We start from the raw sequence: 72,089 nt of genomic DNA, 5'->3' as shown, positions 1-72,089 counted from the left end.
TGAGAGGTGGAGCTGGTATTTTTCATTTAGAAAACCACTTTTCAGGAAGGAAATGGTAAAAAATTCTTTAAAGCAAGTTGGAGTTCTTCATGTAATTGTTTTCTTGGTGTTCTGTGTTTTTGTTAGACTGAAGAGAATATTTATTCCAGTCATTCCATTACAATATGTCTGAGGAAAGATGGTAAATGGTTAACAAGCCAATTGTCACCCATATACAAATGTCTTGGTAACAGATACCATGATTTCATTAATGAACCATTTTCATAGCTGATGAAGTCATAAGAAAATGTAGACTCCTTTTGACTCTTGGATTCATCGACATGACAGCTGGAGTTAGAAATCTGCACCATCACTCAGCTGGTACACATTTGCGGGTGAGCAAACTGATCCAATGAGAAATGGAATGCATTGCTCAAGGACACAACATACTGCCCTGTTCAGAAATTAAACCTACAACATTATAATTGTTAGTGGAAACCCTTAACCACTCAGCCACTCACCTTCACATTCTCTTCTTATGAATATTCTATCTTCTGTAACAATTATGAAAATCTCAAATTTCAAAGAATTGAAATTCAATTCTGGAATGACTTGGAACAATATTTGACCCTTAAACAAAATAAATACTAAAGACAAGAAATAAACTGACCATACACCAATAACAAATACAAGTTCCCAATACTAGACAGATTCCACTGAGTGGACACATAAATAAATGTATAAAAAATAAGTCTCCCAAATTCCAGGTCTTCCCATTCTACCTGAGTTCAATGAATACCACAGATGAAGCACGGATAAAGGAAGAAAATACTTTCATAATAAAGTACAAACCAATACTTAACGAACTTTAACAGAGTACATCCACAAATAACTATTCATGCACAAAACTCATTCTGCAACTTATCATCAACCTAATCTTTAGCCACTGGACTACACACAATGACTCCTGTCCACTCTCCTACCAAACAGTGCCTTGATTATAACTAAACATGTTCACTCAACCGTGTTGGCCTTCTTTTGTGAAGGTGCAAAATATACTGTCACATGACACTAATACACGGGTGCAGTGGGAAACATACAAAAGGTTACAAACTTAATCATGTGTTCATTCTACAAACATTTGACAGAAAACTTTCAGAGCATTGATTGTTTGGACATTTTTCAGTCAACCATGTCGGTCAACCTTAACTCATGACACCAAACATTGTCACTTGATATTAACACATAGACGTAGCGGGAAACCTGCAAAAATTTCCAGACAAGTCATGTGACTATACTCTATAGAAACATATACTAATTTGCGCTATGAACTCCCTATAAAAATAGGGCAAACTTCAAACATTGGTCAGAAGCAAGACACCTGCGACATAAGCCACATCTTTCCATTAGAATTTTTTTTTGTAAATCATTGTAAACTGTGAAACCAGTTAAAGCTTTAAATATATTAACAAAAAATATTTTAACTTTTCTCAGCAATTTTCAACTTCTATTTTTCCTATATTTCTACCAGTTTGGAATAAAATAATTTGTTATATATATATATATATATACAAAATAAGAAAATGGAGAAATACAACCAAATCAAATATCAATTACCAGATAATACCCAATCACATACTTTATTAAACCACCACATAAGAGACTTTAACGTCAAACATAATAATGTAGAACAAAAACAGTGTACATAAAGGAGTAATGTGATACAATAAGTACAATATGTATAAGAGAATATAAATATAAGTAAATATAAATATAAATGGGGTACTTCACTAGCAGTATATTGGATATATGTTATCCCATGGAGGGTTGCATTTACAACCCCTATCTCAATTTGTATATATATATATTATACCCGAAACGATGAGGGAACTAAGCTACTGGGATTCTGTATTGCATGTAACCTTTAATCTGCAACACTAACTTCAGGAAGCCAGACAGCCACCTTATAATCTATCAATCAGGAACTCTGCTAGCCAGATTGATTTCATACTCACCAGACAGCGGGACGCAGGGTTGCTCTTAAATGCAAAGATCCTCCCGGTTGAAGAATGTACCCCCCAGCAGAGGCTAGTCATTAGTGACTTTAGGCTCAAGGCCAGAAGGATACCAAGAAGCAGACCAATCCAGAAAAGAAGGATTTGGAAGCTGAAGAACCCTTCACATGGTCAGGGAGGAGGAGTACAGACGTTGGACATAGAAGATAGCTGGAAATTCCTATGGGACAGCTTGCTGAGTGCCACAGACCAAGTCTGCAGATGGTGCAAAGTCCTTCCAGACCTAGAGTTACGTGGTGGTGGAATAGTGTGGTAGACAAAGCCATTAGAGCAAAGAAACAGCCTGGAAGGCCTGGAGGGATGGGGGTAGCAGGGAACTGTACCAGGTAGCCAAAAGGAGGCTGGGCAGTAGGTATACATAGCCAAGGGCAAAGCAGAAAAGAAGAAGTTTGCCAATGTCCAGCGATGTGAGGACCAAAGAACTGAGGTATTTTGGATTGCTAGACAGTGTGAGAGAAAATTGTGATCTCACAGGAGAGAAATGTGTCCGCATGGATGATGGTGCACTTGCTTTCAATGTTTCTGAAAAGAAAGCGGCTTGAAGAAGCCATTATGAGAGACTGCTGGATGTGGAGAATGAATGGGAGGAGGAGAGGCTGCCAAATGTTGACTCGGTAGAGGGACCAGATATCCCAATAGATAGCTCTGTAGTAGATAAAGCAATTAAGGGTATGAAGCCAGGAAAAGCCCCCGGCCCATCAGGAATCACTGCTGAGATGCTTTAAAACATCTGGTGGTGTGGGCTTTGGCTTAGTCACCTGCATTGTAAACCATGCAGTTCATAATGGAGTCATACCCAATGACTGGCATAGCAGCACCATAGTCAACTGCTACAAGGGTAAGGGTGATGCTCTAGATAGAAATAACTACAGGGGTATTAGCTGTTGGATCAGGTGATGAAGGTCACAGAGAGGGTCATAGCCCATCTCATTAGGGAGAGAGTCTGCTTAGATGAGATGCAGTTCGTTTTGTGCCGGGTAGAAGCACCACTGATGCCATATTCCTGGTTTGACAACTGCAGGAGAAATACCTAGCTAAAAACAAACCCCTCCACATAACTTTCGTGGACTTGGAGAAAGCCTTTGACAGGGTCCCCCGATCCCTTATCTGGTGGACGATGTGGAAACTGGAGATTAATGAATGGTTAATAAGGGTGTACAGGCCCTATACAGAGAGGGCCGTTAGCAAGGTTAGGATTGACAATGAGTATAGTCAAGAATTCTGGGTAGAAGTAGGGGCCCACCAAGGTTCAGCCCTCAGTCCCCTTTTATTCATTATAGTCCTCCAGGCAATAACAGGAATTCAAGATGGGTTGCCCCTGGGAGCTCCTATATGCTGATGACCTGGCCCTCATAGCAGAATAACCACCGGAACTAGAAAAGAAATTTTGGCTGTGGAAGCTAAGTTTAGAATCAAAAGGCCATAGAGTCAATGTAGCAAAGACCAAAGTTATAGTAAGTAGGAAGGCACACTCATCACACCCCACTCAGGTAGGTGGCCCTGCTCAATCTTTAGAAAAGGTGTAGGGGAGAAACTCCATAAGATGTACCCAGTGTAAGCTATGGACACATAAGAGGTGCAGCACCATAAAAGGAAAATTAACCGAGAAGATAGCTTTCGTGTGTGGCGGATGCACAGGAGCAATAGACACCACAGATACTCAGAAAACAGATTCCATCACACTCCAGGGGAGGGGGGAAACTAGAAGTGGTTGATAGCTTCTGCTACCTGGGTGACAAGTTAGTAGTGGAGGTGGATGCTCAGAGAGTGTCACCACTAGAATATGAATAGCCTGGGCAAAGTTTAGAAAGCTTATCCCTACTGGTGACAAAGGGTCTCTTGCTCAGAAAGGTAGATTGTACAACGCATGTGTGCGAATTGCCATGCTTCATGGTAGTGAAACATGGGCTGTGACTGCAGAGGACATGCGTAGGCTTGAAAGAAATGAAGCTAGCATGATCTGCTGGATGTGTAATGTCAGTGTGCACACACAACAGAGTGTAAGTGCCCTGAGAGAAATGCTGGACATAAGAAGCATTGGATGTGGCATGCAAGAGAGACGTCTGCGCTGGTATGGTCATGTACTACGGATGGATGAGGAGAGATGTGTGAAGAAGTGCCACTCCCAAACAGTTGAAGGAATTCGGGGTAGAGGTAGACCCAGGAAGACATGGGATATATGGTCAAGCATGACCTTCGAACATTGGGCCTCACAGAGGCAATGACGAAAGACCGAGACCTCTGGAGATATACTGTGACTGCGAAGACCTGACAAATAACCTAAGTTCATGGCTGTTTTCTGCACCAGCTTCACATAGAAGCCCCAGCCCTTCCAAAGTGCCTTGGATCGCAGGACGGCCTGCTATGCTTACCTTGGATTGTAGGGCGACCTGCTGTGCTTGAGGAGACCTATTGAGTCAAGTACATCAATATCGAAAAATCAAATGGAAATTGTAGTTGGGATACCTGTGCCAGTGGGATGTAAAAAAAAGCACCCACTACACTCATGGAGTGGTTGGCATTAGGAAGGGCATCCAGCTGTAGAAACACTACCAGATCAGACTGGAGCCTGGTGCAGCCTCCTGGCTTCCCAGGCCCTGGTCAAACCGTCCAACCCATGCTACGGACATTAAACGATGATAATGATGATATGTATGTATGTATTGTTTTCTGTAAATATCAATTATATATCTATAGGCTAAGTAGATACATACATGTAAATATGTAAAGAAAATATAAGGAAAAGGAGTAAATGTTGGAAGGACTTTATAATGGGGAACAGAAAGAAAATATGTCCTGGTTTTGGCTGTTTAAGATGATCTCTTCATACTGGAATGAAATGAAAGATGAAAAAATGATAAACTTTCATAAGAATCAGTTGTAGAAGTTCATATAGTTTCCTTATAAAGATCACATGATGTTTTATATTTTTGTTGTGGTTATTGCAAGTTTGTTGAGGGTAGGTCTAATGGGAGTGAGTGGAGGCGCAATGGCCCAGTGGTTAGGGCAGCGGACTCGCGGTTGTAGGATCGCGGTTTCGATTCCCAGACCGGGCGTTGTGAGTGTTTATTGAGCGAAAACAGCTAAAAAGCTCCACGAGGCTCCGGCAGGGGATGGTGGTGATCCCTGCTGTACTCTTTCACCACAACTTTCTCTCACTCTTTCTTCCTGTTTGTTGTACCTGTATTTCAAAGGGCCGGCCTTGTCACTCTGTGTCACGCTGAATATCCGAGAACTACGTTAAGGGTACACGTGTCTGTGGAGTGCTCAGCCACTTACACATTAATTTCACGAGCAGGCTGTTCGTTGATTCGGATCAACCAGAACCCTCGTCGTCGTAACCGACGGAGTGCTTCCAATGGCAGTGAGACCTGCCCCATGCAAGTGTGGAAAAAGGGAACATTCAATTCAAATGATGATGATGATGATGATGATGATGATATCTATCCATCATTTGATCTTGTCATCTGTTATTTCTTTTGTCCAAGAATTTCCTCCTGATTGAGTGGTGCCACCAAGTTCATGGAGTTTATGACTGAGAAACAGCATCGGTCTTTTCAAGTCAATAATAATGTTTCAGTGTTTCACAGATATTTTTGTCAATTTTTACTTATTTTTTTCATTACTTTTTAAAAAATTTTTTAGGGAAATTCCACCTGATCCAGGAGTTGACCATATGCAAATAGGTAATTATTTTTATCGTTTGTAAATTTTTCATCTTGCAACCACATGGTATTACATTCAGTCCAGCTGCACAACACCATAGTCTGAACTGATGAATTCACTATAGCCCTGGACCGACGACAAACCAATACTCTACAAGTGAATTTGGAGAACAGAAAACTTTGTAATTATTCTCTGAGTATCACTGGAATGGTATCCACCTAATGCCTGGGTCACGTTCTGTCATGGCTGTTTTAGCTATGGATATTAGCTAATGCCTCTCAAACAAGATTTTTATAACTGGGAGGAATCTTTTATCAAAACTCAAGTCTAAATTTAATTTGCACCATGAATGTCTGAAAGAGTTTAATCCTAATCTTATAATATTTCTATTCAAATAATCTTCTTTGTTCAAATCTACTTTGAAAATAATGAAGAATTTAGTGAAATAATTTGTCATTATAAACTCTGAAAATCATATTTGAAAATTTCCAAGTGAAAAGTCCACTCATGTAATGATTCTGTGATAGAATACAAGTGAATGATGGGAGAAGGCCCCTTACAGTTTTCTCCTTCTTTCTTAGAGAGTTCCTCACTTCCCTCCAAATGAACGTAAGCAAGGTTTGTGCATTTTCTCATGATATTGTGTCATGGTGCAATGAAGAGGTCTAATAAGACCAAAACATAACTAGAGTTATCACCCATACTTACCAATGACCAGACTCACTTCCTATGGCATTTCTCCAATTTTTTTATCCATTTTAATCTTGAAATGTCTCTCAATTTTGACAGCATTTGTCATAAAACTAATTAATTTTTTAAAATCACATTAGTAATTTTAATGATGATAGATTTGTTTTTGATTATTACATTAAATATATTAGCTTTCAGTTAAATATACGAGGAGGTACCCAAAAGAAACTAAAAACGCTCTCTGTAGGACAAGCCAGTTGTAGTCCAGGCTTCAGCCAATAGAAGCCACTTAATGTGACCCTCAGGCATCAGTCTGCCAACTGGTGTCATTGAGTGAGGTCGTACTGTTTTGCAGTAATTCTCTCCTATTCATCGATTTCTACTGGGGAAAATGGCAGCCGAAACAGTTGTCATGCTTCAAACAGCTTACAAAGAGGCTGCCATGAGCAAACATAAGTTTACAAGTGGTTTAGGAATGGTCACTCGTCACTTGAAGAGCAACCTTGTTCAGGGTGACTGTCAACCTCTTGAACGAATGAAAACATCCTGAAAATTCATGAACTGATCTTGGAGGACAGGTACCAAAACATTGACAAACTTTTGATATAACTGGTTTGTTCTGGAGCTGCTGTCAACAAATTTTGAGGGAGGAATCAGGAATGAAAAAAGTTACTGTAAAATTTGTGGCTCACTTGCTCAGAGAAGATGAAAAGAAGTCACAACTGAATGAATGTCATCAGCTGAAAGAAGAGTTGCAAGTTGATGTGGACTTTTTTTTTAAAGTTCATCACTGGTGATGAAAGCTGGTGCTACAGAATTTGCAGATGCTGAAAAGGTGAAGAAAAAAACGATGGAGATATTAAAAGGCATCACTTTAGAAGAGTTCCAGGACTGCTTCCAACAGTGGGAAACGACCCTGGACTGATGCATTGATTGAAATGGAGAATACTTTGAAGGTCATAAAAATGTAAACATGTAAAACTAAATGAATAAAATAATACTGCAAAATTCCAGTTTCTTTTGGCTACCCCCTCTACCCTCCTCGTACATAAATAATGTTTCACTGAATGTCTTATTCTTTTCTTCTTTAGTTGTTGGCCTCTTTTCAGTCTTCATATTTTTCTTGATCATCATCATCATCGTTGTCGGTATCAGGTAAATCTTATATATTATTTATCTTTATTTTCATATTATTTCCTTTCTTGTGTGTGTGTGTCTATGTGTGTTAATCTGTATGCTTATATGTGTTTGTATTTGTCTGTGTGTTTCTCTAAAATATAGTAAAGAGGACATTACCAAAGTGTGTGTGTGTGTGTATGTGTGTGGATATATGTGATATTCTCCTACCATCTTTATGCATGGCCACAAACTATATTCCACTCTCTCTCTCACTTTCCACCTGTCTCTTCTCCCTTTCACAGATAAACACCACCGCAACCCTTCCGTATTCTACTCTCTGATCCCAGAAATCTTCCAGTCTCTTCTCCTTTTCACAGATAAACACCACTGCAACCCTTCCGTATTCTACTCTCTGATCCCAGAACCATACCTATCTTCCTTACACCAAGATGAGCATCCCATAAATCTTCCAGTAAGAAGCCCCACATTGGCCAGCCCCAGGCAAGAAGGCACTTATTAATGTGTTTGCCAGCGATGCAACTCCTGTCTCTATATTAACAATACTACAACCATCACTGGGCCTAAGAGACAACATCCTATTACACAGAACTTCTAACCTTAAATATTGCATCACCTGCAAATTGTGTGACACCTTTATGGCACATTGGGGAAACAGGCTGACACCTTGCTGATCACTTCTGGGAGCATATTTAAAGCCATGTACTTCATTTGCTGGGACAACCTGTCACCACCCCAACACTACAGGGCATTCCATGGTATGTATCAATATCTGGCATTGATACACGCCACGGATCCACTTTCTCAAGAAAACAGAAAGCAACAACGTTTCATATTTGAACCTGGAACCCAGTCACCGACAGGTTTATACTGAACGTTTTTCCTTGTGTCTGAAATGTTTGGTTTCCCACCCCTTTCAGCAAGTTCACTCTACTCTTTTATCAAATGACTACAATAAATACATACGTACGTACAAACATACATCACACATACACCATTTCATAGTTGGCCTCAACAGACTTCAGCCACATCCCTGCTATATTCTTGGGATATTTGTTTGTTTGTCAAATTACTTCTCTTCTAAAGATCACGGTCTTTTATAATAATGGAATGTTCTCATTCTTCTGTTAAAAAGTTACGTGAGAAATACCTGTAATAAGCTAACAATTCTCTATATGTTATTATTCATTTGATTATGTATAAATATATGTGACACACATGTGTAAAAATTAACAGGTAAACCCCATCAGTATTTCAATATCTTCTTTCCTTTGTTCATTTCACTAATGCATGCGATGCATATATGGATGAGGACAGCTGCATAAAGAAGTGCTGAGCTCTAATTGTAGAGGAAATCTGTGGAAGGGGTAGACCAAAGAATGCGTGGGACGAAATGGGGAGAAAGGATCTGTGGATTATAGGCCCCACTGAGGAAATGACAAGGGAGTGGCGATTTGCTGTGCTTGAGAAGACACATCAAGCAAAGACAAACAGGTTTGTCCTTCACAGGGACCAGTGCTGTGTAGTCATACCTGTGCAGTTGGCATGTAAAAAGCATCCAGTACCCTCTGTTAAGGGTTGGCATTAGGAACGACATCTAGCTGTAGAAACCATGCAACAACAGGTAATTGGATTCTGGACAGGTCCTCAACTGGCCAGCTCCATGTGAAATGAGAAGCTTATTGCAACTATGCTTGTATGTATGTATGTATGTAATCTATGCATGTATGTAATGTGTATGTAATATATGTATGTATGTGTATCCCTTCTTCAGCTTCCCACCAGTTTCAGATCAGTACTCCCTTATGCATCTGTCCTTGTCCATACACATCACATGATCATACCAGTGCAGTCTCCTCTCTTGCACACAACATCTGTTGCCACTCATATCCAAATATTCCTCTCAAATCACTTACACTCGGTTATACATGCACACACTGACATTACCCATCCAGTGGAGCATGCTGGTTTCATTCCTTTCAGGCATCCGTATCTCCTTTGTAGCCACAACCCATGCTTCACTGCCATGAGGCATAGTTCTTCTTACATAGGCATCATACATTCTGCCTTTCATAGTGACGGGGAGGCCCCTTGTGACGAACAAAGGTAGTACTTACCCAAACTTTGCCCAGCCTATTCTTATTCTAGCAAGTAGGCTTTCAGAACATCCTCCTTCATTGCTAACTTAGTTACCAAGGTAACAGATATTATCGACTAGACCCAAGAATTTTGTACACACACACACACACATACACTTACCCTCACCCATCATCATCATCATCATCATATATATATATATATATATTGTCTGTTGTAGGTACCGGATGCTGAGAAACAACTTAAGCTTTAGTCACACAACACCTCGAGACTCTAAAGAAAGCCAAAGTCACACATCAACACCTCAAGACGCTAGAAAAGAAATCATAGTTACACATCAACTCCTCAAAGTAAGGACTCTATTCCCATGCAAGATGACAGGTTGGATGACACCTCAGAACCCAGTAGCAACTCAGTCCCTCCACGGCAAACCACAGAAATATATTATTAAATTTATTCTCATTAAATTTATTAATCTAATTTACATTGAATATTTTTTTTATCGATTACAATAAGTAAAGATTACAACAAATTTTTTTCAGAAATTGCGTAAAAAATCGGATTAAGCACTTTGGCAGCTTGGCTGATTTGGGCAAGTTGGTAGGAGGTCAAAAAATAAAAAGGTCAATAATTGTATAAAAAAACCCAAAAAAATACATATCCTTTGCATGCAAGCAAGGCGGTCATAAATGTATATAAAAAGTAAATCTCTTTAAGTCTGGCAGCAACGCAGTAACAGAATTTTGAGTATTTTAAAGAACAGTAAAGAATAATTCTAACATTTTCAGGAAGGAGGTAAGAAATTCTATTTAACATACCAAGAGTACGGGTATTTTGTTTTAATAAATTGCTTATATGTGTTTTCAAACTGAGTGACTCATCAATATGAATGCTGAGAAATTTTGTTGATGTTACATGTGAAATTGCTTTACCTGTGGTGAGGACATTAGTCAGAAGCTGTTTGGGCTTTGTGGAGAAAAGCATGGAACAGCTCATTTTTTTAATATCAAGGGTAAGCCAGTTAGCGATAAGCCATTGATAAACCCTGTCCAGTTCTGAATTAATTGTATTGAATAGGGAAGGAAGGTCCTGGTGACTAATAAAAATAGTAGAGTCATCAGCAAAGTGTAGAAAATTTCATAAATTAGTAATGGGCTCAGTACGGACCCCTGGGGGACTCCTAGATTTATAGTAGATAATGGTGATTTTGATGTTTGAACAGAAACATACTGTTTGCGCTGTGAGAGGTACGATCTAAACCAACAATATATCTGAATGTACAGAATCGAATGCTTTACTGATATCTAAGTAAAGTGCAAGGAAGTATTTAGAGATGTTTAGTGAACTGTTGGCATGATCTAGAAATTCAAGGATTGCATCAGCAGTACTTAAGTTTTCTCTAAAGCCAAATTGGAGATTTGATAGTATTTTGAGACTGAGAAATGACTGTAATCTCTTGTACATTCATCATCATCATCATTTAACGTCCGCTTTCCATGCTAGCATGGGTTGGACGATTTGACCGAGGACTGGAGAACTAGATGGCTCCAATCTTGATCTGGCAGAGTTTCTACAGCTGGATGCCCTTCCTAATGCCAACCACTCTGAGAGTGTAGTGGGTGCTTTCATGTGCCACTGGCACAAGGGCCAGTTTAGCAGTACTGGCAACGACCTCGTTCGAATGTTTTTTCACGTGCCAGTAAGGCAACGCTGGTAACAAAAATCTTTGAGAGAGTATTTAATCTACCCCGAAAGGCTGAAAGGCGAAGTCGACGTCGGTGGAATTTGAACTCAGAACGTAACGGCAGACTAAATACTGCTAAGCACTTCGCCCGGCGTGCTGACGTTTCTGCCAGCTCGCCGCCCTTGGTGTATAGAATATTAAATTGAGAAAATTGTACAATAAATGAATATATATTTCTTTACTACCCACAAGGGGCTAAACACAGAGGGGACAAACAAGGACAGACAAACGGATTAAGTCGATTACATTGATCCCAGTGCGTAACTGGTACTTAATTTATCGACTCCGAAAGGATGAAAGGCAAAGTTGACCTCGGCGGAATTTGAACTCAGAACGTAGCGGCAGACGAAATATTACTAAGCATTTCGCCCGTCGTGCTAACGTTTCTGCCAGCTTGCCGCCCTTGGTGTATAGAATATTAAAATGAGAAAATTGTACAATAAATGAATATAATTAAATGCACATGTAATCTATATACTAGGCATGCACTGAGTTTTTCTTATTGTTTAATCTATCAAACCTTGCCATGAGTGTATACATACATACACACGTATATATATATACAATATTAAGAGGAATATACACACGCGTTACATACATGGGTACATTCCGTGTTATCTATTTAATTCTAATACACACCTTCAAATGTTTGAGTCTTCGCTAATCTAATGAAAGGTTTTGTAATTAAGTTGCCTTCGTGGAAAACAAAAGTACTCATCATGCTCATTAATTTAATTACCCCCAATGTTGCTAACCGGTATAAAAGACCCGCTACCATCAACAAATTCGAAGGCAGGCAGTGAACGAAGCTTTCTGATTGGTCGCCTCTTCGTTTACTACACTGAAAATTCAATGTAGTAACTTCCTAATGATCTTTGTAACGAGCTTTCTGAATGGTCGAAACCTAACAACGATGTTTGGCCGAAAGCTCCATACCACGTGAATTTTCGCTCTCTTCGTTTGTTTAGCGGGAAATAGTCTTTGCACCGGTAGTAATAGTAGTCCTATTAATAATAGTATTAGTAGTAGTAGTATAAGTGTTTCTTTTTTGGTATATTTTTAGCAGTTTTATTTATTCCTTGATCTTACCAACGTTGTTGTGTTATGTCTCGTTAACTTACCTTGTTTTGTATGGTAAGTAATATAATTATTTTTATAACCTAATCTATTTTCTAAATATGATTTTTTTCGTCCTTTTTTGATTTTGTGTTTAATATATATTTAATTTACTATGGAATATTTCTTGTTATAAAGTTATATAAACAACAGGTGTCTATCTCTTTATAACCAGTATTGATTACTTAAGATATTTTGCTTTTCTTGATTAGATACCTTATGGAAGATTGTTTAGTCAAAGTGTATGGCATAATTACATAGCCGGTACATATTTATAGGTCCTTACTTTATCTGTTTGGTTGTGACAGTTGAAACTTTTCACTCGCAATTTCTTCATATTTCGGCCTCAAATAATAATAAAAAAATCAATATTAAATAAACAAAGTTATAAGTTTAATGAGAACATGTGGAGAATGAATAGGTGTTTATTGACACGAATGAACTCAAGCACTTAAGTCTTTGGTGACTCAACAATGCCAAATAATCATTTATCACAGATTTTATCAACCTTAGTCGACCTTCGTCAGTAACTATGAATTGTAAAGGATGAAACTAAATACTGAACTGAATTTATAGTCTCTCCCGCGCTCATTTTATATATATATGATGTGTGTGTGTATGTTTATGGCGATGGAGTTAGTTGAAGCAAAAAGGATGTCTTGAAACGAATTCTGGTATTTGGTTTTACCATTCGGTATTCTGTGTTCTAATCTCGCTGAGGTCAGTTTAATCTTTTGTGTCTTCGATATCCCTTAATATAAATAGGTCGATTTTATCGACTTAATCCGAACTCTGTATAAAATAGAAAAAACACTATATTATGGCGCTTCTTTCAAGATTTACTTACTAATCACGCTTTGTTCATCTTAATGTCATGGGGTTCTTTCCGCCTTTCATGTCTTTTAATGTTCCTGTAACAAGTTCCTGCTAATGAGATACTAATGTGGAAATCGATCAAACTTAGCCTTGTCCATTTTGGGAAGATCGATAATTTAATGTCAGACTTTTCATTTAAAGTTGCACAATAAATACTTCCTTCTCAGTTGTTGCTGTTTTCGTTTTTTTTTTCCTTCTTAGTCTAACGGAAGATTGAGGCCTCCTTGTTCTAACAACTTTTTCTTAAATATAAAAGAATTTTACCTACTTCAGAATTTATTTCAAAATCTGTTAAATACTAGTTATATATATACGCACAATTTAATGCCGGTAAACTTCAAGTACTCAGTCAATAACGTTACAATGTGTAATGAATGAATACAAGGTTTTTGAGTTATTAAATTTCTAGGAAATTCTAAGTATTTTTCATGGAAGATAAAATCTTTTATGTAAAGATATTTTAAAATTGTGGTTGCCGATGGGGTTTTTTTTTTTCTTTTATTGATTATATTCTATCGTTTGTTTTGTCTGTTCTTGACCATAACTTTTTCATCGCCAAAATTTCGAAGTTGGAGCCAATTATATCGTTATTAAATCTTTGCTGTATTTCTTATTAATATTCGGTACTCGACATATATATTTCAAGTAACACGTTATCTTTCACATAATCTTTTTTTTGCAATGTATTTATTAATTATGAAAAGATGTTTATTTCTACAGTCACATTTTAAATTTTATAACATTTAAATATAAAAAAACTTTATCTTTTTTTTTTATCTTATATTGTGTCAAAGTACCGATCTGGCGCTCTCATGTTTTTACGTTTAGTCTTTGAGCAATCCTATCATAATGTAATCATTGTTATTTAGTAATTAAGTAAAAATCTAATTGCAGGACGATAACCTATGTAATATTTCATTTCGCCTCTACGTTTTATGCAATTCTCTGGCGGGTCGATACAAAAATCAAAATAATGTTTGAACTAATTGTTCATCCTCTTGTCACCTCTAGTTGAGCCGTCCCATTATTAAATGTTTCCAGTTGTGGATATTCCATCTTTTTTACGGGTGTCAAAAGATACATTAAACGTGTTCTTTCTGTTTTAAAACAGTAGGATAAGGTTTGAGAAATCTTGCTGCTATTTCTAGAAGCTTAAGCGACCACTTACAAGACCTGTTGGCTCGTAGATGCCAGTAAACTAGTATACATTCAATCGCCTATATCCATCACTTAGGTAAATTAAATTGGCTTTATATTGTAAGTAGAAGTATATTTTTAAAAATAATGGTGATTTCAGTAATGATAATTTTCGCTGTTACTCCAGTAACTGCTAATAATAAACAAAAAGCAGCGTATTAAGAAAATTTAAGATCAGTGCCTTTGCGAAAGCGGGAAGCGAAATAGGCTCCTGGCTCGCTATGAATTTGCTTAAGCAATGTTATAAATGTTTTTAGTATATCCCATTCAAAACTTTAACACAGACGAAGAAGAAAGTGAGATGTGGTGGCTTTTATGCTCTCTCCATGAATATCACAACCTCAGTGAAGTGTCTGCAGGCACTTCACGATTTTCTTTTGGTTTGGAGATTTTGGAGGTTGTGACTTTCATGTTTTTCTCAAGCGTCATTAGTGAAATTGAATAATGAAGCGGGCATTTGTTTTAATCAATTGTTCTGCCGCTTCTGAAGCCAGTCAGTTTGTTTTGTCCTGATAGCAAAACTACAGATAGAATAGGCTCGTGTCCTTGGAGTAAGGGGTATTGTCTATTTTGGGATAGCACTAGGTGGATTTTTTAAAATTTTTGCACGCCATGTCCCTTAATTGTGCTATTCTTTGGTGGTGGTGGGGCTCTGTCGATAGAACGGCAGAACAAAGATTTGTCTATTCAATGTTATTTACCAACTATATTTTTCAACTATGGCTTTTGAAACCAACGCAATTTGCGATCCTTCCGCAGAATCATTCTAGTCTTACAGTTCTATTGAAACAACTGGGGAACGGTTTCATGGTACATGGCTCTGTGAAAATACTCATTAGCCATTGTACAAGGTAATTCTGCTAGGCGTCCTCTTGTCTTTCTGCTAATCTATTTTGTAGCGAATATATAGTTTATAAAACTGTCAATATGTAATCACTAACAGGATGTAAGGCTTTGTGAGTAATACAGACCAAATTTTAATGTAATTCTAGGTTTTGTTCTACCATTAAGCTGTGATAAAGGTCTGGTTAATAATAGTGATATAAACTATTTGAAGAGGATATTGAAAACCGCGTGGGAGACTCGGCCTTTTTCGGGAATTCTGTTTTGTGGTGAGGACTAGAACAGGAGGTAATATTCCAAGGAATGTGGTTTCGATTCTCGGTTGGGAGCCATTTCATTTCTCTTATGCTACTTGCGCTCTTAGAAAACCAAAGGCGTAAACTTAATATTCGTTGTAGTCATTTTCTAATTCAATTGCAGATATGCGATTGTAGCTATGCTTACTAATTACGTGGTTCTGGTTCGATACCACATTGGGCAATTAGAACTTTTTTTTTAATATACAGAAACTGAGGGCGGGCGAAATGATTAGCGGTATTTCGTCTGTCGTTACGTTGTGAGTTCAAATTCCGCCTTTCATCCTTTCGGGGTCGATAAATAAGTAGCAGTTGCGTACTGGGATCGATCTAATCTACTAGCCCTCTCCCTAAAAATTTCAGTACCTAAAGTAGAAAAGAATATACAGAAACTGATACAAAATCTGCCAGGAGCGATCGTTTCTGTTCTTTGAGCGTATGCTTAATCCATCGCCTAGTTTAAGACCACCATTTGGCTTCTTTTTTTTTTTCTTTTGTTCTTTTAACGGAGTCTATTTTGTTGTGAACATGCTGGTCAAAAGGCTCAGATCTAAGGATTTAATTGATCACATTCTGCCACATTGTTTTGAAGGCACTTAGAGAGTCGTGGGTGCTTCCCTTCGTTAAGACAGACCAAAACAAAGTGTCGCAAAAGGCAACGGGTTGGTATCTTTCTGACACTAACCCGTTGCTTCGAAATATCCCGTCTAGCCCATAACATTGGAAAAGTGAATGTAAACATGATACTGTTGATCATATGACTAATTTGTTGCAATGTACAGAAAGCATTCCCGATTTCATAAGAAGCTTTTGCGTAGGTCGTTTTCTAACACTATATCAGACTTGGATGGGCAAACTGTTCTAGCTGTGACCAGTGTCTTTTATTCAGAAAAAGGTTTTCATTTGTGTATATTAGTCTCTCTCTCATTCAGTACTGTAGCTGTCGAGAAACTGCTCGTGTTTACAACTAGGTGGACTATCATTTTATGTTTACAGGGTACATAGTCAAAAGTTTAGATTTGACTACGGATACTTACTGGAAACGAACTGTTGAACCCAGCTGACCGACCTCGCCAGCTTTTTGCTCTGTCATATTACACTCCACACACACACATACTATGTAACAATGTTTTATCTTGGCAGCAGTAACTGCCCACGTGTTAACATAATATTCACTGTAAAACACTTGAAATATGCTCGGTCATTTAATTTTGCTTTAGTAAATTAATTAAACCAGGTCAATTTTTTGATTACACATACTACGATAATTAGTACTTCTCATTTCACAAATTATAAAATATCAAAATATTTACATCCGCTTTCACAATCCATTCTGGACTATTCGACCTGAAATACTGTAGTTTTTCTTTCTGCATTTATAATTTCGTTAATAATAAAACATGGGGTATGTATATATGTGTGTGTGTGTATCTTAGTTGTAGTCTTACAAAAGTAATGTAATCTTAGCTACACTCTCAAAAGATGGTATAGTTATATCTGGATGTTGATTGCTAGGCTGACCTGGAGCTCAACTAAAAATCCCCTAGGAGTTTAAAAGGTCATTTAGATATAATTTGCAATTTCATTGATTGTCTGTGATCTTTTACATTGTAAAAACACTTATTTCGATAGAAAATCTTAAGAAAATTAGTCAATCATAATTTTGAGGAAGTGAAAATTTAAAATGAAACTAATTCAGCAACATAATACTTTCGATTTTTCATGTTTAACTCAGCGATTGTGAATATTTTGATTATGTATTTAGAACGAGAAATAGATTTTACGAAAGACACTTCAAAAAATGGCTAATCGTTTGTTCTTCTTAGCTGTGTGTAATATTTTCTATTTAACATGTAAATAAAAGTACCTGCTGTTTGTCAACAACTTGACTGATCATGATCAGGGATCCACGAAACTGAATCGCATCATATTTAGTAATTGATGGAAAAGCCATGTGGTGTGGTGAAGAAATGGTTCTGTGCTCGACCTTAGTCGAGTTTACTAATTGCATGTTTTATGAACGTCAGTTATGTCCCTCTATACTCTGAAGTCAAACTCTGCTTTGAGTCGACTCCTAGCTTCACTCTCCCAGAAAATATTAAATACGTATGTCGGAATATCTCTGGGTTAATTCATTATGCTATAATTTTGTAGTTTGACAAATGCCTTTGTACCCAGGTGACAAATATCAAGACAAGCAGTCATTGACGAATAATAATTAGTTAATTTTTGGCTCAAAAAGCAAAAAGCAAGGCCATGTAGGGGGACATGGAGTTATGTACAGGGTGGTGTTCATGTAAAGAGTTCAGGCCACTTGAGGTCAATGGAGACTTTGAACAAAGCGGTCGTCGGCATCCTCACCATCTCGTCTGGCAGCTTGTTCCACGGATCCGCAACCCGGACGGAGAAAGCCCCTCTCCTTCGATTGAGATGAATATTAATAATAATGATGATAACGTTGAACTTTATTTTCTATAGAATTTAGCTTTGTTCACTCCATTCTGAGGTAAAAACTAGTTGGTAGATCCGGGGTCAGTAAAATAAGTAGCAACTATATACTACGATTATTTCAATCTTCTGTAATCTTTATAGATTTCATTACTTTGTCAAGTCAAAAATATTTTGTCTTTGAAAAGGGATGTCTGTAATGCAAAATTTTCATAATCTTTGGATGATTTTTGTTCTTTTTAGACCTATATTTATCTTCATTTTCTGTGTTAATACTAAAATGATCATTTTCTTATACGTTGTACTCCTGCATTGGTGTGCAAGTTCTCTGTATTGTCAATAAATTAGATGTCAAATTTATTTTCATGTTCTTCTCACACGACCAATTACCAATAGCTGGCTAATGTGCCTTCATAGTTTTAATTTAGAAATATGACCTTAGAAAAACATTTCAATAGAGAATCTTAGAAAACTGGTCACTCACTTCCATAGACTGTTGGTCCTGATTGAGGACCAAGTTGTATCCTTAAATGTTGAGGGAAGATGACCCATAGTACATTACATATCAGATTATTTGCTGTACATGGCTCAGCAGTTCAAATTTACTGCAGGAATTTTGCTGTTTCTGTACCATGTACCATGAAACCGTTCCCCAGTAAGACTAGAATGATTCTGCGGAAGGATCGCAAATAGCGTTGGTTTCAAAAGCCATAGTTGAAAAATATAGTTGGTAAATAACATTGTCTCAGTTCACTTAGCTGTCAAAAATAAGTTCCAGCTTACCTGGATGTGTTATCTGTTGATGTGAAGATTTGTCACTTAGCTTTATGATATCTTAAAAGTGTTTCTCAAACTTTTATAATTATCATCCTTTTTCATATGGTGTAGTGGTTAAGAACGTGGGCTACTAACCCCAAGATTCCAAGTTCGATTCCAAGCAGTGACCTGAACAAAAACAACAATAATAATAATAATATCATCGAAAAAATACCTTAGTTATGAGAACCCAGGTTCAAAATTTTCGCAAGACACCCGAAGAAGGCTGGAGGGTATATCAGCCAAAATGTTGTGTTAACAACAAACAAGATGAGGACAAATATCCGTCAAATGTAAATAATCCTTTTACTTTTATCAAGACTTCATCAATGTCCTTCCCCCAGTCTGGAGTTCTAGTTTGATATGGGTGACCATCTTGCTATAAGCATAAGACAGTATATTTTTGTTTTTGGATTTGGTTTGCAATATTCTTCATATGAGTTCTTGTGTTGAAGCATATTCTATTGTGTCTGGGGAGAGACATATTCTTTTTGTGTCTTATTATGTAACACACACTCACCGGTAAAATTTCCACGTTTTTCTTATTTTTATTGTCCTAAAATTTTCGTTGCGTCTTGCAAACTTTTCAAAAAGCACAAAAAGAAAATGGCTCTCCCCAGACACAATAGAATATTTTTGGTTTTGTTTATTTGCTTATTCACAAATGACTAATTTGTAATATGACATTCAAATTATTTCAATAGACAAAAACTAAAAAGAACTGTATGTCACATTTCCACCCCTCCCTTTATCCTCAGTACCCAATATCAAATTTTTTACTGCTTCTTCCTCCATATGGTGTGCATTTTGAGATAACTGTGGTAAAACTATCTCCTATCATTTTGCTAGTAATAGTAGCCAGATCTTGAAATCACACTATCATATTCAATAGAAAATGTTGGGTAATGTAATCTTAGCTACACTCTCAAAAGATGGGATAGTCATATCTGGAATGATGTCATCTTTCCAGGAGAAAAGCAACCATCTTCGTTTTCAAGATGAAAGGAATTCTTCATCAGGATAATGCTCAGCCACATACGAGGATGATGTTCCAAAGACTGGAGCAGTTTGAATGGGAAACAATGCCCCACCCACCATATTTGTTGGACATTGCCTCATCTGATTATCATTCATTCTGCAGTCTTCAAAATCATTTGGACGGAAAAAATATGAATTCTGTTGATAAGGTCAGAGCAGTACTGGAGAAGTAGTTTTCATCATGGACAAGTGGACTTTGAAAGAGGGGCCTTGCAAGTTTACCAGATAGTTGGAAGAGCATTGTAGAAATTGAAGGAGAGTATAATTTAGATTAAAAAAGAACTTTATCTTAATTTTGAAAAATAAAAGAAGTATAAAAATAAAAAACACATTATTTATGGGTCAGCTTAGCAATCATTGCTAGGCTGACCTGGAGCTCAACTAAAATCCCCTAAGAGTTTAAAAGGTCATTTAGATTTACAATTTCATTGATTGTCTGTTTATGATCTTTTACATATCTTTTTATAAAACACTTCTCTTGTGTTCTCATACTGGTGGCTATTTTACATCTAAGCATCCCAGTAGCCATGACAACTGGACAATTTTATACAAAGAAATATGAGGTTTGAAAAACGCACATTGCTCTCATTTATCTGGGCATTAACATTTATAAGACAACTAAATTGATTTATAAACTCACCTTGCTTGACTGAAGGCTGTTGATTTCACAGTAACTGGAAGAAGTCCATCGTGTGTTTATATACTTGTCATGTCATTGTGGACTAATTGTAGATAAATTTCAGTCCTACAATTGGTGGTGGTCATTTGTAGTTTTTCATGAAAAACAGGTTGGTTAAAGCCATTTTCGTGATTAGTGAACTCTAGAGTTCTCAGCTGGGAAACAGTTGAGAATTTTCAACAAGAGGAGCAGTCGACCATAGAAAGTCTGTTTCAATGAATTTTGTCTGACCCATTCAAGCATAGAAAAGTAGACAATAAAAATGATGATGCAATTGTTGTTGAATTTATTTTGCATTAATTCTGATTTGAAACTGATTTTCTACTTTGGGTGAGTCATATTGCCAATGAACACAAACTCTGGTTGTAGTTCTCTTCAGTTAGCCTTAAATTATATATATCTATATAAAGGCACAGGTATGGCTGCTTGTTTAAGAAGTTCACTCAAAACCATATAGTTTTGGGTTCTTTCCCTCTTGAGCAGGCATATTCTATTGGGTCATCCTATAAATAATGTGTTTTTATTTTTGTACTTTTTTCAAAATTAAGATAAACAAAGTTCTTTTTTAATCTAAATTATACTCCTTCAATTTCTACAATGCTCTTTCAAGTATCTGGTAAACTTGCAAGGCCCCTCTTTCAAAATTCACTTGTCCATGATGAAAACTACTTCTCCAGTACTGCTCTTACCTTATCTACAGAATTCATATTTTTTCTGTCCAAATGATTTTGAAGACTGGAATGAATGATAATCAGATGAGGCAATGTCCAACAAATATGGTGGGTGGGGCATTGTTTCCCATTCAAACTGCTCCAGTCTTTGGAATATCATCCTCGTTGTATGTGGCCAAGCATTATCCTAATGGGAGAATTCCTTTCATCTTGAAAACAAAGACGGTTGCTTTTCTTCTAGCACTGACCTAAGCCACTCAAGCTGCTTACTGTAGATCTTTATCATTTGGTTTGGGTTTAACCCTTTAGCAATTAAACCGGCCATATCCGGCCAAAAGTATTCTGCCTGTGCTATGTTCAAACTGGCCAGATCTGGTTTTTCACACCAACCCTACAATATCGTTTTAAAAATTAACAGCTACCTCATCAAAATCTCATAGCTACAAGATAATGCATGATTAGTTCAAAACAGTGTGGATAAAAAAGCATTAGTTTTGGCAAAATAATGCGAACACTAAAGGGTTAAAAGTTCAAAGTGGACTAAACCCTTTCTGTCTCACCAGATAACAACACCTTATGTGGGTGAAGACCTTCTTTAGCCCGGGGTGCCAGTGTTTCTCCTTTCCCTACCTGCTGTCTTTGGCACTTGACATTTTTATAGAGAACCCATTTCTTGTCACCAAGTCACTATTCAGTCCAAAAAAGGTTCATTTGTTAGACATGACAGCAAAGAAGAGCACACATTCACTCCCTGTACACAATTACACTTGGAAAGTTTGTAAGGAACCCGTTGACCGAGTTTGTTGACTTTTCCGATGGCACGCAGATGTCAATGAATGGTTGAATGACCAAATCCAAGCTTCTCTGCTAGTTCCTCAACAGTTACGATGGGATTTTGTCCCACCAGGGTTTGCAGGACGTCCTCATTGAGCTCCACAGATTTTCCAGGATGAGGCTTGTTTTCTAGGTTGTAGTTTCCAGTTTGGAATTTGTGGAACCACTGTTGACACTGGCTTGCGCTTATTATCCGATCCCCATACACTGCATTAATATTTCTCACACATTCTGTTGCGTTGTTGCCTTTATTGAACTCATAAAACCAAAATATGCTGAATATGCTCCTTTGTCACTTCCATTATAGCTTTGAAAAAAAAAAAAACTATTAAAATCGAACTGCACTCTTCAAAATTTGCACTAAGAATAAGTACAAGGTAAAATTCCTACCTGCTTTTATAGCAAGTTGATACAGGTAGTTTATCCTGTCCCCCTCTGACATTTAGTGTATGCAAATGTAAAAAATCCACATTATTTATGGTATGACCCAATGCAGAGACCAAACAGAACTCAGAGACTGGTGTTGGTCTGTATTGGCAAAACTTGTATTAACTAGTGAGATTGACAAAAAGAGTTCTGTGAGCTTGACATAGGGAGTGGAAAATTCTAATGTGTCAGATAGTCCTTCTTCAGGGAAAACATGATAGGAAAGAAATAAAGCGAAACAGCCGAGTTTTATATTCTCTTCTACTCTAGCAGCCTTGAGTTGACCACTGCTTTCTGAGTGAAATTTATCAAAAGCTGCATGGAAGCCTCTGAGTATGTACCTGAGTATTTGCCTTGTGTCTTTGCATTGACATTAAGGGATGGAGTGTTATATTTACTTGTTAATGTATGAAGACACATCAACAGTTGAATAAAAATATCTTACTTCATCATCATCATCATCCAGTGCTTTAAATTCAGGTTTTGTCCCCGTTAACGGGGGTGGCTGGATCTACCTCATTGCCATAGCAACCGAGGTAGGTATGTGCAGTCCATCCCAACCTTTGAGGCTGGCTGGTGCCCATTCTCCTTTGCTAATGTGAGGCTTTTTTGGAGCTGGAATTTCTACAGGGTGCATGCCCTTGCTTACCCCCAACTTCAGTTTCTAGACACAAGTGGCCCAGAGACCAAGGCCTCTACCACGATTTTTAAGAAATGTGGTGGAACAGTAGCTCAGGAAGGCATGGATGCTACTCTCTGAGACCCCTTTCACAGCCCGTCCTACCTCCTTGAAAAATGGATATGGGCTAGCTACAAGAAGGGCATCAGATCATAGAATACTGCTGCAATAAATCTTAACCCATGCCAGCAAGGGAAATGTGGATGTAATGATCATGATGTTGATTAGATTGATGAATAAACAAACATTGAAAACTAATTCAATGTAATAATAGATAGATCTCCTCATCATAGGCTCAGGAATGGCTGTGTGCTAAGTAGCTTGCTTACCAACCACATGGTTCTGGGTTCAATCCCACTGCATGGCACCTTGGGCAAGTGTCTTCTACTATAGCTTCAGGCTGACCAAAGCCTTGTGAGTGGATTTGATAGACGGAAACTGAAAGAATCCCGTCGTATATATGTATGTGTGTGTGTGTGTGTGTGTGTGAGCTTGACAACTGATGTTGGTGTATTTATAACCCGTAACTTAGCAGTTCGACAAGAGACATAGTATAAGTACTAGGCTTACAAAAAATAAGTCCTGGGTATGATTTCAACTAAAGGTGGTGCTCCAGCATGGCTGCAGCCAAATGTCTAAAACAAATAATAAAAAAAAATCATTTAATGTCCATTTTCCATGCTGGTATAGTTGGACAAATTTGTAAGTATTTTGTATTGAATGAAAGATTTGTTATTGCTAAGCTCCTGGTCAGCCTTGAATGAGTAAATTTATGATCCAAAACATTCTGGTAGTGACCATTACATCTGCTTATATATCAGTAACTACATTTTTTAATGTATCATTGTTTTTAGATACTCTTTTACTTGTTTCAGTCAATTGACTGCGGCCATGCTGGAGCACTGCCTTTAATCGAGCAACTCGACACCGGGACTTGTTCTTTTGTAAGCCCAGTACTTATTCTATTGGTCTCTTTTGCCGAACTGCTAAGTAACGGGGACATAAACACACCATGCAATGCTAGGGGGACAAACACACACGCATATATATATATATGTACATATATACGATAGGCTTCTTTCAGTTTCCGTCACCAAATCCACTCACAAGGCTTTGGTCGGCCAAGGCTATAGCAGAAGACACTTGCCCAAGGGGCCACGCAGTGGGACTGAACCCGGAACCATGTGGTTGGTAAACAAGCTACTTACCACACAGCCACTCTTGATGGTTGTGATTTGCAGGATATTTGGCTGTTTTTTTTAACAAGTCTAATGAACATGTAAAGATTTCAATACTTGTGTTTCAAGATGCTTTGCTCTCCATGAATCAGTCTTCCTAGCTGTAAACATATCCCATGAGGTGAAGCACCATATAATTAACAGGTATTTTCTCATTTGCATGGTTTGCAATGATGAGTTTAGTTGCAGCTATGGGAGAAAACTCACAACAAAAGACTGGTATTATATCAGTGTGTATGTGTGTCTCTCTTTACTCTTTTACTTGTTTCAGTCATTTGACTGTGGCCATGCTGGAGCACCGCCTTTAATCGAGCAACTCGACCCCGGGACTTATTCTTTTGTAAGCCCAGTACTTATTCTATCAGTCTCTTTTGCCAAACCGCTAAGTAACAGGGACATAAACACACCAGCATCGGTTGTCAAGCAACGCTAGGCAGACAAACACAGACACACAAACACACACACGCATATATATATATACATATATACGACGGGCTTCTTTCAGTTTCTGTCTACCAAATCCACTCACAAGGCTTTGGTCGGCCCGAGGCTATAGTAGAAGACACTTGCCCAAGGTGCCACGCAGGGGGACTGAACCCGGAGCCATGTGGTTGGTAAACAAGCTACTTACCACACAGCCACTCCTGCACCTATGTCTCAGGGCATTATTACTATAGAAATTTGAATTAAGTATCAATTCTTGTGGTTCAGAGAAGATTAAGTGGTTTTCTAAGTTTTTTACGCTTTCCTTTTAGTTTCGGTGAAATACGTAACAAAGTGCTTAAGCACAATACAATGTTTCACATCTTAGACTGTGGTTTTATTTTCTACAAGATAGAGATGTTGAGTCAAGTGTTTCCTTCCTCTCTCTTACTCCCTTTATAATATAGAACCAACGGAAACTGAATGCTTATCTCACAACTTGAGTTTCACACCTCTGTCTGTCAGCTCTTGCTCGAACTTTATGATGGCATATTACATGAGTTACAGGATAAACACTCAGTTTCTTTTTTCTTATTTCTTTATTGCCCACAAGAGGCTAAACATAGAGGGGACAAACAAAGACAGACAAAGGGATTAAGTCGATTACATCGATCCCCAGTGCGTAACTGGTACTTAATTTATCGAGGATGAAAGGCCAAGTCGACCTCGGCGGAATTTGAACTCAGAACATAACGGCAGACGAAATACCTATTTCTTTACTACCCACAAGGGGCTAAACACAGGAGACAAACAAGGACAGACAGACGGATTAAGTCGATTACATCGATCCCCAGTGCGTAACTGGTACTTAATTTATCGACCCCGAAAGGATGAAAGGCAAAGTCGACATCGGCGGAATTTGAACTCAGAACGTAGCAGCAGACGAAATACCTATTTCTTCACTACCCACAAGGGGCTAAACACAGGAGACAAACAAGGACAGACAGACGGATTAAGCCGATTACATCGACCCCCCCCCCCCCCCCAGTGCGTAACTGGTACTTAATTTATCGACCCCGAAAGGATGAAAGGCAAAGTCGGTAGCGGCAGATGAAATACGGCTACGCATTTCGCCCGGCGTGCTAACGTTTCTCCCAGCTCGCCGCCTTTCAGTTTCTATCAACCATCTGCTCTCTCTACAATTTGCACAATGCACCCCACTCTCATTTGTTTAACAATTCAACAGATGCACAGAATTTGAATTATGCTCACATTCATACATTCAAATGTTGCAGTTTGTAAATGAAAGAGGGAGAGAGCACTCGGTATATAGTGTGGAGAGTATTGGTTATTTAAATGAATTTACATTTTTTTTACCTGATTTCCATACCACGGTAATTATATATACATACACAACACCATGTCATCTTACTTTCACCCACTCCTCTCTCTTCTATTATTATCGAAATCGATCAACATCTATGGAAATTGCAGCTGTGATACCAGTGCCAGTGGCACGTAAGTGAACCATCCGAACGTGGCCGTTGCCAACCTTGCCGGTGACAACGTAAAAAGCACCATCCGACCATGGCCGTTTGCCAGCCCCGTCTGGCACCTGTGCCGGTGGCACGTAAAAAGCACCCACTACACTCACAGAGTGGTTGGCGTTAGGAAGGGCATCCAGCCGTAGAAACATTGCCAGATCAGACTGGGCCTGATGCAGCCTTCTGGCTTCCCAGACCCCAGTTGAACCGTCCATCCCATGCTAGCATGGAAAGTGGCCGTTAAACGATGATGATGATGATGATTATTATTATCACTATTCTGCTGCTCTTCATCTAACCCTATCCCTTTTTCTATACTGTCAATCATCTCTTCTCTCTTTTAACTCCTGTATGATTGGTCACCCTTTAACCTCATCCAATTTTTACAGTTGATGACAGGAAAGGCATCTGGTCATAGAAAATGTGCATCAATGAACTCTGTCTGACTCATGCTAGCATAGAAAAATGGTTGTTAAAATCACCATCATCATCATCATCATTTAGCGTCCGCCCTCCATGCTAGCATGGGTTGGACGGTTCAACTGGGGTCTGTGAAGCCAGAAGGCTGCATCAGGCCCAGTTTGATCTGGCAGTGTTTCTACAGCTGGATGCCCTTCCTAATGCCAACCACTCCGCGAGTGTAGTGGGTGTTTTTTACGTGCCATCCGCACAGGTGCCAGACGGTGCTGGCAAATGGCTACGAATGGATGGTGCTTTTATGTGCCACAGGCACGGGGGCGAGGCGAGGCTGGCAACGGACATGAACGGATGGTGCTTTTACATGCCACCGGCACGGAGGCCAGTCGGGGCGGCGCTGGCAATGGCCACGAACGGATGGTGCTTTTTACGTGTCACCGGCACGGAGGCCAGTCGGGGCGGCGCTGGCAACAGCCACAATCGGATGGTTCGCTTACTTGTCACCGGCACTGGTATCACAGCCGCAATTTCCATTGATGTTGATCGACTTCGATTTTGGTTCTGATATGATAAAAATGATGATGATAAATTTGTTTTATAAAGTAAAACTGTATTTACTGTCTTTTCTGCAATTTTCTTGATGTATATCAAGTTCAACATAGAATCTATACATTTCTAATAGCATACATATGTGTGCAGTATTAACTTGGACGATCAGCTAAAACAGATATATTTCTTCCTGTTTGTATGGTCTAATGAAGATTTACTGTTTGTAAAATGCTCTCTCTCTCTTTTACTCTTTTACTTGTTTCTGTCATGTGACTGTGGCCATGCTGGAGCACTGCCTTTGGTCGAGCAAATCGACCCCAGGACTTATTCTTTGGAAGCCTAGTACTTATTCTATCGGTCTCTTTTGCCGAACTGCTAAGTTACGGGGATGTGAACACACCACCATCGGTTGTCAAGCGATGTTGGGGGGGACAAACACAAACACATATATATACATATATATGACAAGCTTCTTTCAGTTTCCGTCTACCAGATCCACTCACAAGGCTTTGGTTGGTCCGAGGCTATAGTAGAAGACACTTGCCCAAGGTGCCACACAGTGGGACTGAACCAGGAGCCATGTGGTTGGTAAGCAAGCTACTTACCACACAGCCACTCCTACGCAGCCACTCTTAACCCTATGCTGTTTGCATAAAAAAAACCATGTTTTGATTGGATACATTACATTGGTCTAAACCACTTCAGTGTAATAATATTGGTCTGAGAAACCTTTTTGTAAATTTAATATTGAGTGGTGGTCAGTAGTAGTAGTGGTGGTGATCGTAATTGATATGGTGATAGAGTTGAGGGCAGTTAATAGTTGTAGTCATGATTGAAAGAGGAATGACAACTATAATGTATATAAATCAAACTACTTAAACTTGTGTTAATTGTACATTATCTTACTTCACACCCAGAGATCAAACAGATCAATGGTCAGAATGCATGTGTGTGTTTGTGCATGCACACACAAGCTAATTAAGGGTTGTGTCAACAGAGGTTGTCGTTAGCTTGCTCCAGGACATTCTTGATTCTGCAGGTTTATGGTCAACATGTTCCGGTCATGGCCATTCAATCATTTTTAAAATATTTAAAACTTAAAAAAAAAAAAAAAATCTCTTATTCTACAAATCTTTGAAATTGCAAACCAAACACACCTCATGATTTGCTGATGGGAAATGATGATGAATTTCACCATTTGTTGCTCGGCTGTTTTTCATAAAAAATGCCCTGAATTCTAACAGTTACATAGGCACATACATATGCACACAGGAGGAGGTGCTGAAAAGTTTCAAACTTTAAGGGTATCACTGAAGGCCTGGTTGGAAGCCTAAATTTCCAAGTTCTTTTACAGGGCTTAAAAAAAACTGAAGAGCCACTTCAATAAGTGTGAATTTGAGAGAGGAATATGTTGAATAAAATCATAATTAACTGATACTCCTGTATTTTCTTTTACTCAAAGCCAGGAGCTTTCCAGTACTCCTTTGTATAATGAGCTTTGTACAGTTCCTGTCCACCAAATTCACTGAGAAAGCAGCATTTTCTTTGAAGCTACAATAGAGGACATCTACCCTAGCTGTTATGCAGTAGGACAAAGCTGAAAACCATAGGGTTAAGAAGCAAATTTATGACACAAGCTATACACAGTCATCAATCTGTTATAAACTCTGTCTTGTGAATTGTTATATTAATACAATATGTTCTTACATGCTTTTTGTGTAAAGCTCTGACATTCCTTCTTGAGCCACGCCTGGCTCATAAGGGCCGGTTTCCTTGGCGTATAGGTTCCCCACCTGGACGGGAGGCCGGTCCGTCGTAGGTGAGCTGCAAGATGCAGGAGGAAAGAGTGAGAGAAAGTTGTGGCGAAAGAGTCAACTGAAGTTCGCCATTTCCTTCTGCCGGAGCTGCGTGGAGCTTAGGTGTTTCGCTCATAAACATACACATTACCTGGTCTGAGATTCAAACTTGCGACCTCTCGACCGCGAGTCTGCTGCTCTAACCACTAGGCCATGTGCCTCCACTGACATGACAGGGAGAGGGAGAGAAAGTAAAACAGAAAATTGTAAGAAATGAGGGGGTTGAGTTTAAGCATTCAAGAGGAAAACGATAAAAGTGATATGGGAGGTTTAAACTGGAAAGAGTGATAGGAAGAATATCAAGATGTTGCACTGTGTTTGAAGTATTCTTGAATTGTATCTTGGTGTATAAGATAGTTATTTTGCAACAAGAATGGGAAAATCTTCTGTATATTTTTATATATGTCACAATATGTGTGAATGCAAATACATACGTAAGGGCCAAGTGTGAGTCAAGGAGTTACTGAAGACAGTCACGTCAAGTATGTTTGTAAATATATAATTGTTGCAGTTATAATAATGTTAATAAATTATAGTATTTATATATCTTTTTATTCATTTAATCTTTTACACCATCCGAGCGTGATCGTTGTCAGAACAGTTAACTGGCTTCCATGCCGGTGGCACGTAAAAAGCACCATTCAAATGTGATCGTTACCAGCATCGCCTTACTAGCAGCACTTGTGCCAGTGACACGTGAAAAAACATTCGAGCGAGGTTGTTGCCAGTGCCGCTGGACTGGCTCCTGTGCAGGCGGCACGTAAAAAACACCATTTGAGCATGGCCGTTGCTAGTACTGCCTGACTGGCCCTCGTGCCAGTGGCACATAAAAGCACCCACTACACTCTCGGAGTGGTTGGTGTTAGGAAGAGCATCCAGCTGTAGAAACTCTGCCAGATCAGATTGGAGCCTGGTGCAGCCATCTGGTTCACCAGTCCTCAGTCAAATCTTCCAACCCATGCTACTAGCATGGAAAGCGGACATTAAACGATGATGACGATGGCTATGGGGTGGCAGTGATGCTGGGGCACTGCCTTCAAGAGTTTGGTCAAGCATATCAATCTTATTATTTTAAAGTTTGGTGCTTTATCAATTTGTATTTGTTGAACCACAATGTTACTATTGATAATACTGGTTTTAAGCAGCATAAATGTAATCACTCTTTCTCTTTCTAACTCTCTCTCTCTACACACACAACCACACACACACACACTGATCTTCCATACTGCCCCTCTTTTACTTGTTTCAGTCATTTGACTGTGGCCATGCTGGAGCACCACCTTTAGTCAAGCAAATCGCCCCAGGGCTTGTTCTTTGTAAGCCTAGTACTTATTCTATCGGTCTCTTTTGCTGAACCACTAAGTTATGGGGACGTAAACACACCAGCATCGGTTGTCAAGCGATGTTGGGGGGACAAACACAGACACAATTTCCATCTACCAAATTCACTCAGGGCTTTGGTCGGCCCAAGGCTATAGTAGAAGACACTTGCCCAAGGTGTCACGCAGTGGGACTGAACCCGGAACCATGTGGTTAGTAAGCAAGCTACTTACCACAGAGCCACTCCTACGCTCCTGTTGACTGAATTTCACTTGAGGCTTTTGTAGAAGAGTCTTGCCCGAGGTGCTGTGGATTTAGGACCACATAGTTCAAGTTTAGCCATATGAACTTTTCACTGTTACGAAAATAAGGATGTAATACAGCATATTAACGTTTGTTGAAGCTTTACTAACACAGTCATACAGTAGCAGAATATTATAGATGTTTTTGATTTCTTTCCATAGTTAATATCGTTTACTTCTTGATGTAAAATGAAAACCAATAGCAACACTCCAGATAATTATCAGATGCATAACAAGGACAATAGCTTTCAGAGATGTTGTTTCCTAAGACTGCCCATTAAATACTATGTATTTGGACTTTTACACCATTTAACCCTTTAGTGTTCTGATTATTCTATCAAACATAATGCTTATTGATTCACATTGATTTGAATTAATCATGGATTATCTCATATCTTCAAGATCTTGATGGTGTAATTACCTAATGTAGAATAACATTGTAGGGTGGGTGTGAGAGCCTGGATCTGGTCAGTTTGAACATCATCATCATCATCATCATTTAGCGTCTGCTTTCCGCGCTAGCATGGGTTGGACGGTTCAACTGGGGTGTGTGAAGCCAGAAGGCTGCACCAGGCCCAGTCTGATCTGGCAGTGTTTCTACAGCTGGATGCCCTTCCTAACGCCAACCACACCGTGAGTGTAGTAGGTGCTTTTTAGGTGCCACCCGCACAGGTGCCAGACGGAGCTGGCAAACATAAAACAGATTAAATATTTTGGCCGGATATGGCCAGTTTAAATACTAAAGAGTTAAAGCATCAAAGGTTTGAAAAAAATCAATTTCAAAAGCAATTATATATTATCTGGTTCTCTATAAACTTTTGATCATCTTACAGTTCTCGAAATAATCAAGTAATTTCTACAAGTACTGCTTGTTAACATATTATTTTTATAGGCCCTTTTTTTGTTTCAGAATTGCAGCTCATTCACCTAGCACCATCAGCATGAAGCTTCCAGATACACTTGAATGGTCTGGTTCCATTAAGTATTATACTCAAAAGACTGGCAATGTCAGCTGGAAGAGTGGAACCCTTGATCTAAAGAACACCAACAATGTTTGGTGCTGTAATGTGATGTTGAGTACCAATAAGGTTTACCCAGCTATAACATTTAAGGTAAGTTATTTATTCTTCAAGTTACCTGAACAGATTGAATGAATGCCACCATTCAAAGCTTTCAGGATCTCATTAACACCCTTTTGTTACCAACCTGTCTGAAACCACTATCCCTGATTCTATGGCGCAAATTTCCTTGTTTTAAAGTGATCTAACTTAAAACCGTTCATCAAAATTTCATGCTAATCTATGTTATAAAACATAGCTTAACCCTTCCATTACTGTATTTATTTTGAGATGCTCTGTGTTTCTTTCAATTACTTTAAATATAACAAAGAATTTAGTAAAATAACTTAGTTATCATTCAGCTACTGTTAGTTGCATAAATTGTGACTAAGGTTTGGGGGAAGATTTTAATTCAGAACTTAAGGAAACAAGACATTTGTACTCAGAGCCAGAGCCGGTTTCAGCCGGGTTGGTAACGAAAGGGTTAATAATGTCAGTTATTTTCCTAAATACAAAGTATTTAGTAAAATAACTTCACCATTATTAATCTATGTTTAGAGCATAAATTAACATAAAATTTTGCTGGTTTTAATTTAAAATTAAAAAAAAACTTTTTGTAAATTATTTGAGACAAAAGCAGTTTATTTTAACAGAAATATGGTTGCAAAAAAGTTAAAACAAAATCATACTCTCAGGCAAGGTACAAACATTATTATTGCTTTAACCCTTTAGTGTTCAGATTACTCTGTTAACTGTAATACTTTTTCACTCAAATTGTTTTGAATTAATCCTGGATTATCTTACAGCTTTGAGGTTTCAATGATGTGATTGTTTATTTTCAGAATGATATTGTAGGTTAGGAGTGAGAGGCTAGATATCACCAGTTTGAATATAAAACATGTAGAATATGTTGGGCCGGATTTGGCCGATTTAAACACTAAACTTATAGTTTTCCATACATATTGCCACTTGTTGGGGCCCAACCGTTTAAAGGTTATAACATCTCTTCTACACATCTTTGTCATCTTCGTATAAGAATGTAGTCTCCTTAGTTAGAAATTGATGCTTAGTGGGGAAAGACGTTATGGTGGGATGCAGTTATATAAAAACATTAATAACCAGTGGATTTTATTGGTGATACAGTCAGTCATCCTGTTTAACACCAACACTATTAGACTGTTCTATTAGCAAGATTTCTACCAGTGAGACAGCCTATATGTGGTTGCTTGAGTGCTTAGAAGTAGCAGCCAAATGTCCAAAAACCCTATCTTACTGTCAAAATTTAAAAGGACACATTTGATAGTGTTTATTGGGAAAAGGTAGAGCAGTCATTGCTGGATTGCCTTTGGTCATAGGTTTACTTGTTTAGAATTAACCTGGAGTTAAACCACAACCTTGGTTCTTTGTTACCCTTAGCAGAATTCAGGGCCATTCTATTGCAAATATCCAGACCATCCCCCATTTGTTTCTCATCCACATTTATTTAATTTTCCCGAATTATGATTCAGCTGGGCTAAAATGGGGAGCGAGAGGGCTCGTCCATTGTGAAAGCATACATGGCCAAACAACTGGTTATTTGCGATAAATAAGTTTCTCTCGTTACATGTACTTCAGAGTATTGGTTAAATTCCTCCTTACAGAATCTTTTGCTGCAGTCTACCCTCATGTCATGCCTGATGAAGCAGAGCTATGATTGAAGATGTTCCCAATGTGACCATTTAAAAAAAAAGATATTTTCCCCATAAATATAGTGGGTGGTTTAATGACTACATTGTTTAAAATATCCTTAAGTTGGTATTGTGTGATTTGAGGGTGATTTGACTGCTATTTCTTATTTCTTTATTGCCCACAAGGGGCTAAACTTAAAGGGGACAAACAAGGACAGACAAACTGATTAAGTGGATTATATTGACCCCAGTGCATAACTGGTACTTATTTAATTGACCCCCGAAAGGATGAAAGGCAAAGTCGACCTTGGCGGAATTTGAACTCAGAACGTAAAGACAGATGAAATACCACTAAGCATTTCGTCCGGCATGCTAACGTTTCTGCCAGCTCGCCGCCTTTGACTGCTATTTCTAGCAATTTGGTCATGCTTATAAAGACTCCCTTAGTAGCAGGTTTGGTATTTTATTCTTTATTCAAATAACTTTTTTTTTTATTTTAGCACAAGGTTAGCAATTTTGAGGGTAAAGGACAATTAAATTACATTGACCCCTAGGTGAAAGAAGGGTAAAGTTGACTGGATTAATGTTAGTTAAATAATGAAACAAGCTGCTAAATTTACCAGCAATATTTCCACTGTGAAAATAGAGAAAAGTTAAGGGCCCACAAAAAGCCAGGTTTTCTTAAGCCAATACCTTATAATTTAACTAGTGTTTGTTTTGTTACATTTAGCAAAAATTTATTTTCAGTACATTTGATTTTTAGCATTTATCACTCAGACAAGATAGATAAAAAAAAATATTTCTATTTACACCCACAAACTTTTTGGGTGATTAATTTTGGGTTGTATGTAGAAAAACAAAATGTTTTAAAATTCCATGAATCATTGAAGATAGTTGGGTATGAGGAGGAATTTTGTCTTCTTTCCAAAGATGTTTGTCTATATTCAATGTTCTACTAATGTAAACAGAATAAGAGAGAGTTTGTGCATTATATCTTTGAGGTGGAGTGAGATAGAAGGTGATAAAAAGTGGGGGAGGGGGATATAATATGCAAAATTGGGGGTTAAGAAAGCAACAGAGATGCTGTAAGTTCACCTTTAATTTAAAAATTATAAATGCTTACATATGTACATGCACATGAAATCTGTGCATACATTAGTACACACATGTACAGATGTAAGTACGTAAAATATGTACTTACACATATACATGAAAATGTATGTATATAAATCATTGGGGTTCCGTTATCCCTTTTGTTACTATATATATTTTGAGATGCTCTGTGTTTCTTTCAATTACTTTAAATATAACAAAGAATTTAGTAAAATAACTTAGTTATCATTCAGCTAGTGTTAGGAACATAAATTGTGACTAAGGTTTGGCAGAAGATTTTAATTCAAAGTTTATGAAAACAAGACATTTGTACTCAAAGCCAGAGCCAGTTTCAGCTGGGTTGGTAACGAAAGGGTTAATATCACATTCTGTTAACCCTTTAGTTACTATATTTATTTTGAGATGCTCTGTGTTTCTTTCAATTACTTTAAATATAACAAAGAATTTAGTAAAATAACTTAGTTATCATTCAGCTAGTGTTAGGAACATAAATTGTGACTAAGGTTTGGCAGAAGATTTTAATTCAAAGTTTATGAAAACAAGACATTTGTACTCAAAGCCAGAGCCGGTTTCAGCTGGGTTGGTAACGAAAGGGTTAATATCACATTCTGTTAACCCTTTAGTTACTATATTTATTTTGAGATGCTCTGTGTTTCTTTCAATTACTTTAAATATAACAAAGAATTTAGTAAAATAACTTAGTTATCATTCAGCTAGTGTTAGGAACATAAATTGTGACTAAGGTTTGGCAGAAGATTTTAATTCAAAGTTTATGAAAACAAGACATTTGTACTCAAAGCCAGAGCCAGTTTCAGCTGGGTTGGTAACGAAAGGTTAATATCACATTCTGTTAACCCTTTAGTTACTATATTTATTTTGAGATGCTCTGTGTTTCTTTCAATTACTTTAAATATAACAAAGAATTTAGTAAAATAACTTAGTTATCATTCAGCTAGTGTTAGGAACATAAATTGTGACTAAGGTTTGGCAGAAGATTTTAATTCAAAGTTTATGAAAACAAGACATTTGTACTCAAAGCCAGAGCCAGTTTCAGCTGGGTTGGTAACGAAGGGTTAATATCACATTCTGTTAACCCTTTAGTTACTATTTATTTTGAGATGCTCTGTGTTTCTTTCAATTACTTTAAATATAACAAAGAATTTAGTAAAATAACTTAGTTATCATTCAGCTAGTGTTAGGAACATAAATTGTGACTAAGGTTTGGCGGAAGATTTTAATTCAAAGTTTATGAAAACAAGACATTTGTACTCAAAGCCAGAGCCGGTTGGTAACGAAAGGGTTAAAATCACATTCTGTTAAGGTGTGAAATGAATTTTTTTGTTCATAATTAAATTTCTCTGCCTGCAGGAAGAGAATTAGGCTGGTCTGTGTGTATATTTATGCATGTTTGAACTCTGCATTTTAGCCTATCCTCAGATGCAATGACTGGATTTATTAATGCAATAAAAGAGTTTAGTGTAGGACTGATAACTGAGCCCAAAACTTATTGGTAATGTGTTATGCATGATAGCATTTTATGTGCATATACACACATGCATGTACATGCATGCACACACAGTGCCTTGTCTAAATATTATATTGACTTGAATGAATGGAAGTGGTTCATACAATGAAATAGTTCAAGGCTAAAATATTTCACTATCCTTAGGTTTTTAGTTTGTCACTAGTGTAAGTTTTTCATATCCATTTACTGGGTTCAATACAGTGAGCACCACAAATACCTTATTGTTTCTTTTACGTTCTGAGTTTAAATTCCGCCGAAGTCGACTTTGCCTTTCATCCTTTCGGGGTCAATAAATTAAGTACCAGTTGCATACTGGGGTCGATCTGATCGACTGGCTCCCTCCCCCAAAATTTCGGGCCTTGTGCCTAGAGTAAAAAATGTCTTATTGTTTCTTCCAAATTTGACATAATGCATTAAGAAAACACTATTTTACATAACTCTTTGATTTGTCTTCTAATAAATTTTTTTATTTTTTAAAATTAATTTAAAAACTTTTGCTTTTTATGTTTCTAGTTGATTCGGTCAAACATCAAACGATTAATTTTTAAGAAACGGCTTCTTCTGGAATTTGCTGATGGCCTTTTAGTGCATTTTAATCCGGATGATCATTTAATACCAAAAATCTCTGATTTCTGATTTCTTTGAAGAATATAACAAAAATAGCAATGCAGGGAAAAGTAAGCATTTTTTTTTGTCTTCTGAATTGTATTTGGCATTTCAGTCAGTTGAGAGAGATGACACTTCTTGCTTGCAATGTCTCCTTCATACTGTTTTTGCAGTTAATGTTATCTTTTTACCTTTTTTTTAAACTGATTTTGTCCAGAGGAAGGGGCTCTCCAAGAAGGGTTAGATTAACACAGTTAACATTTCACTTAAATGATTGCTAGTAACAACCGCAAAAGATATACAGGAAGGGGATTTCAGAGGGTCAACATTTCAGTTTAGCGTGTTGAGTTTTCATAATTTTATATTTGTTTTTCCTTACTTTCTTTAATTCACCAAGATTTTTCAGCACAATGTCTAGCCACGTGCTGGGCGTCTATGCAGCAATTGAATTGCTAAATTTCACTTAAAAGGCATTAGTCAGCCTGAGGTTATAGAAAAACCATTGCCTGTAGTGCCATGCAATAGGATCAAACCTGAGACCATATGGTTAGGAAGCAAGCACTTTGACTGTACCAATATGGTGATACCTATTATGATTAAATTTTAAAGTAGACTTTGCAAAGACAAACATTCTAGTTAATAGGAGAAAAATCTAGAACTGTTGTTGTCTGGGAAATGTTTATATTCTATGTGCAAGAATAAGTATAGATAAGAATTCTGTACTGTGAAACTCGGTGTAAAATCTGGTTCTGTAAGAGGTGCATTAAGATTGCAACCAGGTTGATGGAAAGGGTTTTATGTATAGCAGATGCACAGGAGTACTTAGTATTTGAAAAGCACTCACAAATTATGTTCTTGAATATAAGATAATGTATCTCATTTCATGTCAGTTTGCGACTTCGGTAGTTCTATTGGTCAGGTCGCTCTTGAGTGCTACTGGTAACATGTAACCCAGTACAACCTGTCGCATGGTCAGGTCATTGGCGACTAAACTGGCGACCCCATCAAGCTTGCTTGGTGAGGAGGGTGATTGTTGGACTCCCTGTGGGACGAAAATAAGACCCATCAAAGGGCGGTAGAACTACTGTGTGGTCAACGGCCAGTTTAACAAGTACATTGTCGCGGTGAATTGCCTGTGTGCTCTGTTGACCCGGAGAGCTATGCTAGAGGGAGAGAAATCTTCAGGCAGGTCTTACCTGGCTAGACAGGTCGGAGGGTAGGAGACAGACAAAACCTTAATGGCAATAAATCAAAGCGTCAGCAGCAGGGCATGGACTTAGTTATTGGTAGGACCTAACAGATCTGATTCCTGGCTTTGAACTAGCAGAGGATCTTGAATACAAGACAATGGATGAGACCCTAATATTCCTAGTTAGATGGAAACTATGGGACCACATGGAGCAGCACCCTGTGACTCCTAATGTGCAACCGAAATCCCTGTTTGGGGTGTTCTATGGGACGACCTGGATGAGAGATGAGTAGTTCTTACATAAGAAACTTTTGTCCTCCAAAGACCATCTCTAAATAGCAACAACCAATACCTGTGCAAGTGGCACATAAAAAGCACCATTTGAGCATGGCCATTATCAGTGGCACATAAAAGCCCCCACTACACTCTTGGAGTGGTTTGGCATTAGGAAGGGCATCCAGCTGTAGAAACTCTGCCAGATCGGTCTGGTGCAGCCATCTGGTTTGCCAGACCTCGGTCAAATGGTCCAACCCATGCTAGCATGGAAAGCGGATGTTAAACGATGATGATGATTACCATAGTCAAACCGTCCAACCCATGCTAGCATGGAAAGCAGACGTTAAACGATGATGATGAATACCGTACCAATAAGTAAATAAAAAAAGCTATGATACAAATTTCCTGTTTCAAAGTGATCTAAACTAAAACTTCCCACCAAAATTTCAAGTAAATTTATGTTCCAAACACCAAGTTAATAATAATTATTAACCCTTTCGTTACTGTATTTATTTTGAGATGCTCTTTGTTTCTCCCAATTATTTTAAATATAACAAAGAATTTAGTAAAATAACTTATTTATCATTTAGCTACTGTTAGGAACATAAATTGTGACTAAGGTTTGGTGGGAGATTTTAATTCAAAACTTATGAAAACAAGACATTTGTACTCAGATCCAGGGCCGGTTTCAGCCGGGTTGGTCACAAAAGGGTTAAATTCCTTATTCTTTTCAAAATTACTTGAAACAAAGTTTCCATATTTCAATAGAATTATGGTAATGAATTGGTTAACGAAACAAATGTTTTCAGTTAATTTTTCATAACTAAAAGGCTTGCTGAGATTTCCATCTGAAATATAACCAAGGTAAGTGTATATGCAACTGTATAGACAATTAATGGTATTTCTATACATTTCAGCGCCAATCAACCGAGCAGAAGTTAGTGCTACTACTCCTTTATCGAACAAGACATTTAATGTCTCTGCTGAAAGGATGACTCGCCAAGCTTACGGGTAAATCTCATTTTTTATCTGCTTCTCCTGAAATGTATATCATCACTTTCACATCCCTTTTCTATGTTTGCATGCATCAAGGAATCCATTGAGGCAAATTTCCTGCAGTTTGATGCTCTTCTTGTCAACAACGTTCACCAGTTTTGAAGCAAAATAATGTTGCTTCTATTTTCTCAAACATCAACAGCTCTGTTACTCTTTTACTTGTTTCAGTCATTTGACTGCGGCCATGCTGGAGCACTGCATTTAGTCGAGCAAATCCAGGACTTGTTCTTTGTAAGCCTAGTACTTATTCTATCAGTCTCTTTTGTCGAACCGCTAAGTAACGGGGATGTAAACACACCAGCATCGGTTGTCAAGCGATGCTGGGGGGACAAACATACACACACATTAGGGAGCTTGCTTCCTAGCTACATGGTTTCGGGTTCAGTCCCACTGCGTGGCACTTTGGGTAGGTGTCTTCCACTATAGCCCCGAGCCAACCGGAGCTTTGTGATTGAATTCAGTAGGTGGAAGTTACTGCCATGTGTGTATGTGTGCGTATAGCTGCTCAGTGCCTCTCCGAAAGAGAGAGAGGGATATATATATAGGACAGGCTTCTTTCAGTTTCTGTCTATCAAATCCACTCAAGGCTTTGGTCGACCCGAGGCTATAGTAGAAGACATTTGCCTAAGATGTCATGCAGTGGGACTGAACCTGGAACCATGTGGTTGGTAAGCAAGCTACTTACCACACAGCCACTCCTACTGGCTTACGCTTATTTTCCGATCCCCATATACTGCATTAATATTCCTCACACTTTCTGTTGCATTGTTACCTTTATTGAACTCATAAAGCAAAGTACGTTGAATATGCTCCTTTGTCGCTTCCATTGTAGCTTTGAAAAAAATAACGATTTAAATCGAACTACACTTTTAAAAATTTATGCCAAGAATAAGTACAAGGTAAAATTACTACTTGCTTTTATAGCAAGTTAATACTGGTAGTTTATCTCGTCTCCCTCCGACTTTTAGTTCATGCAATTGAAAAAAAATCGCATTATTTATGGGATGACCCAATACATAAATCAAATCAATGTAGATATAAACAATGAACTTTTGTTCACCTCTAAAAATGAGTTGTTAAATTTTGAAATATTGATATTATTTGTTTGCAGTGGTAAAGAAAACTCAAAACTTGATAATACATTGAAATCCAAAATGGTACGGAAGAAAGAAGTTAAGCAGTTTGAAGAAGGAACTAAAGAATCCCCCGTGTGTCTTTCAAAGTAAATAAATTTGTGGTTATACTTTGCATGAAATTGTTTGATTAAGAGATATTTTGATTTTTTAAAATAAATAATCATTATTAGGAATAACTTTTAAAAAAAATTTTTTTTTAATTTTTGCTAATTTCCTTTATTTTGGTTGGGGGAAAAGTAGCATATTCATAAGGTGGTAATAAAGGAAATGCAATTTTGAGAAATTTAAAAAATGAAAATCTAGAAAAGAAATCAATCTTGGAAACTACATAGACAAACTTGTATGTGACCCTAAGAAAACCATTGACTGCATGAAGCTATCTTGTCTAGGTATCATGTAAAGATAAGCACAAAAACCCTGTTATGAATAATCTCTCATTATTATGATCAGTGAACATGAGCATTATTGGACATTTGATCTGAAAGAAAGATTTAACAAGTCACTGACTGGTTCATTGTGATAAGTATTAACTATGAAATTAATGGATTCCTTGTTAGTTTTGAGTGTTTCAGTTATTCAGTTCATAGAACTACTTTACTCATTGTATTAGTTAAAGTGGTTGAGTATTCCACAGACATTTTATCTTTAATGTAACCTTCAGACAGACTCAATGCAACACTATTCTCAGGATGGATGAATCTTAGAATTATATGTACAGTGCAACTTGTATTATAGTGCTACTAGCTGAGTATTGTATCTTGTAACAATAATGATGAGCTTCCACCCAATTTCCATGGACTCAATTTCACTTAGAAAACCTGGATTAATCTAAGATGTAGATACTTGTTTAAAGTGCCATGCACTGAGATTGAACCAAAATAGTTGGCATATTTGGCCATGTTTGTGTTGGGAGAGAGAGAGAGAGTGGCACATGTATGTTGAATATCAAAATTGATTGGGATCCAATTTCAGGGCTCTACTTTCAATATATTTGTTACTTTCACTTTACCATTCAGTAATTTTGATTGGCGGTTGGGGTGGTGGTGGTGGGGGGGAAACAGCAACTGTGGTGTAGTGCAGATGCACAGCCAGACAATGTAGTATTGTAGAATGGCTCCACAGCATAACAATTTCTTGTCTGTTATGTAGTATAGCACTCCAGCATAGCCACACAGTGTAGTGCTGTGGGTCAGGTTGACCTGTGGTCTATCATTCATGAGGGAGATTTGGCTACTATTTCTTGATGTTTGAGCAACAATTTAGAAGCTGTGTTAGATTCCATAGGTACTAATAATATACTGGGGTTGATTCCATAAGGAATGCATCTTTTTTGTGATGATATTTTCTCAATATCCTTTAACCCTTTTGTTACCATATTTCTGTTGAGATGCTCTGTGTTTCTTTCAATTGTTTTAAATATAACAAAGATTTTAGTAAAATAACTTGGTTATCATTAACCCTTTAGTGTTCAGATTACTCTGTTAAATGTAGTACTTTTTCACTCAAATTGTTTTGAATTAATCATGCATTATCTTCTAGCTTTGAGGTTTCAATGATGTGATTGTTTATTTTTAAAATGACATTGTAGGTTAGGTGTGAGAGGCTAGATATCGCCAGTTTGAATATAAAACATGTAGAATATCTGGGCCAGATATGGCCGGTTTAAACACTAAAGGGTTAAGCTAGGTGTTAGGAACATAAATTGTGGCTACGGTTTGGTGGAAGATTTTAATTCAAAACTTATGAAAACGAGACATTTGTACTACAGAAGGTGCGATATACGTGAGGAATATTTGAAGGATCTTGGGAATAGGAAGTTCGCTAGCGGTCCCCAGCCGCAAGTATATCCCTGTTGGGAGAACGTCTTGTTTGCCGTAGATTTTCCGCAGACGCAGGGACAGGACGGGTTGAAGCCACCAGTTGCCGGATCAGACGCTTCTGTTCACCAGAGCCCTGTTAGCCGGGTGCTGCCCTGATACCGCTGGGTGTCAGAACAATCCGCCTTGGGTGGCCCTACCAGAAACCGTAGTCTCCGACAGCATAGCTCTGACACTCCCGTTTCGCCCCCTTACTACAATGAGGTGATATATAATTACACATTTATTGGATGGCCGTTGACTCTCAAGAGTTCCTCTGCCCAATGTGAGAGATGCAGCATTGAGGATGAATGAAGCCAGCTCAACCCACCCCGGGTGAATGCTGTAAGAAGAAGAAGAAGAAGAATTTGTACTACAGAGCCAGAGCCGCTTTCAGCCGGGTTGGTAACAAAAGGGTTAAGATGATATTTTCTCAATATCCTTTAAAAAGAATGGAATGGGTGAGGATGTCAGATTTTATGTAAAGATGAAAAAATAGGTTATTAAAGATTCTTTTACTTTTTTTCCAGATCCCCAACTTCACCAACAACCAATGGGGATAACTTCCTTGCATGTGCAAATGAGAAAATGCAAAATATTTTATCTCTTGGAAAAAACAATTTCTATAACAAGAATAAATCTTCATGTGGAGCTAGTGTAAAACGAGTGCTGGGGTAACTGTCATTTTCTTTCTTCTTTATTTGGTTCATTGGAAATATTCAGTTTGGCATGGAATGCTCAGTTATAGATATTAAGGCGGCAAACTGGCAGAATCGTTAGCACGCCGGGCAAAATGCCTAGCAGTATTTCGTCTATCGTTACGTTCTGAGTTCAAATTCCGCCGAGGTTGACTTTGCCTTTCATCCTTTCGGGGTCGATAAATAAAGTACCAGTTTCGCACTGGGGTCGATGTAATCGACTTTATTCCTTTGTCTGTCCTTGTTTGTCCCCTCTGTGTTTAGCCCCTTGTGGGTAGTAAAGAAATATATAGATATTATGATCATGAGTTCAAATCTTACTACTGCCATTGTGTTATGTGCCTGAGAAGACACCCAATTCTGCTGACTTTCAGTAGAGTCCAGTCTGTTACAAACATTCAGTCTCCTTTTTGAGGATACTTTCCTAACCTCCTACAAGTTTTGGAAATCTGAAAAGTCATGGGCACTACCCTTCCGGCTTAATTAAACATCCATGATCTTTGTCAGGGATTTGGATAGATTGGAGGGAGGGAAGAGACTAGCCTCAGATGATGACATGGCCTGGATGCTTGCATATTACACCATTTCAATGTGTCATTCTTTTGTAAGATGGTTGAGTGTGATTTGAAGGTGACTTAGGTGTTATTTCTTACAAGTTGAATGACCATGTAGAAATTATCTTGTTGACTTTTCAGTGCAGTGTTTGCTTGAGGGTTTTATGACTTGATGTCACTCAAGAATTCAATTTCAGCTGAGGTTGGCTTTGCCTCTCATTCTTAAGAGGTTAATAAAATAAGTACCAGTAGAACTCTGGACTGATGTAATCAACTAGCACACCATCAAAATTTCTGGCCTTGTCCCTTTAGTAGAAAAGGATTATTATTGTTGTCCTCAACTGCTGGAATTATAGAAGCTATATTTGTTTACTTTAGATAACAGTGCAAAAACAGTGTAGGGCTTTCTTTACAGCCACAGTAGCCTGAATCTTTTTTTATTTTTTATTTTTAATTAAAACAAGCATTAATCAAGTATGTTTCTCATGAATACCAACCAAAACTGGAGAAATTTTCTGCCTGTTAAAATTCAGATGTTGGTTTAAAAAAATTGTTTACCTGCCTATTTTGTTTCTCTAATTAATTCAACAATTTTTTTCATATATTCAAGATGTTTAAGATAGATATTAACTTTTAAAAAAAAAAGTGTTTACAATGGTATTACATTATATTATTGACTGACCATTCTTTTTCTCTGTAGGATGAAAAGATGTGAAACAACACCTGTTAAACGAGCACGGCTTTTGGTGGACTCGTCAACAAATTCTCAACCACAGAAGGTAGAAAGTCCTCCAGCACCAGCCATTTACCCCTTGCCAAAACTTGCTTTAAGAGGGTAATTGAAGTTTATATTTTGCTCTTTAACTTTATCCTTCACTTTACCTTAATAAGGGATGGCAATTTTCATTCCAGATTTGTTCTTTTTGTTTATAATTCTTCTTTTTTGCATTTGGGACTATCATTCTGCCAATGTTGCAGGGAATTTCATGTATATATTTATTAGAATTTCAAGTGGGAGAAGGGCTTAGGTATTTGAAATTATCTTGTATAATTCATCCCTTCACCTCTCGAAAAATTTTTCTTGCGTGGTAAGAAGTTTGCTTTCCAACCCCATGGTTCCAGGTTCAGTCCCACTGTGGCGCCTTGGGCAAGTGTCTCCTACTATAGCTGTAAGGTGACCAAGCCTTGTGTATGGCTTTGTATTTGTCCACCACCACTTGACAGCTGGTGCTGAAGGGTTTACATCCCTGTTACCTAGCAGTTCAGAAAAAGAGACTGACAAGATAAATACCAAGTTTTAAAAAATCAAAAGTGACAATAATAATAAGTACTTTCTTAATATATAAAGCAGAGTTTGTGTGTGCGCACACGTATGTTCCTTATGCATCTAAAAACTTAGTTGCTGATTTTGACGTATGGGGTATCAAAAGATTCAGTAATCTTTCGGCTACCAAATAAACTTTATTTTCATTTGCATATTTGCATTACTCTTTTACTTGTTTCAGTCATTTGACTGTGGCCGTGCTGGAACACCGACTTTAGTTGAGCAAATCGACTCCTGGACTTATTCTTTGTAAGCCTAGTACTTATTCTATTGATCTCTGGTTGTCAAGCGATGTTGGTGGGGTACAAACATATATATATATGATGGGCTTCTTTCAGTTTCTGTCTACCAAATCCACTCACAAGGCTTTGGTCGGCCTGAGACTATAGTAGAAGACACTTGCCCAAGGTGCCACGCAGTGGGACTGAACCTGGAACCATGTGGTTCGTAAGCAAGCTACTTACCACACAGCCACTCCTACGCTTACAAAAATTTAACGTGTGAATGTATGTGATGATATATGTGTGTGTGTGAATACATACATTTTTGTGGTGACTGACACCACATAACTTGACACTAAAACTGGATGCTTCCATTATGTTGCTTAGGAATCTTGACCCATCTCGCCTGTGTAATTGAACTTGCTTAATTGTTACTTCCATGAAGCTTCATGTCTTACAAGCAACAATCATAACAGGTAGTCACAAAGGAGGAAATGTCTTTATTCCCAAAATTCCTCTCGTACCTACAGATGCTCCATTTGAATTTAAGACGCTTTAGTTTCCAGTTAGACTAAGTTTTGATATTTCAATTAAGAAATCTCAGGGCCAATCCCTCAGGGTAGTTGGACTTGATCTCTCTCTCTACTACATGCTTCTCTCCGTGACTTGGAAGCAGCAACAATTTATTCATTTCAACACCAACAAAAAAATTTCTCAATGAATATTGTTTACCCTGAGGTACTTCAACATCAACATATTTTCTGTTTGAAATTCTATTATCATTACAATTTGGATATTTTAAAATAAAATATAGATATTTGGAAATAATTTTAAGAACATATCTTTATATTTATTATTTACTAATCTGAATAAGAACAGCAGTAACCCCAGCAATGCAGGGTCATTCAACTGGTATACTTAGCTATCTATCTATATATATATATATATATATATATATATCTATCTATTTCTGTCTATATGTATCTATATATATATGTATCTGTATATATATATATATATATCTATATCTATATATATATATATATATTTATCTATATCTATCAATCATGAGCTAAGGGAAATAACCCAAATGTACTATTGCCATGAATTTAGATAAGCCGATTTACTGATAAATTTATTTACATTTTGTTCCACCTTTCAAATTATTTTAATTTATCCTTTGCCTTTGTAAATGCTTACATGTTCTCATGCATTCATTTCTTTTTTCTTTCTCTTATTCTCCCCAGACTCACCAATATGGGCAACACCTGTTATTTAAATGCAATCCTGCAGTCTCTTTTTAGTCTAGAGACTTTTGCCACAGAGTTGTTATTTATTAACTGTAAAGTATCAAAAGTAAACCCCAGTTCTTTGCACAGGTAACCGACTTTTTCTGCATCTACCTTTTATTTGTAACTAGCAGTATCACCCGGCGTTGCTCGGGTTTGTAAGGGAAATAACTATATAAGCATTTTTAGAGATGTAAAGTATAATAGCCATCTCAATATGGCTAACCACAAAGGGGTGGGGTGTTACTGTAGCTTTTTACGTTCTGAGATTTAATAATAAATTTTTAGAGAGTTACTTCCCTTATATATGCCAAAAATTCATTAAAAATGGGAAACATTGATGGTAAATTTTTTTTAAATCGTTGACTCATCGTAGATGCGCGCTAATACCCAGAAGGGCTCGATATGAATCACGACTATAAGATACCCGCTTTTGGTTAAACTGCACTGCAAAATGTGGGAGTAGTTAGGAATCTAAATCGTAGGAGACAGACACCACACAACCTCATCATCATCATTTAGCGTCTGTTTTCCATGCTAGCATGGGTTACTTTTATATATTTGTAATAAGAAAGAATATTGTCTGTGAACCTGTGTGTGTATACACATATGGCCAGCTCCTGTTAAACCATCCAACCCATGCCAGCATGGAAAACGGATGTTAAATGATGATGATCACGGCAGTAGTTCTTAATCTTTTTTTTTTTTTTTTTTTTGTAGCACCCACCTAAGTCACAAGTGAGGTATCACAGCTAGACTAACTTAATGTGAATGATAATTTAAAATTTTTTACTCTAAAATTGGATTGTATAAGTTTTTAACAGTGAAACGAGAGAAAATTAGTAAAGACAAAAGTTGAAATTTATTTTATACATTGCAAGATAATGACTTCCTTGTGCCTGATGAGATTTCATTTCATTTTGATAACCATTACTGGTTTTATCATGTATAATATAATTACTACTATAGGTAAAATATATGTTAATTACTTCACTATTCCCTTCAACATGCCCAATGTCTCTTTGGGTATAGTACCACTTACATTGAGAACCTCTGGTATATGATACATCCCCCACTCCCAGATAAAATCTCAAAAAAGTCACCCTAGGTCCTGTATGTGATGTTGGACTTCCTATAAGCTAGTTTTGACCCTCATGCTCACTGCTACAGCCTTATTTTAATCAAGATGATCACCAGTACCAACTGATTCGTTGACACTACAAATTAATGTTTTCTGCTTTATCTAAGGTACTAATGCTTTCTAATGTACTCTTTACTTTTACTCTTTTACTTGTTTCAGTCATTTGACTGCGGCCATGCTGGAGCACCGCCTTTAGTCGAGCAAATCGACCCCGGGACTTATTCTTTGTAAGCCCAGTACTTATTCTATCGGTCTCTTTTGCCGAACCGCTAAGTGACGGGGACGTAAACACACCAGCATCGGTTGTCAAGCAATGCTAGGGGGACAAACACAGACACAGAAACCCCCCCACACACACATATATATATATACATATATACGACGAGCTTCTTTCAGTTTCCGTCTACCAAATCCACTCACAAGGCATTGGTCGGTCCCGGGGCTATAGCAGAAGACACTTGCCCAAGATGCCACGCAGTGGGACTGAACCCGGAACCATGTGGTTGGTAAGCAAGCTACTTACCACACAGCCACTCCTGCGCCTATAGATTGATTTAAATGTTACATGCTGTAATGCACTGAAAGCTTTTCCCCTTGTATTTGTGCTGTTGATATTGGGGTGTGATAATTCTGTTCAGATTAATTTCTTATTCTTTGCTTGATTCAAATTAAAATCTACCCACAAAATTTCATGTTTATGTTTGAAACATCTGCTTAATATAGATAAAATTGTTTTACTAAATACTTCATTGTTTTTAAAGTTATTTGGAACAAAACAGGGTATTTTAACAGATAATGGTAAAAAAAACGGTTAACGATGGCGAATTGGCATTAGCTTACTGCTGGATCAAGTACTCTGGTGTTTTGAGTTCTAGCTCTCGTTTGTCTCGTCTGAGTTCAAATCTGGCCAGGATTAATAGAACTATTTGTGATAATGCACTTTAGTTAGTTTAGTCATTTGGGCAATCCCTTCCCCTAGAATGTTGAGTTGGCTGGGTGAAAAAAAAGTTAGTTACCTTCTTGAGTTTTGCTGACTTGTAAGGGCCAGTTTCCTGGTTTCCATGGCTTAAATATTCTCCACCTGGATGGGACATTGGTCCATAATCATTTTTGCCAGCTGAGTGGACTGGAGCAATGTGGAATTAAGTGTTTTGCTCAAGAACACAACGTGTTGCCCAGTCAAGGTATTGAAACCACAATCTTAGGATCATGAATTCAACATCCTAGCTACTAGTTGGCTGGTTAGGTACTGGTTGACCAGTTAAAAAATTTGTGGCTTGTATCCTCTCAATATATTATGTCTATGACAAAAAATAGTATAACTATCAAATTGCCTAGCTGGTGTTGACATATTTAATAAGACCTCTAAAAAGCTAATTAGGATTGAGGTAGGGGAGAAATATTAGTTAATGGTTAATATTTTCTTTGTAGGAAACAAACACAGAAATATACTTTAGGCATGTTTCAACTTTATTCTGACCTCATCAGCTAAGTATAAATTTCACCATTCCTGACAAAGTAGCTATAAAAGAATTACTAAATAGGTGTGCCTGATGTGTGTTGTTATCGCCTTATGGTCCACTGCTGGACAAATGCCTCCTCATGTTCTCTCCACCATCCACAGTCTGATGTTTTCCTCTTCCATGTTTGGGTGCTGAAGAATTTAGCAAATTAAAAGAGTGGACACCACATCCAGAAAAAAGGAGGGGGAAGACCATGCAGGAGTTTGAATGGAGTGTATATGATTATACATTTATTGGTGTAGGAAAATAGGTTTAGCAGGGATTCAGTCCACCAGCATGGAGCCCGTGTCTTTTGCTTTTAGCTCTGGGCCAACCAATGCTTGTTCCTTGAGAGTGAATTTGGTTAGTGGAAACTATGCAGAAGTCCTTTGTGTATGTTTCTATTTGTCTCTCACCACCACTTGATGCAACTCTGTTCATGTCCCTGTAATTTAGCAGTTCAGGAAGAAAGAAACTGATAGAGTAACTACCTGACTTAAAAATAGAACTGGAGTCAATTCACTTGACTAAAGCCCTTCAGGACTGCTGTTCATTGACTGGAAATTATACAAGACCATAGTTTAAAAATGAAGCTAGCTAGATATATTTAGTGAGATAAAACCAATATTAGTTTCTGGTTATTTATTTGCATTTTTCTAGGTGGTGAAGTTGAATAACCCCAGATGTTTCAAGTCTTATTTTGGCTTCATCCTAGATGCTGCATTCAGTGAAGTAGTAATGCAAGAATTGCTAAATGATTGTACAATATTGTACATTTGAGGTACTGTAGGATAGAAAAAAATTTTCGTCTGTAAGTAGTTGCCACATTGTAAAATTAGATCCTCATTTTGACAGCTTGCAAAATTGCAATTAGTCTGTTTACTAAAAGTACTTTCCTGTCTTAGATTGGTATCTTCTGCAAGCAAAGATTTGACTACCATTCACTCAATTCCTTGGAACTAAGTGATTAGTAGACAATTTTATCTCTCAGCAGTTCTAGAAAGTGTATCACCCTGACCCCTCCATTTCATATTTTATATATATCCATGAGTAATGATGTTCAGTTTTCATTGTATAATGTTTTGCAAAAAAAAAATTCCTTTTTGGGTTTACATGAAATTAAATTTTAAATTCCTGTTGCAGTACCATGGCCAATTTGTTAATCTCACAGACCAAAAGTGAATCTGATGTTAGTAAAGTGACCTTATTAGGTAATGTGAGAGAAGCTATATCAACCGTTGGTACACATTTCTTAAGTAATGACATGCAGGTAAGTTCATATTTTTTTCTACTTTGTTTCTTTCAGTTGTATAGTGATTTATTTCAACACTGAAACAAGACAATATTTTCAACCCAGTTTCTCAGTTCACCTGTTTTTACCTAGTTGTTAAGTTCTATTCAACCTCCTACTTTCTTTTAACATAGTGCATAGGTGCAGGAGTGGCTGTGTGGTAAGTAGATTGCTTACCAACAACATGGTCCCGGGTTCAGTCCCACTGCGTGGCACCTTGGGCAAGTGTCTTCTACTATAGCCTCAAGCTGACAGGTGCAGGAGTGGCTGTGTGGTTAGTAGATTGCTTACCAACAACATGGTCCCGGGTTCAGTCTCACTGCGTGGCACCTTGGGCAAGTGTCTTCTACTATAGCCTCGGGCTGACAGGTGCAGGAGTGGCTGTGTGGTTAGTAGATTGCTTACCAACAACATGGTCCCAGGTTCAGTCCTACTGCGTGGCACCTTGGGCAAGTGTCTTCTACTATAGCCTCGGGCTGACCAAACCCTTGTGATTGGATTTGGTAGACGGAAACTGAAAGAAAGTGGTTTTGTGTGACTATGTTTGTCCCCCAACATCGCTTGACAACCGATGCTGGTGTGTTTACGTCCCAGTAACTTAGCGGTTTGGCAAAAGAGAGCGATAGAATAAGTACTAGGCTTACAAAGAATAAGTCCTGGGTTCAATTTGCTTGACTAAAGGTGGTGCTCCAGCATGGCCACAGTCAAATGACTGAAACAAGTAGAAGAGATAGGAACACAATATTCTATTAAGTGATTCAGCTAGCTAAATATAGCCATGTAATCAAGAAATTCACTTCACATTCATGTAGTTCTTGGTTCAATCCCACTGCACAGCACATAAAGCAAATGCTTCCTCCGCTGTTGCTTCAGATTGAGATAAACCTTACGAATGAAAATTGGGTAGGTGTTAGGCCTCTAGATAGACTGTTCTGGCATAGTCGACCTTAATTCATGCCTAATTTTACATCACCACCTTACTCTTTTGTTTCGGTCATTTGACTGTGGCCATGCTGGAGCACAGCCTTCAGTCGAGCAAATCAACCCCAATACTTATTCTATCAGCCTCTATTGCTGAACTGCTAAGTTATGGGGATGTAAACACCCCAGCATCAGTTGCCAAGTGATGGTGGCTGGGGGACAAATACACACACACACATACAACAGGCTTCTTTCAGTTTCCATCTACCAAATCCACTCACAAGGCTTTGGTCGGCCCAAGGCTATAGTAGAAGACACTTGCCCAAGGTGCCATGCAGTGGGAATGAACCTGAAACCATGTGGTTGGTAAGCAAGCTACTTACCACACAGCCACTCCTGCGCCAATATATGTGTGTGTATTTACGTAGGATTGGTAGTCTGTCTGTTTATTTGACTCTCACTCTTTCTCTTTCCTTTCTTTCTGTCTTTTTTCTTGGATCGTTCGTAAACGTTCATAAGAGACAGTAGCAGTAGAAATGATTTGTAATGGTAGTAGAAAGAGGAAATTAGATTGTATTAGAGGGGAAAATGGTTATGTATGTAGTTTTATCGATTTTTTTTTTTTCGTAATTGGGGTGTTATTTTGACTGAAAAAATGCCCCTAAGACCTAAGTTATGGTATTTAGAATGTTAATTCCAATTTTTTCTTCCATTAAATTTGGAATTGTGTAAATGTATGAATTTTCAACATACATACCCACAGAGAAAATCTGCCTTTAATAGTTAAGGTAATATTTAAAAAAAATAGTGGCATGGGTGAATTATAGCTTTGTATCTAAGAATTCAATACGAATTTCTTTAGATAATGCTGTCTGCCTCTCTTTCTCTCTCTCAACAGCTACTATGTTTCCATGAGTCTAGATTACCCTCCATGGACAATAAACCCTCTAGGACAACAGATGATGATTTAAAACTTTTTAATATATTGGAGAGTGGGGTAATTAACGAAGTGGGGGTAGTTGTCGTCAGGGAAATTGTCCTATGGTGGGGGGGTAATTGTCTTGATATAGTTTCCATACCCAAGCATAGACTCACTCTTGACTTCCTAGAAACAGCAGCCAAATTTCCTCTGCCAACTATCAAAGCCTGTTTCCTTAAAAGAATGACACATTGAATACTGTGGTCCTAGATGTTACATGAGATGATCTTGGCTAGAATGCTTTTGGTCATAGATCTGCTCAATCAAGATTAACCTAGGGCTAAACAATAACACACACCCATAACTACAATTGACTGCATTTTTTCTGTTTTTATTTATTTATTTATTTTTTTTTTTTAGAAAGCCAAAATTGTTTAAAAAATAACTTTTTCTCTTTCTAAACATTGTAGGACGCTCATGAATGCTTGAACCAAGTCCTTGACTGTCTGAAAGAAGAAGGGGTCAAGTTGGCCACAAGTACTCCTACATCTAATAATTCCAGTTCCGATGATGATGATGACCCTAACTGCAGAGATACTTTCATTAACCCCACAGTTCAGAACTTCGAATTTGATATCAATCGCTCTATTACTTGTAAACGGTAAAAAGATACATCCTTAATTTTTACTAATGTATTTGAAACCATGTTTCCTGTATCTTCTCTCTCTCTCTCTCTGTATATATATATATATATATATATATATATATAACAAGGATAGCGAGAGGTAATGCAGTACAATCGTTTTGTGCAACTCTATGGAGTTGCATGAAACGATCGTACTGCATTACCTCTGGATATCCTTGTTGCTTATTTTGATTTTAATCACCTTAGTTTGAAATTGTATGGATAATACCGTACTAAATTCTGGTGCCTCAACTTAAGTACCATATTCATCTGAATCTCTCTCTCTCTCTCTCTCTCTCTCTCTTTATATGTGTGTGTGTGTGTGTGTGTATATATATATATATATATATATATATATATATATATGTATCCCTCTTCCTTTCCATTTGCCTTTCCCAATCCTTTTTCCTCTTTTCCTCCTCCCAACACTGTTACCTTCCTCACTTTCCCTGTCTATTATCTCTTCTTCTCTACACTATTTCTTTCTCTCTCTCTCTCTCTCTCCACACACACAAATGTATGTCATTTCAGTTTCATGAATCTCTGTGCTCAAAAAAAAGATCCTTGGCATGGTTGTGAGGTAATAAGGAAACTTCTCTATGGTCATTCAACTTCTAGGGGAAGCAGCTAAGTCTCTCTCAAATCCCCCGCTTTTTTGTCTCTACTTATTGAATATTGTAATCTGAAAACAATCTGGAAAAAAAGACAATGTGGTCATGGCTGGAATGTCCTTGAGTTAAACAAGTTGTATAACAGCTGCAACCAGTATGCTGTGTTAGTGTTGTTGATGTCGTTGTCTTGTGCATGTCTCTTGTTGTAGGTTCTCTCAACATCTTTCATCATTGAATGCTTATGTATTGTTTTAGTTTATTCGCATCTCCTTTGTGTGGATGATCCTAAAGTGGATCTTTTCGGTTTGAACGGCAGTGTTTTCTAGCAGTGTCATATGAAATTGTCACCCATAATTATGACCCTAGAATCGATCTATTGCATTTCAATCTGTTTTAGGGTGGGGGGAGGGTATCTTTTTTTTCTTCACAAATGTAAATAAACCCAATCTGTTTCTTAAACGAGGGACATATTTATACGGCACAGAATGTTTTTTTTACCTCAATGGACATCAGTGATTGGTTGAAATTGCAGAAATTGAAGAAAAAAACAACAAACATCTTACAAACTATAGAATTTTCTCAATAAAGCCAAGAGAAAAAGATGTTTTATAAACACATTCTACCAGTATACGAAGTTTAAAATTTTTTTAGTTACCTAGAAATTATGTTAAAATCTGCCGTTCAAACCGAAAAGATCCAAGTAAGTTTGTGGGAGGATATTTAATAAAAGTTGTGGTTTCTTTGAACCACCAAGCCATTGCAGTATCTCATCCTCTCATGAGAAGGACAGATTGGAACTCTTAGCACTATGCATCATGTAAAGTTGCTAGAAATAGCAGCCAAATCTCATTTGGATTACACTTTACTTTCTTGGGTGGGGGACTCATTGGCGAATGTGATCTGAGATATAATCTGTCTGTCTGTACATATATATGACAAACTCTCCCATCAAAGACAATTTATGAGTGTTCAGTGAGAGGAAAAGAAAAGAAACCTAACCAAATAGACAATCAACAACACACATTACTATTGCTACCATTCACTTATATAAAGTGTGATCATGGTTGGAACATGTTTTGATCATAGGCTTTGGCTGATGAGTGATGACCTGGGGCTAAACAACTACTAATGTTGATTATAATGTACAACTGTCCAACATTTAACCATTTACTAATAGGAATTAGTAATTTTATTTTATTTTGTTTTTGTTTTTAGATGTGGTGTTGTTGTCTCTAAAGTTGAACAGTGTATAGATTTATCGTTGGACATACCAAAGGGATGGTGAGCCTAACTTTTGTATTTCTTTCTTTCTCTCTCTCTCTCTCTCATATTTGTAAATACAAGGCTAAGAGCAAAAGCAGTGTGACACACTGTAGTTCCATCATTCTTTTTGCTTCTGACTCTCTCCTCTCATTCTACTCTCTTTCATTCACTAATTCCAGCAATCCAAGCATTCAGGATGCTCTCGACTTATTCTTTGTCAAAGAAAATGTGGAATACCGATGTGCTAAATGTAATCATGATAAATCAGAAGTTTCAAAATGCATCAGTAGATTACCGAGGTAAGATAAATTACTTTTAATCTGTTAGCCATTAGTATGATTCACACATATAATTATATACTTATTACTTAACAGTGAAGGCGCATGGCCCAGTGGTTAGAGTGTCGAGCTTACGATCGTGAGGTTGTGAGCTCGAATCCCGGACCGGGCTGCGTGTTGTGTTATTGAGCAAGACACTTTATTTCACGTTGCTCCAGTTCACTCAGCTGTAGAAATGAGTTTCGACGTCACAGGTGCCAAGCTGTATCGGCCCTTGCCTTTCCCTTGGACAACATCGGTGACGTGGAGAGGGGAGGCCGGTATGCATGGGCGACTGCTGGTCTTCCATAAAACCACCTTGCCCAGACTTGTGACTAGGAGGGTAACTTTCTAGGTGCAATCCCATGGTCAGTGTCGTGACCGAAGGGGGTCCCAGACCAGAGTACTTAACAATCTGGATTTCTCAGATGCAGTTAAAATTTTCCTTCCTTCCTTAAGTTAATTACCTCTTCTATATATGGTTCAAATATTTTCAGGAAGTGTAGTTTTCTTATTTTATGGACTTTGTCCATTGGAAGCTTTGAGTCTATTACAGTAGATAACATTATCTTTATATCTGGTGCTATGATAAATAACTAAATTTTTATTCCCGGTGTCACAATATAAGTTTGCTTGTATAGGCTTGGTGCCACAGTGTCACAAAGCATAGTAAACTTGTTCTGATAATTGAGGTATGTTGGTGTCTATGACAATAATGATAATGTTGATTATTTTCATTCCAGAGTATTAATTCTCCATTTGAAACGCTACACATACAGTGTCACAGCTTCATGTAACAGAAAAGTTATTCAGCATATTTCTATTCCTAAATATCTGACGCTGTCATCACATTGTTCAGAGACCATTATTCCAGCACCTTCTATTAATAGCCTTTTCACTAGGTAAGATTGCAATCACTTATTTTGTGTACACACACACACACACCTTTTTGTCTCACATGTCCATGCATACAATGCAATAGTTTATCATAAAGGATCGACTCTATGTGAGCAGAAACTCATTTGACTTTTTTAGACTGATAATAATATTCAATAGAATTGTCATATATCTGCCAGCATAGCTGAGTGGTTGAGAGGTTTGCTTTGGTATCACATGATTAGGGGATTTGGTTCCACTTGGTGAATGCTATTGGCTGATGTCCTCAACCGTAGTTACAGGTTGGTCAATACCTGGTGAGAGAAATTAGTAGATGGAAATTGGAATAAACACACTGTATGTGGTGTGTTATCATCATCATCGTTTAATATCCGCTTTCCATGCTAGCATGGGTTGGACGATTTGACTGAGGTCTGGCGAACCAGATGGCTGCACCAGTCTCCAATCTGATCTGGCAGTTGTCAAAGCATCAAACAAAATGCTTTGTAGTATTTATTCTGGCTTTTTGCCAGAATATAACAAATTTTGAACTGCTGGAGTCCTCTTTGCCTTTGATCTTTATTGGGATGATAAAATAAAGGACCAGTCAAGGGCAATGGATTAGCAGAATTTATAGAGCCTTAGATGGAATATTTTGAAGTATTTATTCTAGCTCTTAATATTCTGGGTTCAAACCTTGCTGTAGCCTACATGGATGGTAGACATAATCCATTTTCTTACCACCACCTGGCATCTTGGGTACCATTAGTAGAGTCTGATGCTGATGACTCTGTTGTAAGCACTTGGACCAGGTATCCAGTTTGAGGATTCCTTCTCTTTTCACTAGTCTTGGAAGCCAGGGCAATATGGTGATCTGAGATGTCTTAACAAAAAGCTGTCGCCAGAGGTAAGAGAGAGTGCAGAGACATTCAATAAAGACAGCACAATGGGCATGAAGTTTAAGGTGAATTCCAAATTTACTGCTACAATTCTGTTATGCTTTTGGCTGGGCTTAAAATTTGGTTTGCTTTATTTGACTGAAACTGTTTCTCCTGTCCCAGTTAATGGCCTACTGAAATAATATTTGTGATATTTGCAGCCCACCGAAAGCCCGAACAGAAATGGAGAAAGATTCATCACTTTGTAGAAGACTTGAGTACACAGATTCTGTGTAAGTTGAAACGATTGATTTGCTTTTTTTCTGTAATCTTTTACTTGTTCGGACATTAGACTATGGTCATGCTGGGGCATCGCCTCGAAGAATTTTTAATCGATTGAATCAACCTCAATACTTTTTTTTTACCTTTAAAGCCTGGTGCTTATTTTATTGAACTCTTCTGCTGAACTGCTAAGTTATGAGTACATAGATACCAACACTTGTCAAGTGGTGGTGGAAAACAAACGTAGATACAAAGAACCCCTATGTGTGTGTGTGTATAATTAAGAGAAATAACCTCTATTAAGCAATTCAATAGTGAGAAACAATATCCACACCATCTCGAAAAAATTTAAATATACTACAATAAATATTTAAAAAATCACAAAATTATATGGTGTGGATATTGTCTGTCACTATTGAATTGCATAATTGAGGTTATTTCTTCCTAAATGTATGTATGTTTATGAGTTTCTTTCAATTTCTGTCTGCGAAATCCACTCACAAGGCTTTGATCAACTTGATGCTCTAGTAGAAGGTATTTGTCTAAAGTGCCATTCAGTGAGATTGAACCTGGAACCATATGGTTGGGAAGCAAGCTTCTTACTACATAGCCATTCCTGTGCCTTCTCTCTATGCAAATATGATAAAAATGATGATATTGAAGAGAGGTCATCTCAAGCTATGCTCATATTAGAATTGTTCCAAACAAAATACCATTTCTGCATCAGTTAGCTAAGTTGCACCTTACTCCCATGGTATCAATTTACAACTGAATGAACAAGAGTTGAGTATGAGAACATCATAGAACAGTGACACAGATGTAAACTACCAATCCTTCAGCTAAGTGACAATATCATATTTCCAGCCTCGCCTGGCCCCCGTGCGGCCATTGCCAGCCTCGCCTGGCCCTCGTGCCGATGGCACGTAAAACGCACCATCCATCCGTGGCCGTTTGCCAGCTCCATCTGGCACCTGTGCGGGTGGCACGTAAAAAGCACCCACTACACTCGCGGAGTGGTTGGCGTTAGGAAGGGCATCCAGCCGTAGAAACACTGCCAGATCAGACTGGGCCTGATGCAGCCTTCTGGCTTCACAGACCCCAGTTGAACCATCCAGCCCATGCTAGCATGGAAAGCGGATGCTAAATGATGATGATGATCTTGGATATTGTTACAGGTGTAAATTTTAGTCCCGAACCTCATGGTTTTGGGTTCATTCCTGCTTGTGTGGAACTGTGGGCAAATATCACTGGTTTAAGAAGAAACTGAACAGAAGCTCATTGAGTGAGAGTATATGCATGTGTATATGTGTTTGTGTTCTGGCATCGTCTGCTTAAAAGAAAACATAATGTCAACCATAAAGACATGTCTGGCTGTTGAGCTGTTTGGTGCTCAACAGATCAGGAGAATAAGTACTTCTGTTGGAAGTAAATAAGGATTATCAACAGGAAGAACACCTGGCCTTGGAATATTGCCTCCATAAGTTCCATCTTCCCCATGTCAGTATAGAGTGAACATATAAAAAACCTCAGATGTGGTTTTCACAAACATTTCCTAAAACTAGAAATGTATATCTTGTCTTTAAGAAATTTATTATAGCATCAAAGAGGATGTTTTTTCTTAAAAATCTGTTTTCAATTCTAGGTTCATTGTTTTTTTTTTCTCCTTTTTTTTTTATTTATGTTTTTATGTAAATAATAATTTGCAAACTTTAACAATTACCAAAATCATAAATTTTTGTGTTTTCATTTTTCAGTAATTCAGCACATAAGAGTTCCTTATTTGAATATGCAGAAAACGCTGATGATTTAGGTGTTGTCCCAATTTCAACATTGGCACAAGAATTCTCAAATAATATACAAGATGAGAACTCAACCAATCACACTGACAATAAAGTAACTAACTTTTTACTTTTAGTTTTTTTTATATCAATTCTTTTATTGTTTGCACACACACACACACACACACCACACACACACACACACACACTGGACTACAACCAACTTGAAACATCACCTAATAATTTGAAGTGGATTACATGACCCCCCAGTCATTTTTGTTCAATAATTTTTCTTGACCTCAGATGGAGAAGAAATAAAGTTGACCAGGGTGTGATTTGAATTTAGGATATAAGGGGTTATAATCAAAACAGTATAAAAGTATCAGAAATATTAAATTTCTAAATATCTCATAGAGATATGTACGGTGGTGGAGCGATAGAGTGGTTGTATACTGTCAACTTAACGTGACAGTCCCGTAAGGGAATTACACCACCGCTGTTTAGCCCTAGGAAGCATCGACGCTTCCTGTCGGCCTTGACACATTTCCTGTGTCAAATATATAAGGACACAGGAAATGTGTCAAGGCCGACAGGAAGCGTCGATGCTTCCTAGGGCTAAACAGTGGTGGTGTAATTCCCTTACAGGACTATCACGTTAAGTTGACAGTATACAACCACAGTATAAATGTATTTTATCCAAAATTCCTCTGGTTCTGCAAATCTACATCTGAATGCTCAGTGGAAAAAAGGAGGCTCAGATGTTATAACAAATGGCCAATTGCTTGAAGCATGGCATATTACTGTTTCATCTCCAAATCAGTCATAACTGAGCAGAACTCTGATCAAAGTTGCTCTTCCAGCCACGGTCATCAGGTCTTTCACTTGGACACCAAATATCAAGAATGGCATTCCCCTGTCTCCTCTTTTGAGGTAATGGCATGTAATGTTTTGGAAGACTTGATTGCTATTTCTCACAAGTTAAGCAATCAAATACAAACTTTCTTCATTGACTTGATGTGTGGGTTATCTGCCATGTTGGTTATATTGATTTAAAAGGTTTAAAATACATGAAAAAATCAAAGGTTCTTTACCAGAAGAAAATCCAGAAACTTTGAGTGTGGGAAGTTGTAGCATATTTCTGGTCGTACTTAAAGGCATTGATAACATTAATGAAGTAAATAGCCTCAGCTAAGAATATTTAAAGCACAACTCAACAACTAAAAGTTAAAGATGGATTACTGTGGTAATATGAGAATTAGTCGCATTAATTGCAGTTTTAATCAGCACTTACATGCATTGCATGTCTACAGCTTAACTGAAAATGTTAATTTTGAAATTATATATTTCTAGGAATCAACTAAAAGTCAAGATCTTTCTTTCTTCAATGATTTGGAATTTGGGCAAAATTCCAAATTGGTAAGTAGTTTATATTCTTGAAGTATGTGATGACTATTTTAATTCTATAATGCCTAAATTATCTATATGCATAAAAACATTTATTGGCCATTTTTCAGTTTAATGGCAAGGAGTGTGTTTGGATTGGAATATGAAATTTTCTTACTCACAATCACACAAGCAAGTGATTTGATCTCGGATTGTGTGTTGAAGCTCAAGCAATTACAGCATGGAAGGCTTAAGTTGGCCATTCAAAAACACACAGTCTGTTAACTTCATGCGGCTCCTCTGCAATGAAACTGTGTCAATGACCAGGTCATAGTTATGCAACAGAAATTTTGACATCAAATAATGAATGAAATTAAAGTGAAAGTAACAGATTTTGTGTATTTTAGAATGGCTAAGTCTTCTCTGTATTTAGTGTAATATATAAGGCACTCCGACAGTTATGATGACAAGTGTTCCAGTTGATCCGATCAATGGATCAGCCTACTTGTGAAATCAATATGCAAGTGACTGCACACACACACACACACACACACACACACACACATATGTTCCCTTAACGTAGTTCTGAAGGAGATCAACATGACAAGGCTGGCCTTTCAAAATACAGGCATATATATATATATATTTTCAACTATCAATTATCCTGAGTTCAGATCTTGCTGGAGTCAACTTTGCATTGTTGATCAGGAGTTATGGTGTGTTAAGGAGAGCAATACCATTAGTGGGGGTCCTGCCAATTACTTCTTCAGGTTCTTATATTACTGGCCACTGTTTGGACCATGTTATTGTCAGACTGGTTAAGCCAGGATAAAGAGAGTTAATAAGTCTTAAACTTTCAGTGAAATTCTTTCAGAGCTTGTCACACTACACATGTGAAAATTGGATTTCCAGTGAACTTTGTGGAGGAAACCCAACTAAAATACTCCACTAATGTGTATTGAACACCTTAATGTTTATGCATGTAAGCCACATTACAAAATATCCTTATTTCTATAATATTTCTAATTTGATTTCAGTTACCAGATTGCTGCAGTACACCTGAAGATAATTCTTCAGAGACAAAACCCGTGGAAAATGGTAAGTCTGGAAAACGGAGACAACTATTACATATTAAGCTTGATGGTGAAACATTTTGTAAAAATACCTCCAAAACAGTTCCAGAGTAGAACTAAAGAGCTGAAGAAAATTATTCTACATGATGAATAATATAAATTCAGGGTGAATACTTGATAAATGTAAGCACCTGTATAGCCCGAAACATATGTACCACAACATCCTTTGTGTCCTGTTTTTCATTTATTTCATTTGATGAATAATATATGTAGGCATGGCTGTGTGGTTAAGGGCTTGCTTCTCAACCATGTGGTCTTGTCAGTCCCACTGCATGACACGTTGGGCAAGTATCTTGTGAGTGGATTTGACAGGCAGAAATCGAAAAAAAAACAGTATGTTTTTGTTTACCTTTGTCTTGACATCATTTGAATGATTTTAAATTGCACATCACTATCATACAGGCAATGTTATTAATTTCTTGTCTTTCATGGTGAAATATTGCCTTTGTTGGAAACGAGTAAAGGTTGGCAACAGGAAGGACATCGAGCTGCAAAGAAAAAGAATTTGCTGCCACAAATTCCATCTTTAAAAGATGATGATGAATAGTATGAATGAAAGAAATATTTAAAGCAATATTATTAAATCTATGTTCACTGCTATAAATTGTTTCAATTAAAAACAGTGCATGAATATATAATTCAGAGATGACATCTGTATGGAAATCTATAGTTATGTTAGTGTTGATAGAATCCATAAAATGTTACCCATGTCTGATTTAAAGCATGTAAATAAGCTATCAAACTAAAAATAACTCACCGGCAAAGACTCATAATCCTAAATGTTAGATTTCTTCTCTTCCTACAGCAAATATTTTATTCTGCTTTGCAAACATTTTATAGATTTTCTGTTTGTTGATATAGACCATCATAGCTTTCCCTATATTTTACACTTTCAATTAGAAATAATTAAGCGGTGGAAACAAATATTGATTGATTACTAATAGTATTTTTCATTTTTCTAGTAAGGAAGGGAAACAGTATATTTTTATAATAATTTACTATCATTATGCTTCATGCATCACTATTCAGTAACTTCAATGAAGTCTGTTCACTGATGAGGTCAGAATAAAGCCAGAGAAATCTCCAGTTATTTCCTATGCATGATAGAAAAACGAAAATAACATTAGTTATTGATAAATATCATTTTTTTTTTTCTTGAGCATATAGTTTATTTCCAGTTAGCTTGTAAATTCGTCAGGCAATAAAAGTGAAACATTAATTTTACTATTACTTTTCACGTTGATCCCAGTATTAGGAAAAAGTGCACTGTCTCTATATGTTGTAAGAAACAACTAAAAGGGTGGATGACATGAAGGATCGCCCCGACTGGCCTCCGTGCCGGTGGCACATAAAAAGCATCATCCGATCGTGGCCATTGCAGCCTCGTCTGGCACATAAAAAAGCACCCACTACACTCACGGAGTAGTTGGCGTTAGGAAGGGCATCCAGCTGTAGAAACATTGCCAGATCAGACTGGGCCTGGTGCAGCCTTCAGGTTTCCCAGACCCCAGTTGAACCGTCCAACCCATGCTAGCATGGAAAACAGACGTTAAACGATGATGATGATGAGCTGATGTAGTCAGAATAATACCAGAACATGTCAGGAAAGATTAAAACAATCATTGACTAATATTTTTTTCCCCCTCCCAATGTACATTTAGATTACATGCATAAATATGTTCCCAAAATAACTACCAGTCAAAACATTCAATTACCTCTCAATTTGTTTATTTTCAGGTGTGAAGTATTTAAGTAATGATGATCTGTTTAGCTTGAGTGAAGAAGAACGGATGAGGTTAGCAATAGAAAACAGCTTACAGTTGAAGACTGAAATTGAAGATCACAACACTTCAGCTGTGCAATGGCAGCCAGAACAACACCAGTCAATGTTTAACACAGAGTTTGTAAATGGAGAGAACTCCGTATTACCAGAGAATGAAAATAATTCTTTGTCTTGTAAGTTGTTGTTATTAATTATTTATTATCATTAAAAGTGGTGGATTTGTAGAATCATGAAGTGCAACAGAAAAATTCCTTATGCTATTTCTCCTAGCATTTTACATGCTGAGTTCAAATCCTGTTTTTGCTAATTTTGCCTTTCGTCCCTCTGGTAGTGATGAAAACAAAGTTTTGGTGTTTCAGGTATCAACTAACCCCGTCTCCTCCAATTAGTGGCTTTCTACCTAAATTAGAAACAGTAACTTTTCTTCTGGTTCTTTATAGTCCGAGTTGAAATTCCATCAAGAGTACCAGTTTGGCACTGGGGTTGATGTATTCAAATTACTCCTTCCTATCTCCAAATTACTGACCTGGGCCAAAATTAGAATGATTAATGCTACGAATATCTTTGGATTGACAGAATGCGAGTAGAGCATCAAACAACATGCTTCATAGTATTTGCTCCGACTCTTTATGTTCTGAGTTCAAATCCTGCTGAACTGAACTTTGCCTCTCATTCTTGTGGGGTCAGTAAAATAGAAACACCAGTCAAGTATTGGGATCAATTTGACTAATTGCCTCCTCAACATCATAAGCGGAAAGTGTAACCTCTCGAAAGAGCTGTTCTTCATATTATTTATATTATTATTTAACACCATGCATCATTTTCCAAGTAATTTTATCTTAACCTTTTTGATGCAACTTTATTCTATACTGTTGTCTCCCCTATCTTCTCTAATTCCCCTTTTTTCCCCATCACCGTTTTCTATCTGTCTCTCTCTCTCCACCTCTTTCTCTTTTTCTTTGCTTGTTGCTCGCATGTGACCATCGTCCATCTTTCTTTTCTTTCTTGTATGGACATTCTAAGGACTGGATGTCACCTATATCTTTCTTTTCTATCTTTTCTCTTTTCAAAGAAAATATTTCAGCATTCACTATTTTCCCCTCGTTCATTTATTTTGGTATTTATGGGAGCAACTGTCTTTGAAGACATTCTTTGTATTACTTGTCCTTTTCTCTCTCTCTCGTTATTTGTGTATTTAAATCATTTGTTTTTGTATTTCATTTTGTACCCAAATATGCATATATATTTATATTATTATAATACATGTATATATTATATTATTATTATAATATATATATATATATATAATATATATATACACACACACACATACAAGTGTGAGTTGGTATATATTATCCTCATTACAAAATACTTATGAATTTCCACCTCCATTGTTTTCCTATAATTTTTTATTTTTTTATTAATAAAGGTTATGATGCAGAAAACAAAGAGAATCAACAACCTACACAAAACGGCAAGACAGATTCAAGTTTGATCCCGGTTCTAGTAAACGGTCCTCATGAAAATGGTGAAGTTAGTGGCAAACCAACGGCAAAAACATACCTGTTGTGGATCTTGAGGTAGATTGCTTAACTTTCTTTGTAGTTCTTTATTGTTGCCAGCTGGGTTGGTGCAAAATGTGGAAATATGCAACTTTAAAATGTTCTTGTGGAAAGTTACAAATGTTCATATGTGTGTCAGCACAGTAGACTAGCACCCTCTCCAGAAGATTTAACTCGCATCTGTTTAACCTGTTTTAGCAATTTGCTCAACAAATTTTCTGTAGTTACAGATTACCAATATATGATGCTATATGTGATTATATTTAAGTGAAAATATCTATACAAATCTTATTACCAAGTTGATGATAACATAATTTCACAAGATAAATACTTGTACACGATCCTATATATAAAGCATATGCAATTTGTTCCTCAACTCAAAATATCTTTTCTGTGGTTAGGAAACTTCCTTTTGTAATTATGTAATCTTGACCTCAGTCCCACTGAGTGGCACCTTCGGCAAGTATCTTCCACTATATATTTCTTTACTACCCACAAGGGGCTAAACACAGAGGGGACAGACAAGCGGATTAAGTCGATTATATCGACCCCAGTGCGTAACTGGTACTTAATTTATTGACCCCCGAAAGGATGAAAGGCAAAGTTGACCTCGGCGGAATTTGAACTCAGAACATAACGGCAGACGAAATACGGCTACGCATTTCGCCCTGCGTGCTAACGGTTCTGCCAGCTCCCCGCCTTTATCTTCCCCTATAGCTCTCAGGGCAACCAAAGCCTTGTGAGTGGATTTGGTAGATGGAAACTGAGGGAAGCCCAAATGTTGTGAGAGAGAGAGAGAGAGAGAATCTCCTTGTCTGATGTCATAGGATTGTAATACAAGCAGTGTCAGCGGTTTCCTTCATTTCCAATCTCTGTGAAAACATGTCCAGCTATGGGAAAATATTATATTGCTTGGTAACAGTAGGAGCATCCAGCTACAGAAAATCTGAAAAGTGGAAGTTAAAATGATAATTATTTATATATAATAATCATAAAGCACCCAGCACACTGTTGAGTGGTTGACAATTAGGAAGTGCATCCAGCTGTAGAAACCATACCACAGACGATTGTAGTCAGACAGCTCCCATGTGTCAGCCAGGAAGTGGATGTTAAATGATGATGATATAATACATGAAAACTGATGTTGTATTTCTATCCCTCAATATGTTTCTTGTTATAACAAAAAAGAAAATATTTGTTTACTTTAGATTGGCGTTAACCAAGAAGAGGAAGATCTGAAGAAAGCTAAAGCTATGAGTCTTTATGGTGAGTAAAGTTTGTATTGATCTTATTTGCTGAGATATTGGATTTCACTCTTTTCACCATCACTAACATTTTAAATTTTTTTATTGAGCATAGATGAAGTAGGATGGTGTTACCATTCTCCTTTTACTCCCTTTTATGTCAATTCACTCCAGCAGTAAATCATGCAAATAATCATATCTAGCAGCATTATATAGCTAACCCTTTCAGTGTGTAGTGTCAATACATATCTTCACACACACACATCACATTTGAGCCTTTACAAGGTTGCTTGACCTAGCAACTGCAAACCAAATTTCCCTGAATATTACAGAGGGTTCATTGAATAATGTAGTCTATAGTATGGATGTGTGTGTGTGAGTGTGCGCTACTGTCTTCCTGCCTTGACATCATGATAGTTGTAAACAAGTGTCACTGTCATGCAGGTGATGTCCTTCATTGCCAATCTTCTATGAAAACATGCCTGGTCATTTGGAAATATTACATCACTTGAGAACAGCGAAGGTTGGCAACAGGATGGGTGTCCAGCTGTACGAGATCCACCTCAGTGAATTCTGTCTGACCCATGTGTGCATGGAAAAGTGGACCTTAAAAAGACAAGCTATATATATATATATGTTGTATTTAGGAATGGTCATGTTGCCAGTTTAGCCAATAAAAACACATGCACTATTTTTATTGGCTAAACTGGCAACATGACCATTCCTAAATACTACAACATCTGTTTCAACACACGATTTCACATCAAGAATCTTGCAAAACAAATATATAAACGTGTGTGTGTGTGTGTATATATATATATATATATATATATATATATATATATATAATATATAGCACACGTACACAGTAAGGTAGTGGAACGGAAACTTTGTAGCTTTAAAAGGTTGTGGCATGTTATTTTATTTATGTCACAATTTGTGGATGATAACATCGTTGGTTAGAGTTTGTAATGGATCAATCACTGGTTTCTTGTATTTCTGAACATTCGAACGTGGCCGTTGCCAGTACTGCCTGACTGTCCCTCGTGCTGGTGGCACGTAAAACTACCCACTACTCTCTCAGAGTGGTTGGCGTTAGGAAGGGCATCCAGCTGTAGAAACTGCCAGATCAGTTTGGAGTCTGGTGCAGCGATCTGGTTCGCCAGACCTCAGTCAAACTGTCTAACCCATGCTAGCATGGGAAGCAGATGTTAAACGATGCTGGGGTGGCATTTATAACTTGGCAGACTTTGAAGTGCTTTTTTTATTTTTGTGTAGTGTGTGTGCGTGCATGCTACTGTTAGCATCTCTCACTAGCATACCTTAGTAGAAGATATAAAACACACGTACATACATGCATGTTTATACTTTGTGATATTGTTACACTCTTACTTTTTTGGATTCAGAAGCTCAAGTTCTGCCTTTGTCTCTCTAGATTTGATAAAAAATAATAACCAATCAAGGAGAGGAGATAGGCAGAGGGTCATTCACTAATAGAAATCTTTACTCAAATTTGTCTTTTTGTGTTATAATATGCAAAAAAAAAGAAGAAAAAAAAACTGAAGATCATTATTCTTGTTCCTAGATTTAAATAATGATGATGAACTTCAGCCCTCTCCTGCAGAATTTGGGGTTTCTGTTGAAACATTGAAACGGTCAAAAGAAGAAATTGAAAATACTAAAAACTAAAGGGGTCGATTTGCTCGACTAAAGGCGGTGCTCCAGCATGGCTGCAGTCAAATGACTGAAACAAGTAAAAGAGTAAAAGAGTAAAGAGAGTATATAGCGGCAAATCCACTCTTTCTCCGTGTAGGATACGTGTTCCATTCAAAATATCTTCCAGAGCTAGCACTAACGCATGATTGGCAATTCAGAAACGCGTTTTCTCCTCTCAATGGCCTCTGTAATTAATTGTAGGAGGATGGCTCCAGATCTTTCAGCAAAATGTTTCATATTAGCAATTTTCCTGTTCAAAAGAACAGTAGCAAAAGACAATTTGCTGTTCGTGTTTACACTTGAAGCCATACGTGCATATATACTATTGATGTTGATAGGGTTTTATGCAAAGTAGTTAAATTATCTGCGTTTTCTTACATTTTGTGTTTACTATTAACGCTTTCCGTACCAATAAAAATAGAATTATTTTTGTTTTGTTTTCTGTGGCGTGTGAAATGTATTATTTAGAGCATTTTCAGCTTTTTTCTTGGAGAGCGCTGTGTGAAATGTTTGTGGCCATTTTTTTTCTGACATAGACGGGAAATAAATAAAATTTTATTCAAAAGTAAGCACAAACTACATTATTTCTTTTGTCAATAACTGTAAGAGCAAACTCCAAACTGTAAGAATTTATCTTGTATGAGAATATTTTTGCTATGATCTCTTTTCCTGCCTGTAAAATCGTTTTAGCAGATTTGTAAACAAAACATTTATGTGCCCGCAATGAATTATAATAATAATAATATTAATAATAATAATAAATGACAGGATCTAGGATGCACCACCCAAAATCTGACATAGAAAGGCTATATATACAACGTATAGAAGGCGGTAGAAGCCTTATACAGCAGGAAAACTATTATAAAATAAGCGCCATAGGAAAGCAAAAATACCTACTTCAGAAGCAAGGAAAACTGATACAAATAACCGCAAAACATGAGCAAAATAAAAAAACTGTTCTCAGTACTTAAGGAAGCTGACAAATACAAACAAGAAATCATACCACCTAATAAATATGAAAAAGAAGAAGAAGAAGATGAAGAAACAACAAAAACTATAAAACAAATGAAATCCAAACTAAAAATAGAACAGCAACGAACCATGATAAAACGATGGCAAGAAAAGCCCCTTCATGGTAAATACTGGACTAAACTAAACGCAAAAGAAATAGACAAAGAAAAATCCCAGCAATGGTTGAGAAGCTCAGGACTCAAAGCAGAGACAGAGGGATTTTTAATTGCAGCACAAGACCAAAGCCTCCCCACCAGAAATTACCAAAAACATATAATGAAAAGAAACATAACAAGTAACTGATGACAACGTGTCTCTAAAAGAAATGGAAAAACTTTCAAAATACAAAGACCTGGAAATAGAGGTAACTCGAATGTGGAATCTAAAAACAGAAACAATTCCTATCATAGTAGGCGCATTAGGTATGATAAAAAAATATTCAGACAAATACATAACAAAAACACCAGGACTTACAAATATATGTAACATACAGAAAATTGCACTACTGGGCACTGTACTCGTCCTACGCAAAATACTTTCAATACAGTAACCGTAAGAGCTTCACAACAAACCACATCATATACCCAAGGCACACAGAGCTGCGCTCGGTAGTGAAGTGAAAGCACGCTATAAAAATAAAACTACTGAATATAATAATAATAATAATAAATAATAATAATATATAAAATAATAATAATAATAATAATAATAATAACATAATAATAAGAATAATAATAATGATAATAATAATAATAATATTAATAATAATAATAGTAATAATATATAATAATAATAATAATACTAATAATAATAATAAACTAATAATAATATAATAATAATAATGGGCTACAGCAAAATATTCTGTTTAATACCACAGATTTGCTTGTCAGTTGTTTGGCCTTAACCAGATGAGCATGTCCCTTAGTGGCTGACGATATGTGCATCTTTGATCACGAGTAGAAGTAGTGAGGGAGCATCCTAGCCATGTGTTGAGAGGGTTTCTTTGGGGTTTGAATAATTCACCTCTGGAAACATGGGTGTTTCGTTCAACCTCCTTAAACAACCCTTATTCAGGGACCTTTTGAGCGAGATGGGCTATTCAGCCAGAAGAAAATTCTAACTGGGCCCCACCTGCAAGGACATGTGCTGTTTATCTTGATATGAGATCACCATGTTGTGCACATATGGTTGTGATGTATGTGCGTGTTGTACCCTTATCAGACGGGTAGTCATGATGGGTATACTGGGCTTCGTATATTTTACCCGTGTCACTTTGATGGCATGCACTGCTCTCTCACTCAATAATAATAATAATAATAATAATAATAATAATAATAATAATAATAATAATATAATGATAATGATAATGATAATGATAATAATAATAATAATAATAATAATAATAATAATAATAATAATGACGACCGTCAAAATAATGGGTCGGACGTTGTACCTCATGTCCCGCAAATAAAACCCAAAAGACGTAAATGGACACGTGAAGAATACATTTCTATCTTACACGCATACTTCACAGCAATGCTTTAACCCAAAAAAAAATGAAAATACAACAACACATACATATAAAATATGAAGGAAAAAAAGAGATATAGACTTGGATACAGCAATGAACCCTAATAAATTAGCTAACGTACGAAGATACATTCTCAAGCCAAAAAAATATCAGAAATAGAAATAGAACATTTAAAAGAAAAATACACCAGGAAATGTAGATAGAAGCCACACAACAATGCCCATAATATAAACACTGAAACTGTAAACACGAAGACAACCGCAACATTCCCAACAAACACGATGTAAACAACGAAGGGTGCCTAATGATTATGATAATATAAAAAATAAAATAATCAAAGAGCTGAAAACCACAGAGCTCAAAATGGACCACCGACCATCCTCCCAAATCAAAATAAACGAAATAACAACACCAATTATAAACCATAAACCTAGCCGTCACTGAACTAATAGCCACTGAAACAAAAAAAAGTATATCACTGAGCTAAATGGCTTAATATCGCCAGCAGCCACTTCAGCCACAAAAGAAGCTGGATACTCACCCAAACCCGCCCAAACAGGAGTACCACCACCCAAAACAAACCCTGTGGATAAATGACATCCAAAACAAATTTAAAAAATTAGAAAAGACCTGTCGATTCTTAATGAAATCAGCAAACAATCAACGCTACTGAGCAACAAAAGAGAACAAAAATACTCCCGCAAATATAACATCACACAGAAAAAATTTGCCGGAGATAAAAGAAAAGCTGAAGCAAGATATCCTTGCCAAGCTCAAAGGATCCGCCGGTACGAGAAACGCCAACGCTTCTTTGAACAAAACAAGTTCACTCCAACCCCAAAAAGTTCTACCAAGAACTGGGCAAAAATAAAATAGAAGTCACTGCAGCACCAACGGCAGAAGAATTGGAAGAATTCTGGAGAGAAATATGGTCGGCGAACGAACAGCCAAAAAAAAGGAGTATCAAAATAACAAACTCGGCATCTGAACAACTTTGGACCCCCATAACAACTGAAGAGGTCACCCAGGCACTGCAAAAACTAAGCAACTGGAAGGCACCTGGGCATGACAAGATCCCCAACTTCTGGTTGAAATATCTAACAGGAATGCACAAAAAGCTGGCTGAAAACTTTAACACCATACTAGCAGAGCCAGAGACAATGCCTGAATGGCTCACGAAGGGGAAAACCATCTTAATTCCCAAATCAAATGAAACAGCAAAACCAGAAACTACAGACCAATAACCTGCCTCCCTACTATGTTCAAGGCATTTACTGCAGTGATATCGCAAAGGCTGAACAAGCACCTGGACGAAAACAAACTGTTCCCAGAAGAGCAGAAAGGATGCCGCAAAGGCTCATAGGCTGTAAGATCAACTAATGATTAATAAAGCCATAACTGAAGACAGCCACAGAAAGAAGAAAGGCCTCAGTATGGCCTGGATTGACTACAAAAGGCGTTTGATAGCATCCCCCACACATGGATCCTCGAAACACTAGCCATTAACAAAGTAGCACCAACAATCATAAAATTCATAGAGCACTCTATGAATAAATGGCAAACAGTACCTACACCTCCAACAAAAGAGGGACTCATGAAACCAAAGACATCCCCATTAGAAGAGGAATATTCCAGGGAGACACGCTCTCTCCACTCCTTTTCTGCTTGGCACTGTCACCCTATCTGATATGCTAAATAGAACTGGATGCGGATATAAATGTTACGGCAAAACGATCAG

The 72,089-nt window shown here is 37.4% G+C and overlaps 1 protein-coding gene and 1 long non-coding RNA gene across 2 annotated transcripts; both read left to right on the top strand.

Annotated features, from left to right (window-relative positions):
- Positions 1 to 39,285: 39,285 nt before the first annotated feature.
- Positions 39,286 to 64,782, top strand: LOC115215797 (ubiquitin carboxyl-terminal hydrolase 37-like). The gene is made up of 18 exons (XM_029785098.1): positions 39,286 to 39,401; positions 40,558 to 40,668; positions 42,969 to 43,112; positions 44,391 to 44,525; positions 46,483 to 46,591; positions 49,828 to 49,937; positions 50,311 to 50,437; positions 52,769 to 52,959; positions 54,810 to 54,875; positions 55,037 to 55,156; positions 55,918 to 56,076; positions 57,150 to 57,221; positions 58,965 to 59,103; positions 60,339 to 60,404; positions 61,409 to 61,469; positions 63,242 to 63,460; positions 63,728 to 63,750; positions 64,717 to 64,782. Exons 1-18 carry the CDS (start codon positions 39,286 to 39,288, stop codon positions 64,780 to 64,782), a joined length of 2,034 nt encoding a protein of 677 aa, XP_029640958.1.
- A 50-nt stretch (positions 64,783 to 64,832) lies between these two features.
- Positions 64,833 to 67,778, top strand: LOC115215720. The gene is made up of 3 exons (XR_003882015.2): positions 64,833 to 64,867; positions 66,058 to 66,115; positions 67,679 to 67,778. It is a non-coding gene; the product is annotated as an uncharacterized LOC115215720 (long non-coding RNA).
- The last annotated feature ends 4,311 nt before the right edge of the window (positions 67,779 to 72,089 follow it).

Source organism: Octopus sinensis, linkage group LG9, assembly GCF_006345805.1.
Source record: "Octopus sinensis linkage group LG9, ASM634580v1, whole genome shotgun sequence".
Classification (NCBI taxonomy): Eukaryota; Metazoa; Mollusca; class Cephalopoda; order Octopoda; family Octopodidae; genus Octopus; species Octopus sinensis.
Note: the sequence above shows the minus strand (reverse complement) of the source record. Positions and strands in the feature narration are given on the sequence as shown.

Coding starts and splice junctions, on each gene's coding strand:
- LOC115215797 (XM_029785098.1), top strand. CDS start 39,286: ATGGTATTTCTATACATTTCAGCGCCAATCAACCGAGCAGAAGTTAGT. Junction 43,113..44,390: donor AGTGTAAAACGAGTGCTGGG/GTAACTGTCATT, acceptor TTTTCTCTGTAG/GATGAAAAGATGTGAAACAA. Junction 49,938..50,310: donor CTAAATGATTGTACAATATT/GTACATTTGAGG, acceptor TTCCTGTTGCAG/TACCATGGCCAATTTGTTAA.